Here is a 72,089-nt window from a genome sequence, read left to right as displayed (position 1 = left end):
ATATGGGGCTGGGATTTATAACAACCACATCTCTGGGCCGATAATCTTGTTTTTTCTTGTTGATGTTTTTTCTTATAAAAATAAAGGGCTGCTGTGGCCAAAATTTTAATCCATGTCACGCAGTGTGTGGTGTCTTATTTATTAGGTTACCAGGAGCGCAATTCACTAGTCCATCAGTCAAGCAGAGTGAAGGCAGATAGCCGTAACGTACATGACTGAGGCAGTGATAGATCCAGGAAAGGGTTAAGGAGTAAGGGATGGGTTTTTACCTAAGGAATGTGGTGGTGGTCAGCGAGCAGGAGGAGAGATGGGGGCAGGGGCCATATAAGAAATAGGTCCCATGTTAAGGTGTCATTCCTTTGTCCTGGACTCAAAGACTGAACCAGCAGTTGTCCCACCCACCCTCCCTATAATAAAGGGAAATGTATCAATATCAGGACATTGCAACACTGTCATTATTCTAACAATGTTTTGGTATTCAACATCATCGGTATTTTATCAACATTATTAGTATTGTATCAATTGTTATCAGTAATGTATCCAAATTGTCAATGTCATATCAACATATTAATATTGTATTAACATTTTAATATTGTATGTTACAGCAGCATTTGGCGGCGGGATGTGGTTGTTTAAACCCCCTCTTTGTTGGTTGGAGAATTATGTTTTTAATGGGGTCCCTGGGCCAGAGCTCAGCGGACAGTGGAATATGGGTCCCTGGGGAGGAGCTCAGCGGACAGTGGAATAGATGGGTCCCTGGGGAGGAGCTCAGCGGACACAAGGAAAATGATCAAGGGGTATACCCAGAATCCCCCTTGAGCTAGGTGTACACGGCGGAGGGGGATATGGGGCTGGGATTTATAACAACCACATCTCTGGGCCGATAATCTTGTTTTTTCTTGTTGATGTTTTTTCTTATAAAAATAAAGGGCTGCTGTGGCCAAAATTTTAATCCATGTCACGCAGTGTGTGGTGTCTTATTTATTAGGTTACCAGGAGCGCAATTCACTAGTCCATCAGTCATGTATACTGGGTGTAATCCTCAGTATCTGTATTATCCTGTATATATACACTGCACAGTACCACTTCTCCTGTCCTGTATACTGGGTGTAATCCTCAGTATCTGTATTATTCTGTATATATATACACTGCACAGTACCACTTCTCCTGTCCTGTATACTGGGTGTAATCCTCAGTATCTGTATTATTCTGTGTATATACACTGCACAGTACCACTTCTCCTGTCCTGTATACTGGGTGTAATCCTCAGTGTCTGTATTATTCTGTATATATACACTGCACAGTACCACTTCTCCTGTCCTGTATACTGGGTGTAATCCTCAGTATCTGTATTATTCTGTATATATACACTGCACAGTACCACTTCTCCTGTCCTGTATACTGGGTGTAATCCTCAGTATCTGTATTATTCTGTGTATATACACTGCACAGTACCACTTCTCCTGTCCTGTATACTGGGTGTAATCCTCAGTGTCTGTATTATTCTGTATATATACACTGCACAGTGCCACTCCTCCTGTCCTGTATACTGGGTGTAATCCTCAGTATCTGTATTATTCTGTATATATACACTGCACAGTACCACTTCTCCTGTCCTGTATACTGGGTGTAATCCTCAGTATCTGTATTATTCTGTATATATACACTGCACAGTACCACTTCTCCTGCCCTGTATACTGGGTGTAATCCTCAGTATCTGTATTATTCTGTGTATATACACTGCACAGTACCACTTCTCCTGTCCTGTATACTGGGTGTAATCCTCAGTACCTGTATTATTCTGTATATATACACTGCACAGTTCCACTTCTCCTGTCCTGTATACTGGGTGTAATCCTCAGTATCTGTATTATTCTGTATATATACACTGCACAGTACCACTTCTCCTGTCCTGTATACTGGGTGTAATACTCAGTATCTGTATTATTCTGTATATATACACTGCACAGTACCACTTCTCCTGTCCTGTATACTGGGTGTAATCCTCAGTATCTATATTATTCTGTATATATACACTGCACAGTACCACATCTCCTGTCCTGTATACTGGGTGTAATCCTCAGTATCTGTATTATCCTGTATATATACACTGCACAGTACCACTTCTCCTGTCCTGTATACTGGGTGTAATCCTCAGTATCTGTATTATTCTGTATATATACACTGCACAGTACAATTTCTCCTGTCCTGTATACTGGGTTTAATCCTCAGTATCTGTATTATTCTGTATATACACTGCACAGTACCACTTCTCCTGTCCTGTATACTGGGTGTAATCCTCAGTGTCTGTATTATTCTGTATATATACACTGCACAGTGCCACTCCTCCTGTCCTGTATACTGGGTGTAATCCTCAGTATCTGTATTATTCTGTATATATACACTGCACAGTACCACTTCTCCTGTCCTGTATACTGGGTGTAATCCTCAGTATCTGTATTATTCTGTATATATACACTGCACAGTACCACTTCTCCTGTCCTGTATACTGGGTGTAATCCTCAGTGTCTGTATTATTCTGTATATATATACACTGCACAGTACCTCTTCTCCTGTCCTGTATACTGGGTGTAATCCTCAGTATCTGTATTATTCTGTATATATACACTGCACAGTACCACTTCTCCTGTCCTGTATACTGGGTGTAATCCTCAGTGTCTGTATTATTCTGTATATATACACTGCACAGTGCCACTTCTCCTGTCCTGTATACTGGGTGTAATCCTCAGTATCTGTATTATTCTGTATATATACACTGCACAGTACCACTTCTCCTGTCCTGTATACTGGGTGTAATCCTCAGTATCTGTATTATTCTGTATATATACACTGCACAGTACCACTTCTCCTGTCCTGTATACTGGGTGTAATCCTCAGTATATGTATTATTCTGTATATATACACTGCACAGTGCCACTTCTGTCCTGTATACTGGGTATAATCCTCAGTGTCTGTATTGTTCTGTATATATACACTGCACAGTACCACTTCTCCTGTCCTGTATACTGGGTGTAATCCTCAGTATATGTATTATTCTGTATATATACACTGCACAGTGCCACTTCTCCTGTCCTGTATACTGGGTATAATCCTCAGTGTCTGTATTGTTCTGTATATACACTGCACAGTGCCTCTTCTCCTGTATACTGGGTGTAATTCTTAGTATATATCTGTGTATAGTACCACTTGCAGCATCTCTTGGATTACCTTCTTCCAGCTTGTCCCGTCATACGCAGCTTTTGTCGGTCACTATCGCCCCCTGCTGGTCATGGCTTGATACAGTGAATTTGCAGCTGTCGTAGTTTAGTCTTGCACAGATTTCTGCAGCGTCTAGGGCTTGGCTGATGTAAATATATAGTGCAACACTGAAGAGTGCGCAAATGTCACCTCTGTAATGGTCCGCAGGTACAGTGCTGTGGGTCTAATGATGACATGGGCCGAAACACAAATCCAAAACCAAGAAAGTATAAAGTGAGAGTAAACGCCTTTGACCTCCTGCAACGCTAATACCTCAGCTTAACATCTGTTGTGGGTAAAATGTTTGAAGGGGTTTTAAGGGATACTATTATGGGATATCTCAATGTTAATAATTGTATAACTCCATATCAGCATGGATTTATGAAGGATCGCTCCTGTCACACTAACCTGATCAGCTTCTATGAGGATGTAAGCTCTCACATGGACCGAGGAGAATCATTGGATGACATTTATCTCGACTTCGGTAAAGCATTTGACACTGTCCCACATAAAAGACTGCTAAGTAAAATGAGAAAGCTTGGGCTCGGGGAAAATGTGTGTAGATGGGTAGGTAGCTGGCTTAGTGGTAGAAAACAAAGAGTGGTTATTAATGGCGCATACTCGGATTGGGCCAGGGTTACTAGTGGGGTGCCACAGGGGTCTGTATTGGGCCCTCTATTATTTAATATATTTATTAATGATCTGGTGGATGGTTTACAGAGTAAAATATCAGTATTTGCAGATGATACAAAACTATGTAAGGTAGTTAACACAAAGGAGGACAGTTTGCAACTATAGATGGATTTGAGTAAATTGGAGAATTGGGCTGAAAAATAGCAAATGAGGTTTAACACAGATAAGTGTAAGGTTCTGCACATGGGAAGGAGAAACAGATGCTACGATTACTTACTAAATGGGAAACTGCTGGGGAAATCAGACATGGAAAAAGACTTAGGCATCTTAGTGAATAAGAAGCTAAATTGGAGTGCCCAGTGTCAGGCAGCAGCCACCAAAGCAAATAGGGTGATGGGATGCATTAGAAGAGGTCTGGGGGCACGAGATGAAAACATCATTCTCCCTCTGTACAAATCACTAGTCAGACCACACTTGGAGTATTGTGTGCAATTTTGGGCGCCGGTGCTGAAGAAAGACATTACTGAACTTGAAAGGGTTCAGAGGCGGGCTACTAAAATAATAAATGGAATGGGTGCATTACAATACACGGAAAGGTTATCAAAATTAGGTCTATTTACTCTAGAAAAGAGAAGACTTAGGGGAGACCTAATAAATATGTACAAGTATATCAGAGGGCCATATGGAGATCTCTCCCATGATCTGTTTGTACCAAGGACTATGACAAGAACAAGGGGGCATTCTCTTCGATTGCAGGAAAGAAAATTCCTACATCAGCATAGAAGAGGGTTCTTCACGGTAAGAGCAGTGAGGCTCTGGAACTCTCTTCCTGAGGAAGTGGTGATGGCCACTCACTGAATGAATGTAAGAGAGGAATGGAGGCTTTTCTAGAAAGCAACAGTATAGAAGGTTATAAATAGCATAATCTTACAGGTAGATAGAAGAGCGACCAAGATTATTAGAGGAATGGGGGGGCTGCAACACCAAGACAGGAAAAACGAAGGCTTAGGGGGGATCTAATCACAATGTATAAATATATGAGGGGACAGTACAGAGACCTTTCCAAAGATCTCTTTACACCTAGGCCTGCGACTGGAACACGGGGGCATCCGCTACGTCTTGAGGAAAGAAGGTTTAATCATAATCACAGATGAGGATTCTTTACTGTACGAGCAGTGAGACTATGGAACTCTCTGCCGCATGATGTTGTAATGAGTGAGTCACTACTAACATTAAGCAGAGCCTGGACGCCTTTCCTGAAAAATGTAATATTACCAGTTATGTATATTAGATTTTATGACAGGGTATTGATCCAGGGAATAGTCTGATTGCCGGATGTGGACGAAGGAAGGACATTTTTTCCCCATTGGAGCTTATTTGACACATTTGGGTTTTTTTTTGCCTTCCTCTGGATCAACATGTTAGGCTACGGGGTGAACTAGATGGACTTAGAGTCTCCCTTCAACCGTAACACTATAAACTATACCTCCGTTTGGGTAGGGGGCTGGGTGTGCTGTAGCGGACTCTCCTGTGCTGTTGTCTTTTTCATTAACCACTCCGTAAAGATGATCTCCTGTATTACATGACCGCAGCATATAAAGGCCTCCGCCCTGGCCGCAGCATATAAAGGCCTCCGCCCTGGCCGCAGCATATAAAGGCCTCCGCCCTGGCCGCAGCATATAAAGGCCTCCGCCCTGGCCGCAGCATATAAAGGCCTCCGCCCTGGCCGCAGCATATAAAGGCCTCCGCCCTGGCCGCAGCATATAAAGGCCTCCGCTCTGGCCGTAGCATATAAAGGCCTCCGCTCTGGCTGCAGCATATAAAGGCCTCTGCTCTGGCCGCAGCATATAAAGGCCTCCGCCCTGGCCGCAGCATATAAAGGCCTCCGCCCTGGCCGCAGCATATAAAGGCCTCCGCCCTGGCTGCAGCATATAAAGGCCTCCGCCCTGGCCGCAGCATATAAAGGCCTCCGCCCTGGCCGCAGCATATAAAGGCCTCCGCCCTGGCCGCAGCATATAAAGGCCTCCGCCCTGGCCGCAGCATATAAAGGCCTCCGCCCTGGCTGCAGCATATAAAGGCCTCCGCCCTGGCCGCAGCATATAAAGGCCTCCGCCCTGGCCGCAGCATATAAAGGCCTCCGCCCTGGCCGCAGCATATAAAGGCCTCCGCTCTGGCCGTAGCATATAAAGGCCTCCGCTCTGGCCGCAGCATATAAAGGCCTCCGCTCTGGCTGCAGCATATAAAGGCCTCCGCCCTGGCCGCAGAATATAAAGGCCTCCGTCATGGCCGCAGCATATAAAGGCCTCCGCCCTGGCCGCAGCATATAAAGGCCTCCGCCCTGGCCGCAGCATATTAAGGCCTCCGCCCTGGCCGCAGCATATAAAGGCCTCCGCCCTGGCCGCAGCATATAAAGGCCTCCGTCATGGCCGCAGCATGTAAAGGCCTCCGCCCTGGCTGCAGCATGTAAAGGCCTCCGCCCTGGCCGCAGCATATAAAGGCCTCCGCCCTGGCCGCAGCATATAAAGGCCTCCGCCCTGGCCGCAGCATATAAAGGCCTCCGCCCTGGCTGTTGTGAGTCTGAAACTGCTCGATGTGGGGCACTGCAGCCCGAATGTGGATGCTGCCCCCTGACTGCTGGCCCTCTCCCCCGTGGTAATTAGTTTCGCCCCCTTTAAGAGATCCCTCGACATTGCCACTCCCCCTGAGGCGTCATCGGATCCCCCCTCCCGCAGCTTACTGCGCAGGAGCAGTGGTTTCTCCAGCCACTCTTACCCAGGACCCGGACCAGTGTGGACTGCCGGCACTATGGACCCGCTGATGGATGCGGTAAGAGAGCGCATCGGCAGGGAGGGCAGCGAATGGCTCACTGGGCTTTTCCCGGTGGGCAGCTTCCTCTCTGCCGAGGTTCAAACGTTCGGCGCCGGCGCGCGGAGGTCTAAGAGACATACCCGCCCGCCGGCCCGTTTGAGCCCGCCGCAAAATTCAAAAAAGAGCGCGAAGAAAAACCCTTCGCGCTCTCAGATTATGCCCCCGCCCACCTGCTTTATCGCGGCTGCCGGCGCCATCACGGGGGACGCTCCAGGGAACGGGCCCACCGCAGGTTGGAGTTACTCCAGCTCAGGCTGCAAGCAGCTGCGCTGGGAGAAAGGGATCCGTTTTCCCTCAGCAGCCAGCTTTTAGCACTGCCCCGTCTAGCCTGCCTTTAATATCCATGGGGGCCAATAATACAAGCCAGAGTTCTTCTGGCTCTAGTAGTGCCTCAGCAGAGATAAGAGCACTGCCTGAACCTGCCCCTGTAGTTCAGAGGGGGGGGGGGGGGGAGAGGGCCCCCAAAATGTTACAACAGTGGAGGGCCAGTTAGTTCTGTGGCCCCCATCTGATCAGACACCGCCACCATCTCAGCCGAGCCAGCCTTTATATATTGCCCCACCAGGTCCAGGCTTAGCTTCTCAGCTGAATCCCTTTAGTGTGCAGGTACCTACTCAGTTGGCAGCTTATGTAAGGGGGGATGGTGCTAGTTCGCCACTTGTCCTGCAGAATAGCCACCTACAGATGAGGGCGGGGGTGGTTAGTGGGGCCTACCAGAGCATATCACGGTCACGTGCTGGGACCCCGGCCACGGCTATTGCGGATGGTGCGGGCAGCCATCGTGGTCGGGATTCATCATCATCATCATCCGATGAGCAGCGAGCGCGTCGGCGCAGCAGGCGTCGCCACAGCAGCCGTCGCCACGGCAGATCCAGGTCCAGGCGGCGTAGCCGGCGTTCTAGGTCCTCGCGCTGGCGTTCCCCCTCTTCCTCAGACGCATCCCCGGAGACTTCGCACAGGGGACGAAGATCATCAACGGCGACAGCTGTCCATCGGGTGGACGTGGGTCCGACGTCCGGTGAGCATCTCCAGGAGCTGGGAAATACAGTTCCTACGACACATGGTGAGTACCCTTATGTGGGTGTCTGGAACGGGGTGGGGTCCACCGGGGCCGAGTCCAGGGATCTGACCCAAGGACATAAGATCTTTTTGAACCCAAAATTGTTACAGCATCCCGAGCCTAAACCGACCCTCCCCTGTCCGGATCTTTACAAAGATGGGCTTTTTTGTGGGGTTCCTCCCCTTGGTTCCCACCTTGAAGCACAAGTGAAAGAGCTGATTTGGGCCAACAGCTACGTCGATATTTGGTCGTTAATATCGACTGACCAGCATTCGATAGACCGGGAGCGCCGGCTGGGTGAAAAAATTTACGATCGCAAGCCAAAGGTCGCTAAGACCATAAATAATTGGTTGCAGGCTTTCTCCGTTTTAGGATGCGTTATGGGTCAACGGCACCCGGAAAGGTGCTCAGAACTGTTTACTTATATGGACAGCATTTACAGCTCATATAAGTCCCATGGAGGGTCTGCGTGGTGGAAATACGATGAGGATTTCCGCCGACGCTTAGGCCTTCAGCCTCACCTGGGTTGGGGAGTCAAGGCCACTGACTCTTGGCTCCGCCTGATGATGGCTCAGAGGGCTATCCAGCCCTTTTCCGGGGCGGCCGCTGTGCCCGGATCTCACATGGGTGCAGTGGCCGTCCGCCGACCGGGAACATGTTGGTTATTTAACGACGGGTTCTGCAAGTACCACACCCTGTGCAAATACAAGCACGAATGCTCGGCGTGCGGCGGACCTCACACTGCCTCAAAATGCAACAGATCTGCCCAAAAAGTTCACGGAACAAAACCCGGTACCCAGGAACACCGGGACCCCAGTGAGCGTCACCAGGATGGGGCCGTGGTTAAACAAGTACCCCAATAAGGAGGCAGCAGCCCAAATCAGATTCGGTTTTTCTTTCGGTTTTTTCATACCTTTCCTTTTTTCTAAGCTACCCTCGTTATCCCCCAACCTAAAATCGGCCAGGGAAAATCCGGAGGTCATTCGGTCAAAAGTGTTTAAGGAGGTTGCTTTAGGGCGTTTCCGAGGCCCGTTTAAGGCCCCTCCCTTCAGCAATCTTCGGGTGTCTCCTCTGGGGGTTGTCCCCAAAAAGGAGGAGGGGCAGTTCCGCCTCATTCACCATCTTTCCTATCCCAAGGGCAGGTCTGTGAATGACGGTATACCCGAGGAAGACTCGGCGGTCCATTACGTGTCTTTCGACAAGGCGGTAGAGTTGGTCAGGCGGGCCGGCAGGGGTGCCCTATTGGCCAAATCTGATATAGAGTCGGCTTTCCGCCTCTTGCCGGTACATCCAGATTGCCACCACCTTCTGGGGGCTATGCTGGATGGCGAGTATTACTTTGACACCTGCCTTCCCATGGGTTGTTCCATCTCTTGCCAGTATTTTGAAATGTTTAGCTCTTTCCTAGAATGGGCTGCCCGCCGGGAGACAGGTTCCGCTGGAATAACCCACTATCTGGATGATTTCTTATTTGTCGGCCCCGCCTCCTCCCCTTCATGTCAACTGGTTTTGGACCGCTTTCAGTCCTTGATGGGGCTGTTCGGGGTCCCCCTTTCACAAGCAAAAACCATTGGCCCTGTTACTGTCCTGTCTTTTCTGGGTATAATCATCGACACCGACGCAATGGAGTTCAGGCTCCCCCCAGAAAAAATCAGCGGCCTGGTTAACCTTATTTCGGCGGTCATCTCGGTCGGAAAAGTCACCCTAGTGCAAATGCAGTCACTATTGGGCTCCCTCAACTTTGCCTGCAAAGTTATGCCGATGGGCAGGATATTTTCCAGGCGCCTTTCCTTGGCCACCCGGGGGGCACGGCTGCCACACCATAGAATCAGAATAACAACCCCGCTGAAGAATGACCTAGCGGTATGGCAGAAATTTTTGAGTACTTATAATGGCCGCACTTACTTTCAAGATGAGGAATGTACAAACTCCGAAGTCGAGCTTTTTTCGGATGCCGCAGGCTCTTACGGATTCGGGGTTATCTTTGGCACACAGTGGTGTGCTGACAAATGGCCAGAACCCTGGGTACAGTGGGCATGGACTGGCAACCTCACCCTGCTTGAGCTTTTCCCCATAGCGGTCGCGGTCGAACTCTGGGGGGAGGCATTGAGGAATAAGCGTATCGTTTTCTGGTGTGACAATGCCAGCGTGGTGCATGCCATCAATCACCTGTCCGCTTCTTCCCCCCCGGTCATCAGCCTGATTAGATTTTTGGTTTTAAAGTGCCTATCTGTAAACGCCTGGTTCAAAGCAAAGCATGTTCCCGGCTGCCGCAACAATATGGCTGACGCCCTGTCGAGTTTTCAATTTCAGAGATTCAGGGAGCTGCATCCGTCATCGGAGGTGCAAGGTTTGGAATGTCCAGCATGGATGTGGGATGTCCCGCTCAGCTGATCCCGATGATCCATTCCTCAGTGGCCCCATCGACTTGGAGGGCCTACGGTAAGGCGTGGAGTGATTGGTGTGAGTCTGTGGGGGAAATCCCTGGCATTCCGTCGAGCGAAATTCTATTACAGCTTACTCTGAAGTATTTGGTGTCTCTGAACAACCGACGGGCATCGGGGGCGGTAACACGCAACCGGCTGTCGGGCATAGCATTCCATTTTAAACTTAGGAACTGGCCAGACGTTACTAAGTCCTTTTTGGTGCACCAAGTCTTGAAGGGTTGGAGGAGGAGCGACGTAAGGGTTGACCACAGAAGGCCCATTTCGTTCAAGCTGTTGTCCGATTTAATCAATGGCGCTAAGACCCTGTGTAACACTTCATACGAGTCTACCCTGTTTTCTGCGGCTTTTGGAACCGCTTTTTTCGGGGCCCTTCGGGTCAGTGAACTAGTTCCTAAGACGCGGGAAGCCACTGGTGGACTGCGACGGGATGACGTTTTGGTATGCGGCGACGGGCTGCGAGTATGCTTGCGAAAAACTAAGACTGATCAGGAGGGTAGGGGCACATGGTTTCCACTGTTTTCCATTATAGGCCCAGAGTGCCCTAGGGCCCTGGTTAGGGCTTTTTTGGCGGTCAGAGCCGATGGTCCCCAATTTTTCACACATGAGGATGGTTCTCCCCTTTTGGCGGGGCAGTTCTTAAATTTCATGAGACGCATTTTGGTTTCCCTCGGATTGCCAGCAGCGGAATTTGGCACTCATTCGTTCCGTATTGGGGCCGCCACTGAGGCTTCACGGGCCGGCATGCAAGATCTGGAAATCCAGCGGGTTGGTAGATGGCACTCCAAGTGCTTCATGAGATATATACGCCCCGAGTTAGTCTTAGAAACGGGCTCCGCAGTTTGAGCCTTTGAATAGGTGCAGTTACCTGTTTTTATTTGTTTGCCGTGGTTTGACATTGTTTTCCTTTCAGATACAAGCCGTCCTAGCGTATGGATCCTAGGTCATTCGTTTGTGTACTGGGCAGCTCGGAGAGCGGACTCCCGTCCTGGTGGCCGGTCCTTAGGTTTACTCGACATCGACGTCAATTGGAGAGGTATCAGGGGCCTGGCTTGGCCACAAGTTCTACCGGAGGTGGTCAAAATAGCAAGGATGGTCTCCTCCCCAGTGGTTTTGGTGGTACATGCCGGAGGTAACGACCTGGTCTCCTTCCCGTTGGCTGAGTTACTGACCCTCATGCGGTCAGATATGGACAAGTTTCCCTGCTTCTTCCCACAAATGAAGCTGGTTTGGTCTGAAGTAATTCCTCGGCTAGTTTGGCATGGCGCTAGGGAAGGCCTCGCCATAGAGAGAACCCGGCGAACGCTGAATCAGCGTATCTCCAAATTCATTCGTTTTAAAAATGGGGTGGTCGTCCGACATCACCAGCTGGAGGGTGATAATGCGGCTTATCTGCGTGCGGATGGAGTACATTTGAATGATAGCGGGCAGGATGTGTTCATGGCAGGAATCCGTGAGGGTGTAGTTCAAGCACTCCAGTCGCTGGTGGGTGGGGTCGCAGCTCGTTGAGACTTGGCTGCTCCTTGGCGGAAGGGGTTGGAAATAAGGAAAAATGGAGGCGAAATACCCGCACCGGACGGCCGGATGGCGGTACTTTACCTAAAACCCCTGGTATATGGGCTGGTTTTTAATGCCCCGTTTTGGAGAGCTGTGACCATAATTTTATCCCAAAAGATGAGAGCATTGTTTTCCCTTGACTCTCCAAATACAAAGTTAAATAAATATGTTTGTTTAAAAGAAAAAAATTTGTGTCGTGGTTTCTCTTAAAGGGGAGGATTATGTGCTGGGGTCCTGGCAGTCTGTGGGGCACTGCAGCCCGAATGTGGATGCTGCCCCCTGACTGCTGGCCCTCTCCCCCGTGGTAATTAGTTTCGCCCCCTTTAAGAGATCCCTCGACATTGCCACTCCCCCTGAGGCGTCATCGGATCCCCCCTCCCGCAGCTTACTGCGCAGGAGCAGTGGTTTCTCCAGCCACTCTTACCCAGGACCCGGACCAGTTTCCCGCCCACCCTCCCCTTGGTTTTGGTTTTCTGGTTTAAGGAAATGTGGATTTCGGTTGTTGGTATTTTAAGTCACAGCAGGCGGAAGGGGTTGGAAATAAGGAAAAATGGAGGCGAAATACCCGCACCGGACGGCCGGATGGCGGTACTTTACCTAAAACCCCTGGTATATGGGCTGGTTTTTAATGCCCCGTTTTGGAGAGCTGTGACCATAATTTTATCCCAAAAGATGAGAGCATTGTTTTCCCTTGACTCTCCAAATACAAAGTTAAATAAATATGTTTGTTTAAAAGAAAAAAATTTGTGTCGTGGTTTCTCTTAAAGGGGAGGATTATGTGCTGGGGTCCTGGCAGTCTATGATCCGATGTCTGCCATAGAATTATTCCTACAGAGCTCCGGATGATGCATTGGAGAGCAGAGCCTTTCTATCATGCTGCAGTGTATTGTGTCGGCCGTCAGGAGATCACAGGTCTAAAGGGACTAATAAAAGGTGCAAACAGTAGTAAATCCACAAAATACGATTTATCTCCACCTTTTCTCCAAGCGTGAATGCCAAAGTATAAAGAAGGGGTTTGGTTTTGCTACTTGTGTAATTGCTCAAACTAATACTATAGACACATATTTCTGTGGGTTTTTTTTGCCATTTTTACCCTGATTTCAATATAAAATTATTGTACAGGTGTTTAACCTTATAAAATATATAAAAAAACCAACCCTTTCATATCCCCATAATGGTCCTGACCTGGGAAATCCACCAGATCATTATTATTATCGCACAGTAAATGCTGTAAAACCAAATCCGAAAAGATTGCTGGAATTGAAAATATAACTCAACCCGCAAAAAAACACTCATAGGCTCCGGCCATGGAAAAATAATTATCTAGTCATGAGAGAAAAAAGTGACAGTCCCGTAGAGGGAGTAAATGAAACAAAATAAAAAGTAGAAAATTGTAAAAATATAACAAAAAATGAAGAACGAAGAATCGCGCCAATAAATCTGCATATTTATGTGAAAACAAAAGTAAATTAAAACTGTGCATACATTTGTCATCGCCTCGTCCAGAGGAACGTGATCAATAAAACTCACACTATTTTACGCTTTCAGTGAACAGTCAAAACCCCCTCCAAAAAACCGCCAAAACTCACATACAAAAAAAAAGTCATCTGTGAATGAAATGGCATCCCATAAAATGCTGAACGCCTCCGCTCCAGCAGAGGAACATAAAGAAAGCTCTAGCTCTCAGAATAGGACAAGGACTTTTTTTTTGTCTTCCATAAAATTGTGTAAAAGCAGCCAAACATAAAAAAAAAAAATATATAACTCTGGTCTAGCTGTAATCTACTCATTGGGAAAATAAAGCCATCACTTTTACAAAATTGTGAAACTGCGTAAAAGAAAAAAGGATTCCTGATTTATTTTTTGTTCCTACGACCTCCCAAAAATCAGAACAAAAAGCGATCAAAATATATGATGTGCCCGAAAATGTTACCAATAAAAACATCAACTCGTCCCTCAAAAAGCAAGATCTCACATAGCCATCGGCAGAAAAATGCTCTCAAACTGCGGTGATGTAAAAAAATATATATATTTGTGTAAAGTTTTTGTTAAATACCTGTAGTGTCAATATTCCACTGCACCTGTAGTGTCAATATTCCACTGCACCTGTAGTGTCAATATTCCACTGCACCTGTAGTGTCAATATTCCACTGCACCTGTAGTGTCAATATTCCACTGCACCTGTAGTGTCAATATTCCACTGCACCTGTAGTGTCAATATTCCACTGCACCTGTAGTGTCAATATTCCACTGCACCTGTAGATTAAAGGAGTTGTCCGACAAACTCAAAGTTTTGTTAAGCTAATCTGTGATGTTATATAAATCACCCCTACATTATTTTTTGTTTTCTAACCTTTGTTCCTCTTGAATTATGACTTTATTCTCTGCAGCTTTGTTTACATTCAGCTCCAGCAAACATGATAACTTCCTGTGCTAAACCTCCCAGTCACAGCTGGCCCCACTCCAGTGTCCAGCCTCCGTGGCCAGCCTCGCCCCCTGCACACACATTCCCTGTCAGTATTCTGCCCCAGCACTGACCTGTTATCACTCTAGCATCGGGCTCTGCCCCCCCCCCCCACACACACACACAGGGCTCTGCCCACCCCCCCACACACACACAGGGCTCTGCCCACCCCCCCACCACACACACACAGGGCTCTGACCACCCCCCCACCACACACACACAGGGCTCTGACCACCCCCCCACCACACACACACAGGGCTCTGACCACCCCCCCACCACACACACACACTGCCCCCCCCCCACCACACACACAGGGCTCTGCCCACCCCCCACCACACACACACAGGGCTCTGCCCACCCCCCCACCACACACACACAGGGCTCTGACCACCCCCCCCACCACACACATAGGGCTCTGCCCACCCCCCACCACACACACAGGGCTCTGCCCACCCCCCACCACACACACAGGGTTCTGCCCACCCCCACCCACACACACAGGGTTCTGCCCACCCCACACACACATACATACACACACACACACACGGCTCTGCACCAACCCCCACCCCTACCCCCATAGGGAATACATGTAGGGAATACATACTTACCCCTCCTCGGTCCCCGCTGCTCCTGCACGTTCGTCCGCTGTCTGGTCTGGACATATCAGCACAGTAGTGACGTCACCGCTGTCCTGAACTGTCAGACACAGACAGTGGGACCCGGTGCTGGGGGTGACACCGTGGGCAGTCCCAGGCAGGCCCCTCCCCTCAGCTCACGGGTGCCACAGCAGTGCCGGGGGAGGTTGCGGGGAGAGTGCAGGGGAAATGTGTGGGAGGGTGCAGGGAAGGGGGCGGGGACTCACGCACTGTACCCGCCCAGCGGGGCGGCAACATGCTGTTCCCAGATTTGCATGTCAACATGGCCCTGCCCATGTTGACATGAAATGACCAGAAGCAGCAAAATCGCGGCAGGAGCAGTCACATGACCACTCTGAGCCGGGGGAGAGGGGCTGACAGAGACCACTTACCTGTCCTGCTATCTACCGTACTTACCTGCTCCAATGTAGCCCAATAGGGAAATAAAAAAAAGTCAAAATAAGCCGGATAACCCCTTTAATCATGTGAAATGGGGTCACTTATGGGCGTTTTCTGCTGTTCGACACCTTAGGGGCTCTGCCAATGTGACCTGTAGTCCGCATTCTGTTACAGCAAAAATTCTGCTCTAAAAGTCAAACAGCGATCCTTCCCGGCCCCATCCTTCCTTCCCCTCCGAACCTTCCCGGCCCCATCCTTTCCTTCCCCTCCGATCCTTCCCGGCCCCATCCTTCCTTCCCCTCCGAACCTTCCCGGCTTCATCCTTCCTTCCCCTCCGATCCTTCCCGGCCCCATCCTTCCTTCCCCTCCGATCCTTCCCGGCCCCATCCTTCCTTCCCCTCCGATCCTTCCCGGCCCCATCCTTCCTTCCCCTCCGAACCTTCCCGGCCCCATCCTTCCTTCCCCTCCGAACCTTCCCGGCCCCATCCTTCCTTCCCCTCCGATCTTTCCCGGCCCCATCCTTCCTTCCCCTCCGATCCTTCCCGGCCCCATCCTTCCTTCCCCTCCGATCCTTCCCGGCCCCATCCTTCCTTCCCCTCCGAACCTTCCCGGCCCCATCCTTCCTTCCCCTCCGATCCTTCCCGGCCCCATCCTTCCTTCCCCTCCGATCCTTCCCGGCCCCATCCTTCCTTCCCCTCCGATCCTTCCCGGCCCCATCCTTCCTTCCCCTCCGATCCTTCCCGGCCCCATCCTTCCTTCCCCTCCGATCCTTCCCGGCCCCATCCTTCCTTCCCCTCCGATCCTTCCCGGCCCCATCCTTCCTTCCCCTCCGATCCTTCCCGGCCCCATCCTTCCTTCCCCTCCGAACCTTCCCGGCCCCATCCTTCCTTCCCCTCCGATCCTTCCCGGCCCCATCCTTCCTTCCCCTCCGATCCTTCCCGGCCCCATCCTTCCTTCCCCTCCGATCCTTCCCGGCCCCATCCTTCCTTCCCCTCCGATCCTTCCCGGCCCCATCCTTCCTTCCCCTCCGAACCTTCCCGGCCCAATCCTCCCTCCCGACACTTCTTTTTTTTTTCTTTGAAAATGAAAACATTGGGTGCTAAAAGCAACTTTTTAGTACAAAAAAAGTAATTTTTTCATCTTTTCTAATTTGTACTTCGTGAAGCAAATAAACGTTCCAGCAACTTTCTGAATGTGGTTTTAAATACGGTGAGGAGTGTAGATTTTAATATGGGGTTTGGTTTGCAGATTTTCTGACATAGACCCCTAAGTGTCACTTTAAAAGTGAAATAGTCCCTAAATATATAAAATGTTGAAAAGTTAATTTAAAAAAAAAAAAATGAAATATTTCTGCTTAACGTTTTTGTATGGATGTTGGAAGGGTTAAGAGTTATTTCCAGACTGATGCTGATGGAATGCACGGATGGGGGACACGTTGTCTATTAACCATTTTGTGGGGTGTGACTACATTCAGAGTTTGAAAATTGCAAATTTTTCAAAATTTGACACTTTAGCTATTTTTATAAATTAACAGAAGTAATCGCAACCTAAATTTAATGCTATAATGAAAACATTCTCAGAATCACAGGGTATGTGGAAAGTCCACAGTCAGGACTGAATTTGGCTTGGTGAGAGAGTAAAAGGCCTAGGTGGTGGGCGATTTTCCTGGAGCAGGATTCTTCAACCTATGACTAGCACAGGACTAACGTAATAAATTGGGTTTTTCATCCTCCCTCGGTCCAGTGCTCCCTCTCCACCGCTGCTACGTTTTTGTTTTTTTTATTTACAAGCTGCAACATTGATGCTTCTCACCTTTGGTCGCAACCACTGAGCTTCCAGTGCAGGAGCTGCTGATCTTAATGATCGCCTGCAGCAGTGATGTGGGCTGCAGTTACGAAGTCGCAGCTTTGCCGCCTATAAATTAACACCAAGGCAGAAGCAGAACGGCAGCACTGGACCCAGGGAGGTCCAGCAGAACAGACATACATGAACAAAAATTGTTGATACCCTCTGGTAAAATAAGAAAACCTGACAATGTTTACTGAATTAACTGAAAACTGACAGAAGTAATTTACTATTTAAATTTACTGACAAACAAATAATTAAAATGAGACTTTGCTTGTGAAATGTCGAAAGGAAAAAAAAACAACAAATGATAATGTCCTCAACATAATTGTTGGTTCCCCTAGAAAAGAATGAAAATAATTTGACTGTAGGGACATGTGAAACTAAGGTGTGTCCTTTATCATCACATCGGTCTTCATCTTGTAATCAGTCAGACACCTATTTACAGGGTGAAAAATAGTCACTGTGCTGTTTGTTATCATAGTGTGTACCACAGTGAACATGGAGCAGAGAAAGCTGGGGAGAGAGTTGTCTCAGGAGATTAGAAATAAAATGATTAGAAAGATGTTTTACAAGTAAAGGCTATACGACATCTCCAAACTGCTGGATGATCCTATTACTGAACATAATGCTCAGCAGTGTAAGATCTATGGGGCTGTAGCCGACATCCCTGGACACAGCTGCAAACTGATTGATGACAAATTGAAGGGAGACATAATAGGACTGGTAACAAAGAGCCAGAACTACTTCCAAAAAGATTAGAGGTGAAGTCCAAGGTCACGGAGCATCAATGTCATATTGCTCAGTCTGTCACAGTCTGTGGATTTCATGGGAGACTACCTAGGAAGAAATTACTGTTGAAGGCAAATTATAAAAAAGAACAAGATGGGAATTTGGTAGAATCCATAATGACAAGCAACTAAGCTCCTATGAGACAAAATTGGAGCTTTTCGGCATCAGTCCGATCGTCTGTGCATTTCTGTGAATCATAGCAGCATCGCAGTGATATGCAGAAATGCAGCGTTCCTGTGAGCGTCAGCGCTCTGTTGGTTCTCACAGGAAATATTTCATGGTAGCGTCAGGCTCATCAGCTGTGATGGGGTACGCGACAGAGCAGGCAGGGACACCAGTCCGATGAACAATCCAATGAGATTTATCGAGGCAGGGAGCATAAAACATCCTATATCAAAATGGTTCGTTAGAGTCCACACAAAGGAAACAGATCCGGGGGCGACACCCGGTAATTCGATGCCAAGGAAAATGCAACAACAGTCCTTTAGATGAGTTCCTTAAATCCAGCAGCATGGCCGAGACAACACAATCCCACGTGGCAGCCGATCTTCACTATCCAATAATCCATACACTGGCACCAGGACCTGGCCACAGCAACAGATCCTTGCCCTTCACCAGACACAGCATCAACTAACAAAACATGTGGCTGATTCTTCCACCTCTCCTTAGATCCGGCCACTGGATGGGCAGAAGTGCTCACACCCACCCCTTTAACATTTGCTACTTGTAGCTACTAATATAAAGAAGTTTCCAGAAACTACAGGCTTATATTAGATGAGTCCCTTGCAGAGAAGAACAAAGACACAGTCCACTAGATGTTGACCTAGGCCTGATTACATTAAAGTCCAGACACATAGGCCAAGGAGGGAGACACAGTTACAATATCATGTCACGGGGCTGTCAGTGGCACCGGGGAATGGCACGATTCCCGCCGCAACCATTTAAATCTCACTGTTGCATTTTGACAGCACGATCTAAGTGGTAAGCAGTCGCGGGTGGATCACTGATCCACTTGCGGCTGTTAGCCAAACGTCTGCTGATTGGATCAGCAGACATATGCAGGGATTACTGTGGGTTTGCCGCCAGAGCCGGGGGGGGGGGGGGGAACACAACCTAGGGACGGATATATATGTCCAAGGTCATGAAGAGGTTAAGATACCAGGACATACTACAGTTCAATGAAGACACCTTGGATATTGATGACCATCAGTTATTTAAGAACCTCTGGCTATTGTATGAGGTGTCAGTTGAGAACTGGCTGTGATTTTTGTGCATTGGCATGACTGGAAAAGCAAGAGGCTTTAATAATTTGTCTTCCATGGATCAGAGATGTTACTCTACTGTTCACAGCCTCTTACTGGAGACATATGCCTGAAAACTACCAGAGGAAGTGTCGAGACGGAGACTGACCATCCCAGTGCACACACGCACCGGTCGTTTGCCAACACATTACATACGGCATGCACTTGGTGGATTGAAGGACTGGATGCTCAGCCCCAGCAAGTCGAGAACAGGTACTTATAGGGAGGCCAGTGAAACTCCTGAAACGGCGAAACGAGGATTGTCCTTGATTTCGAACTCCACAAACGGGAATGTTTCGTAAGTTTCCAGGTACAGCTTGCGTTGGGGCGACGGGGGTTAAGCTGCCATAACTGTGGACGCATGGGACACTTTACCAGAGAATGCTGGGAACATTCTAGCCTACATTATCCACGTCCCCAACTGCTTAGCGCTGTGCTGCAATGGGGCTACATCATCCACGTCCTTAAATAACTTGTCTTCCATGGATCAGAGACGTTACTCTACTGTTCATAGCCTCTTAATAGAGTTGTATGCCTGAAAACGACCGGAAGAAGTTTTCCTTTCGTCACGACCGCACCCACGAGAGAGGGATCCGCCCCCTTCAGGACAGGAAACCTACAGATAAAAAGGGGCGGTCCCCCTCCCTCATCAGTTGGTTTCCTGTCCTGCAGGGATCGGAACCTACAGTACCTGGGTCCAGTTGAGTCCGTGCGGTCTCCAAGGGAACGGCGGAGCTCAGGATCCGGAAGCACGGTCGGTGGAGCTCCCCTCGTGGACTTCGTCCTCCGGTGCACCTCGTCCTCTTTCTCCTGGTCCGGCTTTGCCTCCGGGGATATGACGCCTGCAGCAGAGCGTGCTTCTACCGGAACGTGTGCGCGGCGGGGGGGGCCCTGCCGCGTCGGCGCACGCTCCCTGCTGCAGTGACCCGGAAGTATACAGGAGCGCTTCCGGGGGAGCGGCCGGGAAGGTTCCTGGTGAAGCCCATGGTCCCCTCCATCCTGGCCGGACGAGTTGCTATGGCGGTCGGGCCGGAGCCTCTCCCTGACGCGTGCCTGCGTATTCACAGCTGCACGGCGTGTGCACGCGGGAGGGGGTGTCCTGGGCCTGCCGCGTCCGCGTTCTGTCTCCTCGACGGTAGCCCGGCAGTGCTCCTGCTTCTGCGGATCGGGGGGGCTCGGCTGTGGATCTCTGCCAGCCCTTCCCCCTGCCCTTCTGTCCGGGGTCGGTCCCCTTCTGGGACGGTCCCTCTGCCGTCAGCGTCCCACATGCTGTGGAATTCCTGGCCGCCTCTGTTCTCTGTGGAAGGCGTCCTGGTGGTGTCTGCACTGGGGTGTGCGCTGGGGTGCCCTCTTGGTCTGTGCTCGGTGGCCTATGTGCCCTCCTGGCCTCTGTGAGCTCCTGGGCCCCTGTGGACTCCTGGCCCCTGTGGCCTCCTGGCCTTGGTGGCCTCCTGGCCCCTGTGGCCTCCTGGCCCCTGTGGCCTCCGGGCCCCTGTGGACTCCTGGCCCCTGTGGACTCCTGGCCCCTGTGGACTCCTGGCCCCTGTGGCATCCTGCCATCTGTGGACTCCTGGCCCCTGTGGCCTCTTGGCCCCTGTGGTCTCCTGGCCTCTGTGTCCTCCTGGCCTCTGTGTCCTCCTGGCCTCTGTGTCCTCCTGGCCTCTGTGGCCTACTGGCCCCTGTGGCCTACTGGCCCCTGTGTCCTCCTGGCCTCCGTGTCCTCCTGACCTCTGTGGCCTCCGGGCCGCCTGCCTTCTGTGGTCTCCGGGCCTCTTGGCTTCTGTGGCCTCCGGGCCTCTTGGCTTCTGTGGCCTCCGGGCCTCTTGGCTTCTGTGGCCTCCGGGCCTCTTGGCTTCTGTGGCCTCCGGGCCTCTTGGCTTCTGTGGCCTCCGGGCCTCTTGGCTTCTGTGGCCTCCGGGCCTCTGGGCTTCTGTGGCCTCCGGGCCTCTGGGCTTCTGTGGCCTCCGGGCCTCTGGGCTTCTGTGGCCTCTGGGCTTCTGTGGCCTCCGGACCCCCTGGCTTCTGTGGCCTCCTGGCTTCTGTGGTCTCTGGGCCTTTTTGGCTTCTGTGACCTCTGGGCCTCTTGGCTTCTGTGGCCTCTGGGCTTCTGTGGCTTCTGGGCCTCTTGGCTTCTGTGGCCTCGGGGCCTCTGGGCTTCTGTGGCCTCTGGGCCTCCTGGCATCTGTGGCCTCTGGGCCTCCTGGCTTCTGTGGCCTCTGGGCCTGTTAACCTCGGTGCCTGTTGGCCTCTGTGCCTCTTGGCCTCTGTGCCGCTTGGCCTCTGTGCCGCTTGGCCTCTGTGCCTCCATGCTTCTGTGCTTCGGGGCCTCGGTCCTCTGTGCCTCCTGGCCTCGTGCTTCCTGGCCTCGTGCTTCTTGGCCTCGTGCTTCCTGGCCTCGTGCTTCCTGGCCTCGTGCTTCCTGGCCTCGTGATTCCTGGCCTTGTACTTCCTGGCCTCGTGCCTCTGTCCCTCTGTGCCTCCTGGCCTCGGGACTCTGTGCCTCCTGGCCTCGGGACTCTGTGCCTCCTGGCCTCGGGACTCTGTGCCTCCTGGCCTCGGGCCTCGGTTCCTCCTGGCCTCGGGCCTCTGTGCCTCCTGGCCTCGGGCCTCGGTTCCTCCTGGCCTCGGGCCTCTGTGCCTCCTGGCCTCGGGCCTCGGGACTCTGTGCCTCCTGGCCTCGAGCCTCGGTTCCTCCTGGCCTCGGGCCTCTGTGCCCTCTGGCCTCGGGCCTCTGTGCCCCCTGGCCTCGGGCCTCTCTGCCTCCTGGCCTCGGGCCTCTCTGCCTTCTGGCCTCGGGCCTCTCTGCCTCCTGGCCTCGGGCTTCTCTCCCTCCTGGCCTTGGTGCCTCCTGTCCTTGGTGCCTCCTGCCTAGGTGCTTCCTGGCCGCATGCCTCTGTTGCCTCCTGGTCTCGTGTCTCCGGCCTCTGTGCTTCCAGGTCTTGTGCTTCCTGGCCTCTGTGCTTCCGGGCCTTCTGGCCTCTGTGCTTCCTTGCCTCCTGACCTCCGGCCTTCCTGGTCTCTGGCCCTCCTGGCCTTTGTGGCCTCTGTGGCTCCTTGACCTCTGTGGCTTCCTGGCCTCTCGCCCTCCCGGTCTTGGGCCTCCGGGCCCTGTGCCTCCTGGCCTCCTGCTTCTGTGCCTCCTGCCCTCTGTGTTTCCTGACCTCCTGCCCTCTGTGCCTCTTGGCCTCTGTGCCTCTTGGCCTCTGTGCCTCTGTCTCCTGCCTCTGGGCCTCTGGGGCTCCTGGCCTCATGGCCTCTGGGCTCCTGTGCCTCTGGGCTCCTGTGCCTCTGGGCTTATGTGCCGCTGGCCCTCTGTGCCTCTGGCCCTCTGTGCCTCTGGCCCTCTGTGCCTCTTGGCCTCTTGGCCCCTGGGCCTCTTGGCCTTTGAACCGCGGGGGCCTGTGTTCTGGTCTTCCGCCTCTGCCGCCTTGCGCCTCCCTGGCCTTGCGCCGGGCCTGGCGCCTCAGGCTTCATGCTTCGCTTCTGGTGTTCCTTGCTGCTCCCTTCTGGCCCTGCCGTCCCTGGTTCTCTCTCCTGGGTGCCGTGCTTGTTCGAGCGCCCCTAGGTTCTTCCGTCCCGGCCTGCCCTCCTGTCACGGAGTCCCTTCCTTCCCCCCGCGTCACGGAACTCCCCTTGCCGGTGTGTTTTTTGTCGGGGCGTTGCTGCCTTCCCGTCCTTGCTGCGCTGTAGGCCGCCAGTCCGCACCCAACCTTGTGGTCGGCTGTGGATGCTCTTCCTGCCCTCCCTTCCTACCTCCTCATCTGCTGTATTCCGTTGTCCTCTGTTCTGCCGTTCTCTAGTCGGGAAGGGTTATGGGTCTCTCGGTCGGTCCCCTCCGGGTGCCTGTTTCTGCCCTGGGCGCCCTGTTTAAATCCCGTCTTGCGGCTTCTGAGGGGTTGTGCGCTTCCTTCCAGCTGGGGGCCGCTGCCAGCCGGTCCGTATACCGGCTCTCCTCCCTGGGGTCTTGCTCTAGGGTTGGGCGCCCTACCCTTTGCGCCCTTCGAGCCCCTCTCTGTCGTGTGCTCTTTCTCCCTTCCTTCCTTTCGCGTCCTTGATTGGGGGGGCGCTGTCCCCCCCCCCGGGTCGCTTGGCGGCTGGATGGGTCTTTTGTTTTTTGTCTTTCAGGGTTCCGGCTGTGCTCCGCTGGTGTCGTGCCGTCCCTTGCCCCGATGGCTGTGGGCTGCTGTTTCCCTCGCGTCCGTGGTGCAGCCTGTTCTCCTGTCCTCCTCGGTGACGGATCGTTCTCCTGGGAGGTGGCCTCCTACTTGGTGGCTGTGGCGGATGTCTCCTCGACGGTTTTGTAAGGTTGTGCCTGGTCTTCTCCTTCCACTTTTCCGGGCTCGGCCGACTGGCCTTTGGTTCTTCCACTGACCTTCCATTTGGCAGCTTGGCTCTTCACGTGGTTATCCCGCCCTTGGTGTGTCTTCTCTCTAAGTCTCTCGTGGGTGCTGTCGTGACGAAAGGAAAAGACTATATTACGTACCGGTAATGGGATTTTCCTGAGTCCACGACAGCACCCTTTACACCCCTGCCCTTTCTTTGTTTGTTTTTTCTCACGCTTCGGTGTCCTGGGCTTGGTCTGTGTTATTTACTAATTTTTTGGCGGTTCCTCTCCCGGTCTCTGCAACCAACTGATGAGGGAGGGGGACCGCCCCTTTTTATTTGTAGGTTTCCTGTCCTGAAGGGGGCGGATCCCTCTCTCGTGGGTGCTGTCGTGGACTCAGGAAAATCCCATTACCGGTACGTAATATAGTCTTTTGAGAGACTGACAAGCCCGGTGCACACACCCATCGGACGTTTGCCAACACATTACGTACAGCATGCACTCAGTGAATAGAAGGACTGGGTGCTCAGCCCCAGCGAGTTGAGAATAGGAACTTACAGGGAACCAGTGAAACCCATGGATCGGCGAGGGGAGGCATCACCGGGATTTCGGACTGCACAAAGTGGGGGATGTTTCCCAAGCCCCCCAGGTATGGTTCGCATCAGGGCAAGGGGGGTTAAGCTGCCATAACTGTGGACGCATGGGACACTTTATCAGCAAATGCCTGGAACATTCTAGTGTACCTCATCCACGTCCAACTGGTTAGCACTGTGCTGCAATGGAGCTGGAATGTTGGCAGAGAGAGGGTCCCACTACCCCAACTGGAAAAGTAAGAGGCATATGTGGTACAAATACAAGTGTCCTGAATTGTGTGGGACACCTCAGCTTCTACTGAGTAGAAGGCGTGGAGCTCAGCAACTCCATAGACTGTCTCATTGATCAAAGACCATCTAGTACTGGACCACTGTATTGTTCCCGCCAGCCATATGTTAGTCCAAGTAGCTGGAGCCTGGGGTCACAGTCAAGTAATAGGTGGATGCAGAAGTAGTACGGCACCTACCGGTAGACGTGTTGCTGGGTAACAACCTAGGAGTAGGGTTGGTGTGCCACTGGGCCAATGTCGCAACCCAAAGCCAACGACCAGTTCCCACTGCGTCCGCCGAGAGGGAACAGAGCGATCTAGACATTATGACTACCACCGTGCCAGTGGTGAGTAATGCACAAAATACAATGCCTGTTACTATGACGGAACGTGACACGAGAAAGGTAAATTACATCAGGGAGGAGGTACAGGGAGAGCCTTCACTAGGGGAGTAGAGGAGTGCAGCTGCCAAAGAAGGATCTGAAGAGAGGGTCCATAGTACATGGGAAAGGGGATTGATGTATTGGGTGACAAGACAGTGGGTTAGGGTACCAAGCAGTTGAAGGTGCCGAAAAAATACAGAAGGGAAATCCTGTCCTTAGCCCACAAAGGTCCATTAGGGGGACACCTGGGAGTGAGGAAGACCCAACACAGGGTTATGAGCAGGCTCTTCTCGCCCCGGATGTCCCTTGAAATAAAAAAAAAAATTGTAAGCTCCTGTGACACCTGCTAATGGGTGGGGGTGGATTTGATAGGCCTCCTGCCCCGACCCTGTCTCTCAGTTAAGAGATGCATATTAACGCTTGTGGATTTTGCCACCAAATATGATGATGCAGTAGTTCTCCAAGGAATAGATGCTAAAAGGGTGGCCCATGCATTAGTTGATATTTAGCCGGGTGGGTTTCACCACAGAGATTGTGTTGGATGAGGAATGCAATACATGGGGTAGGTATTGCTTGCCCTGTGGAGTTGGTTCGGGGTACAGTGTTCACCTCCGCATTAAGCAAGCTGGGTTACGTATTCGAGCGGACAAGTGCCAAAATGGGGAGAGCTGAGGTCCATTACCTAGGACACAGTGTTTGAGGGTAGGACAAAGCCTGACCCAGCCAAAGTGGAAGCAATAACTCAGTCCCCCCCGCTCCGTAAATAGAAGTGCAAGCATTCTTGGGTACCACAGGGTATTACCAAAAAATTCATCCAATCCCTGACTGACCTGACGACAAAGAAATTGATAGTATGGGCCGACCTATGTGAACAGGCTTTTGTGCAGCTCAAACAAGCTGTTCTGGCTGCGGCCAATTGTACCAAGAGATTCCTGGTGTGGACGGATGCATCAGGCAGTGGGTTCGGCGCTGTCCTTGGTCAGGTGGGTGGCCCTGGCACAGGGCAGTGTGTCGCCCTGGGCAAGCCAGGGGACACAGGTCACACACCACCACACCCTACATCCCAGTTAGGAACACCACAGCTAACCAAAAATCCTTGTTGCCTTCCTCCAGAGGCTGATGATACACACCAGGGGGTGGGCCAGGCGGTTGGCTCCGCCCACCGAGGAGTTCACAGCTCTGGAGGCGGGAGAAACCAGGCAGAACAGTTAGAGGAGTAAACAGCTAAGATGAGCTAAGGAAGTGAAAGTGGAAAGAAGTAAAGTGGTAAAGGAGGAAAGCAAGAGTGGTGACAGAGAGAGAGCCTGAAGGGTCCAGCTGTGTGTAGGACCAGGTCAGCAAGGTCAGCAACGGCGGTGACTGTCTGGAGGGGGACCGTTTGGAAGTTCCTGGAAGGACCGCGGACGGGTAGTGGCCCGGCGGTCTGGAGCAGTGTTCCGAAGGACAGTCAGCACCAGGGCAGGGGCCTCTCGGACCCCGGCAAGTCTAGGAGTCGCCATAATTTGCCAAATCCGTCAGTGAAGGGGACGTAGATCCCCCAACAACCAAGTCCCGATTGAAGGCAACAGCCCAACCAGAGTAAGAGAGACACCGCCACCGCCAGGGCACCAGTCTCTCAGGGCCAGCGCCTGCGGGCAAAGAGTGGAGCTCCTCCGGCCCAGCTTGAAGCCGGGGAGAGGGTTACCGGTGGGAACCCATCGCGACCAACATAGAACAAAGGTGCAAGGAAAAGGGACATCACCGTCACCTACTGGGAGAGCAAGTGCAGCCGTCCGTGGGAACAGTCTTTCCAGCCGTGTGGTTTACCGTAAAACTGTGTCAACGTCTCAGGCTGTGTGAGTACCACAGTGCCGCAAGGCACAGCGCTGCCCCCGCGTCCCTGCGCCCACCAGGCCCTGCATCTCCCATCTCATCACTGGGCCCCGGGATCACCAACCCCTACCCACGGAGGGGCAACACAACACCTGGCTGCTCCGCATCACCATCCCCGGGACCCCCACCTTGAGCAGCGGTGGTGAAATCACCACAACCGTGGGTGGCGTCACGGACAATAAACTATTCCCACACCCAACAACCCCCTTTCACTCACGGGCGAGGAGTGCCGCTCGAGAACCCCCGGGATCCGGCCCACCGCTCGAGCCACCACTGAGCAGCAGCCGCCGGACCCGAGCAGAAGGGGTGAGCGTAGTGTGCTGACACCCTCCTCCCCGCCCGCGACAACTTGGCGTCACGAACAGGATCTTACCGCTCTGCCGTCTGGTAGAGGTGCGCCTTGTTACCGCCGGAGGTATCCGGCAGAAAAATTTCAGAAGCCGCCATCTTTGGCGCGAAAAGTTCCCGCTCGAGCGTCTTCTCGAGTAGTAGAGGCGCGAAGGCCAAAACCCCGCCCCGAGAGAGGAGGGGCCGGAAAGAGCTAAGGGGGACGCGATGGCGGCTGGACGCATGTAGCTGCAGCTATAAAAGCAGGGACGCCAGGACTCTGCAGACATACCGTTCCTGGAAGAAGAAGCCATCATGTGGATGCCGTCCCGCGACACCGTAGCCCCCGCGCCTGGGACCGCAGCGTGGGTGGAAATCCGAACCGCGCAGCTCTACCAACGGCTGCAGGTCAGGATGCAGCTCCTCATGGAGGAGTGGGAGACCGACATGGCGGACGTTATAGCCACCGTGCGGAGACGCGAGGAGGAAGCGGAGAAAGGGAGGGTGAGTGACCCACGTCCCGATGCCCTAGAAGGGCCGGTCATCGCGGCTGCGGGGCCCGGTCCAAGCCCTCTCCCCCCGTTGCCTCCCTCGCCACCCGTCTCGGAGGCCGTGACCCCGCCACTAGGCCTGCTACCACCGCAACCGGTAGCAATACCCAGCGTCCCCGCCCAGGCGGACCGACCTGTAGCCGGAGCCCGCAGTAAACCGGAGGTGTTACCGTGGAAGATTCCAAAGGTTGAACCGGAGGCATCCCCTGAAAAAGCCCCCGAGCCGGAGCCGATGACCCGCTCCGAGCCGAAGGCCCAGCAGCGGAAAGCCCCTATGCCCATCCCCCACACCTCGGCTGAGGTAGCGCCGGGTTGTTGCTGCAAGGCAGCGCCCAAGGCCAAGACACCGCGGGACATGCCGCCCAGATTCCTGACAGTGGGCAACGTCCAGGATGTCCCGCGGGGCCCGACCCGTGCGCCGGCGCTGGCAGCAGCGCCGTATTGGGATAGGGAGCCGGTACCGCTGGGCCTGGAGATCGCCGAGAGGGAACGGAAGAAGGCCGAGCTGGTGGCCCGAGCTATCCGGGAGAAAGAGAATCTCCGACAGGCCACGTTCCGTGTCCGGGGTTCGTTGTACGAGGGGCAGGTGAGGCGGTTTGATGTCCGCCGGGGCTACGGGTTCATCTACGAGCCGGGCCTGGAGGCCGAAGTGTTTGTAGCCCGGCGGGATGTGAATGCCCACCTGCCTGAGGAGCATCCCGGCCGCAACCTAATGCCGGGAGACATCGTGCAATACACCCGACACTGTGGGGAGCGGGGGTGGTTTGCGCTGGACGCTAAGTTAAGGGGCAGCCAAGAGTCCCGAGTGAGCGCCGCGCCCCCTCCCTTGGAAGGAGCACTGGAGCCTGAAGGCCTGGAGTAGGGCAGCGGAGCACCGTTGTCCAGTCCCCGTTGGGACCACCATTTTGTTGTTTAAAAGTTTGAAAGAATGATAAGGAAATTATTACCGAAGTTTAACCTGATTATCTGTATGATTTCCAACCGGCTGGAGCCGGCACCGTTGTCCCCGTGGGGACTGTTAAAAGTTGTTTTGCATGGAGGACTATCCATGGACAAGCCCGTGAACTTGCAGGGCAACCACAAACGTTAAGTGGCTTGTAAATAAGTTGTTTGCCGTTACCGTTTTCCGCAGTGCCGCCTCCGGAGAGGCAGGTTGGAGGGAGGGCCCTGAGCAGAGCAGGCTGGGGCCCAGCCACCAAAGGAACCGGTGGCTACCCTCTGGAGGGAAGGACAGATCCCGCTCGTGTACCGTGTGCTGGACTGTGGGTCAAGGGGTGCTGCCTGGGTTTTAGGGGCAGCATCAGGGCCAGGTTGCTTGGGTGGGAGAGAGCGGAAACCGTAACCGTAAACCGTTATGCAACGTTAAAAGAAATGTGCCTCCCGTCTTGGGAAGCGTTATTATTAAAAATGTAAATATGTTATATTACCATGTTATCTTTTTCAGAAAAAAATAAAACCGGTGTTGGACGGCAGCCCGCGGACGGTCTGCATTTTGCTAAGGGGGAATGTGTCGCCCTGGGCAAGCCAGGGGACACAGGTCACACACCACCACACCTTACATCCCAGGTAGGAACACCCCAGCTAACCAAAAATCCTTGTTGCCTTCCTCCAGAGGCTGATGATTCACACCAGGGGGTGGGCCAGGCGGTCGGCTCCGCCCACCGAGGAGTTCACAGCTCTGGAGGCGGGAGAAACCAGGCAGAACAGTTAGGGGAGTAAACAGCTAAGATGAGCTAAGGAAGTGAAAGTGGAAAGAAGTAAAGTGGTAAAGGAGGAAAGCAAGACTGGTGACAGAGAGAGAGCCTGAAGGGTCCTGCTGTGTGTAGGACCAGGTCAGCAAGGTCAGCAACGGCGGTGACTGTCTGGAGGGGGACCGTTTGGAAGTTCCTGGAAGGACCGCGGACGGGTAGTGGCCCGGCGGTCTGGAGCAGTGTTCCGAAGGACAGTCAGCACCAGGGCAGGGGCCTCTCGGACCCCGGCAAGGCTAGGAGTCGCCATAATTTGCCAAATCCGTCAGTGAAGGGGACGTAGATCCCCCAACAACCAAGTCCCGATTGAAGGCAACAGCCCAACCAGAGTAAGAGAGACACCGCCACCGCCAGGGCACCAGTCTCTCAGGGCCAGCGCCTGCGGGCAAAGAGTGGAGCTCCTCCGGCCCAGCTTGAAGCCGGGGAGAGGGTTACCGGTGGGAACCCATCGCGACCAACATAGAACAAAGGTGCAAGGAAAAGGGACATCACCGTCACCTACTGGGAGAGCAAGTGCAGCCGTCCGTGGGAACAGTCTTTCCAGCCGTGTGTTTTACCGTAAAACTGTGTCAACGTCTCAGGCTGAGTGAGTACCACAGTGCCGCAAGGCACAGCGCTGCCCCCGCGTCCCTGCGCCCACCAGGCCCTGCATCTCCCATCTCATCACTGTGCCCCGGGATCACCAACCCCTACCCACGGAGGGGCAACACAACACCTGGCTGCTCCGCATCACCATCTCCGGGACCCCCATCTTGAGCAGCGGTGGTGAAATCACCACAACCGTGGGTGGCGTCACGGACAATAAACTATTCCCACACCCAACAACCCCCTTTCACTCACGGGCGAGGAGTGTCGCTCGAGAACCCCCGGGATCCGGCCCACCGCTCGAGCCACCACTGAGCAGAAGTCGCCGGACCCGAGCAGAAGGGGTGAGCGTAGTGTGCTGACACCCTCCTCCCCGCCCGCGACAGGCAGAAACACCCAGTGGTGTATCATTCAAGGAAACTGGTAGACCAAGAGAAAGCGTACGCCACCATAGAGGAATAATGCCTGGCCCTTGTCTGGGCACTAATGACTCTGTTACCCAGGTGTATGGGAGGAAATTCACCATACTAATGGACCACAATCCATTGATCTGACCACCAGGTGCCGGGGAGAATACGGGATTGTTACGATGGAGTCTGGCATTGCAACTGTTCAACTTCACCATTTCTCACAAAGGCTGGAGACCACGGAAATGCTGAAGGCTTGTCAAGACAAACTATGGAAGCCTCTAAACCCAGTAATTTTCACCAGAAGAGGAGGGATAGTCAACCTCATGAACTAGAGCCCAGCACTGGCTGCGGTGAAAAAATGGGGGAGAAGTGTGAGGAGCTGACTGCAGACTAAAGACTATTTGATGTAAAGCAGAGTTCACACATCTAAGGGGTGCAGACTTTTTACAGCATGGGTGTCACGGGTGAAAAACAGTCCAGTGGTGTCCGGCAATAGAAGGTCACTGCGTTTTGGCTGTGCAAACTGCTCCCAGACTTTCTATAATTCCTGTTGTCAGTATTCAGTGTACTAGGTATCTCCTCTGCTGGGTTTTCATCCTTTTCCCTTTAACACTAGAACTACTGGACTCGTGACACCTATATAGAAATACATGGTGCAAAGTAGTCAAAATGACTACCTCAGTAGTTCTAGTGTTAAGACCCAGTGGAGATCCTCTTCCCTGCAGCTGCTAATCATCTGGATTTCCCCTTGCGTTTAAATACTCTCAATTTCCCTGCACTTATGCTGGTGATATTCAGTTCATCCACAAGCTCTGGATGCAAGCAGGCGGCTTGCACTTATCTGTAGGATCATTGGTGTTCTTTGTGGAATTTCTCCCTGGGGCATCTGGAGAGAAGTTGTTCATGTCCTTTCCTCATGTGTGTGCTCCCTGTGTCTTCCTTAGTGTTTAGTGGGGTTGACAAAGAGCTCATCCCACCTGTTTCCCAGCTAGGGTCGAGCTCTGTGGTCATCCTAGGTCAGGTATCTGGCTCTGCGCATAAGTGTGGAACCTATCTAGGGTGTTGAGGGACCCCCAGGGGCCAGCGGTAGGTTTGCTCAGGGATCACTATCTCCCCCTTCCCTAGACGCAGGGTTTCCCTTCGCTTTCACCATTCGCTTGGTACTTCCCTGTACTGGAGCTGTGGTTACATCAATCTTATTGTTGTGCTTTATTAGAGATTGATTGTCAATGTAAGGCCTCTTTCACACGCCAGTGAAAATCCAAACACAATTTTCACTGATTTTGGCACTCGTGTGATCTCTGTGTGCTATCCGTGATAATACAAGCACTTATACTCACCTGTTCACGCTGCTGCTCTCCGTGGTGCTGAAGTCTCCCGTGATGCTGGGTCCGGCCGCTGCTGTCTCCCCTCTGCAGCTACTTCCAGGGCAGCCAGTGCATATGTATGAGCATAATTAGTCGGCCTGGAAGCAGAGACAGCAGCGGCCGGAGAGTGCAGCGGCTGGAGAGTGCAGCGGCCGGAGAGTGCAGCGGCTGGAGAGTGCAGCGGCTGGAGAGTGCAGCGGCTGGAGAGTGCAGCGGCTGGAGATGGGTGAGTTTAACCCCTACACGACCAGCCGATTTTGCGCTTTCCGGGTTTTTTTTTCTTCACCATTCTTCCGAGAGACGTAACATTTTTTATTTTTCAGTCAATATGGTTGTGTGAGGACTTGTTTTTTGCGAAACGGGCTGTACTTTTAAATTAAACCATAAGTTTTACCATATAGTGTACTGGAAAAAGGCAAAAAAAAAAATTCCAAATGCGGAAAAATTGCAAAATAAGTGCAATAGCACTATTGTTTTTACAGTTGTATTCACTGTGTTCACTATATAGTAAAACTGATGTGACGGTGTGATGCTTGAGGTTGTTGCGAGTTTGTAGACACCGAACATGTATAGGTTTACTTTTACCTAAGGGTATCCAAGTGGTTAAAAAAAAAAAAAAAAAAAAAGACGTTATTCCCGAAAAAGTGGTGTACTTTTTACGCCATATTCTGTGACCCGCATTTTTCGAGATCTATGGCTCACTGATGGCTTATTTTTTGCATCTCAAGCTGACGTTTTTTATGGTACCATTTTTTCGCAGATGCTACGTTTTGATCGCCTGTTATTGCATTTAGTGCAAAATGTGGCGACCAAAAAACGTAATTTTGGCGTTTGGAATTTTTTTTGCTGCTATGCAGTATAAGGGGTTAAATGGCACGGGTGGATAACGATTCCGCTCGTGCCTAGCAGGCACACATCTCAGCTGTATAAATCAGTTGAGATGTGCGTCGATCTCCCGCTCCTGCCGCCGGCAGCAGCGGGAGATTAACCCTATGACCGCTAGGACATACTTTTACCGCCTGCGGTCTTTAAGGGGTTAAAAAGCTTTTTATTCTAAATGTCCGTGTTTTTCTGGTACGTGTTTCATGAATAGCACCACTGTGTGGTCCGTGGGACATCAGTGATGCTAGAAAAAAAGCGGACTTATTTCCGTGCGGTGCACACGCATGTCTGTATAGTCTGCACGGAGACAAGTCAGTGAAAAATCAGCGTGTAGACCCATTGATTTTAATGGGTTTGCGTATGTCAGAGATTGTTAGGTATAAAAACAGTAACATGCGTACCAGAATCACCGACATGTGAAGTAGGCCAAGGTACACAGAAGGCCAGGCACAAGATTGGTAATTACAGTAAAGCAATCTTCCATTATTCTCGTTATTGTCTCAGGGGCATCAATTAAGCCATTGCTCGCTCAGCCACCAGTCCCATTATGTGGATGTGGATGGGGATTGTAGACCCAACAGAGTCATCACAGGGGTCACATGCAGTCCTGGGTGAGGGGCTCGGCCTCAGGAACATACCTCTACCAATCCATAGTTGGTTCTTAGGACACTGATGAGGGGTTGGGGGGGGGTTGTTGGCTGTAGCTGGATACACGTGCTGCGGTCATGAGATCAGTCGTCTGGATTTGAGGAACTATCCTAAGGTCTAGTGTAAATAAAAATCGTTGCATTGGTAACCTGCCTCGGTGATTAATACACACACAACCTCAGATCTTCACAGTGAGAGACGCATTTATTCCAATATCAAGACATACCAATATTGTGTTCATCAATAATGTGTGTTTATCACAGACAAATAATCTCTGCATAAAAATATAAATTCATTGTATAAATCAATAAATTAGACTGACATCCTAAATATGTATGTAATACAAGTGCACAATCCACACGACTGGGAACTGCGCCGATGATGCTTGGGGGCTGCCCCACCATTTGCAAGGTGATAGAGACATAACCTTATACCATTAAGGTGACAAAACCACTCTGAATGTGGCCTTTGCAAGGTGATGCATATGATCCTGCCCAGCCCCCTGCAGGGGGATACAGAGAGAAGGGAGCTGTGAGCTGGCCACGCCCCCTGCAGGGTGATACAGAGAGAAGAGAGCTGTGAGCTGGCCACGCCCCCTGCAGGGTGATACAGAGAAGGGAGCTGTGAGCTGGCCCCACCCCCTGCAGGGTGATAGAAAGGAGCTGTGAGCCGGCCCCGTCCCCTGCAGGGTGCTGTTGATAGAAGGGAACACTAACCCCGATCACTGAGGGTTATGCAGCTCCATATCAGTTCGGCACGGCTTTTTGCAGAAGTCATGGTCAAAGCTTGTGCGGGAGGTTGTCATTGGCTCCTCTTTCCTCCACCTTCTCCGTCCCTGGTGGGCATGGTTGTAGTGATGGCAGGTTTTCCCATACCTCCAGGATTCTTTGGGGGGTCAGACCATGGACCACCAGGACATCCAGGTAGTGACAAAAGTCATCATTCTTCAGACCAAACGAGAAGAATCTCGGATCATGATGAAACTCAACTTTGGTGGCCAAAGCCAAGAATCCCAAGAAAACGTCATCGAGAGGAAAGACAGGAATAATGGACGCAGCCCAATGGAGGGATGGAACTATCTCTGCGGGGATGAGGAAGCCCCCGCCCGACACAAATGGGGGGTAGTACTTATGGGGATAGATGGATATTGGCACCTCATACTTTCCATGACGATCAGGAGGTGGATTAACCTGGAGATGCCCATGAATCTTCAGTCGGTTGGTTGGGTCCGAGGAGGTAATGTAGGCGGCCAGTGCGTGGGGGTTAACAAACTCATCATCGTCACCTGCATAGAAAGAAAAGAAAAAAAACGCCAATGAGTGATACAAAATAAATGGCTTCATACAGAGGACATCGGATGGGTAGAGAAAGGCTCGGCCGATCGGGGGCACTGCAGAAGCTTTAGGGGAAGATTTACAAGTCGGTTTTTGAGTAAAGATGGATGTCCTTAGCTGTCCATGTCTAGCTGGTCTGACCGTACGCGAGGCGTGTGTGACCGTGTACAAAAGTAGCCAAAACCATCAAAACAGTAATGAAGAGGAATTAAGAACGTCCACCACAAGCGCAGACTGCAAAGCCCCAATCAGCCAACTACAGCCACTACAGGATCGACTTCTGAGCCCCCTGAGAAGGGCTAAGGAGGTCACACGTCCAGGAGTCTCCTGTTACAACAGATCCAGCAGAGATCCATTCTGCAAACACAACTTTGTCAGTTTTGAAAAAAAATATTTTTGCAGGATCCTTTTTTTTTTTTTACATTTGAATCTATGGAAAACGAATCTGTTACCGGATCACTATTTATCTTTCATTTGAAACTGATTCAGTAAGAAAAAAACAGATCCGTTACAAATGGAAGAAAAACGGAGCCTGAATAACTATCAGGTAACAGATCCGTTCTCCGTCCAATGTTGAAAAATGGATCCTGCAAAATCAATTTTTTCGATCGGGACAAAAAAAGTTGTGTGCGCAGAACTGTGACGCCCTGGCAAAACCAGGTAGTCACACATTAGGCCCCCGCATAACACCTTCCCTCACAGGGTTACATACAGCCGACCTGAAACCCTAGTCACCACCCCCTTAGGGCAAGACAGGCACACCAGTGGGCGGGACCAGGCGGTTATGAAACGCCCTCCTAGGGGCCTAGACAGCCCGGGGCGGGAAAACAAGCAGTCAAGTCTACTGCAGTCGAGAAGAAGTGTAGAGCTCAAGCTGAGCAGAGGCTGGGGCTAGGTGTAGCTCCAGCGGAGGAGAAGCTCAAGTTGAACGGTGCTAGGGTTGGAGCCCTGGTACTTTGGCTAGGTGGCAGACTGTGGTCTCAGTCGGCAGGCGATGGGAAGACGGCAGCTGGAGATCCGAGGTGGACCAGGACAGGGTTGGAGCTCGCTGGTATCGACACCAGAGACCCGACCCAGAAACCATGAACAGAGGGGGTACTCGGACCCTGAAGCCAGGACCGGAACAAACGGCCTAGCTAATCAACCGATTGATGGCAGGATTATAGGTCCTGTCCCAACCAAAGTCCCAAAAGCAGACAACCATCCACAGAGAGTGATAGAGCAACCGCCAGGGCCCATAGATCCCACGGGTCAGCGTCAGCGGGCATGGCTCCTCAGGTACACAAAAAGCTGGGAGCGGACTCCCGTGTTCCATACCGGGAAGTCTAAACAAACAACCACAACTGTGCAGAGGAAAAGACGGTGATCACCAGCCTGGGTGGGGGATCAGAGTACAACCGGCCGCGGCGGCCGGCCACCAGCACCTTGGTTTACCAAAAGACTCGTGTGATTCATTTAATTGTGAGTAACCAAATATCCCCTGGTCCATCCGGGCGCACAAGCCCCTGCCATCGCCATACCCTGCACAGAGACACTGGGCCCCGGGGCAACCATCCCTACCCACGGAGGGGTTAACATCCGGCTGCCACTACATCTCCCTCGGGTGTCCCACAACAGCAGCGGTGGTGTCCCACCTCACCATACACCGTGGGTGGCGTCACAAACTGAATACGGCCAAGCCCGTACAACTACGTCCCCCCTTTTCATTTGGCGTGTCCGCGTGACCCCCGGGTCCGGAGGATCCCTCGAGCCACACAGCGGGTCCAGATCCGAGCAGCCCGGCTGCTACAGGCATGGGGGCGGCACAGAACCTTTTCACCAATGGATCTGTTCTGAGGGACGATTACCGGACGTGTGAACACTGCCTTACTCTGGGATGAGTTCACACCACGTCTTGGTCTCAGGAGCTTCCAGATGAATGCAGGATAGTCTATATCCACTGAATGAATGCAGGATAGTAATATTATATATCTCTTCCAATGGAGCTGTAGACGTCAATCAGCCGATCAGTGGGGTCTGCTGGGCAGTGATATGGAGCGCTGGGGGTCACAGGACCCCAACAACTGTCAATAGTCCTCTGTAATCAGGGAGCCTCAACCAGTCAGACACTGTGTTAAGTGACATTTCTATTGGGCAGAAGAACATGTTTCCACCACAGGAGTGCTGCTAATCTGAAATAAAGTCAATTATTACTGTGCTGCCAGCGCTAAATGCAAAAATATATTCTACACTGAACAAAAATATAAAACAACAATTTTGATTTTTTTTTTCCCATTTTTCATGAGCTGAAATCTAAGATCTAGAACTTACTCTATCACCACAAAAATCAGTTTCCGCTCACATATTCTTCACTTCTTTTGAATCTGTTAGTGATCACTTCTCTGCGGAGACAATCCGTCCACCTCACAGGTGTGCCATATCAAGATGCTGATTAGACACATGATTATTGCACAGGTGCGCCTTAGGCTGGCCACAATAAAGGCCACTCTAAAATCTGCAGTTTTATCCCAGCACAATGCCACAGATGTCGCGGGTTTTGATGGAACGTTCAATTGTCATGCTGACTGCAGGAATCTCCGCCACAGCTGTTGCCCGTATATTGAACGTGCACTTCTCTACCATAAGCAGTCTCTAAAGGCGTTTCAGAGTATTTGACAGAACCACAACCGCAGACCACGTGTAACCACACCAGCCCTGGACCTCCATATCCAGCATCTTCACCTCCAAGATCGTCTGAGACCGGCTCCCCGGACAGCGACTGCAACAATCTGTGCAAAACCAAAGAATTTCTGCACAAACTGACAGAAACCGTCTCAGGAAAGCTCATCTGCTGTTCATTAACCTCACCAGGGTCTCCATCTGACTGCTGCTTGTTGTCCTCATCAGTGTGTCCACTTTGCTGCACCTCACTGTCCTTAAACTATGTGTCCACGCTGCGGAAAATGCGCGGATTTTGCCGCGGATTTCTCGCGGAAAAGCCGCGGATTTTCCGAAAATCTGCAGCAGCGGCACTTCCAAGCCATTTCAATGGCATTTTGGAAATGCTGTGTCCATGCTGCGGATTTTTGATCCGGAAAAATCTGCAACATGTCAATTATTGTTGCGGATTTTGATCCGGATTTTGGCTATAGAATTGGGAAGAAAAAAAAAAATCCGTGGCAATTCCGCACCTTTGAAAAGGTGCGGATTTGCTGGGAAAGTCGCGGATTTTCATGCAGAAAAATCCGCAGCAACATTTTACCGTGGACACAGCCTTACAACCCTCAGATTTTTTTTCCCTTCCAGTAGGGGTAGATTATACTATTTGAACCAAAACAACTACCCCTTATCTTGTATAAAAGTATACATTTTATTCAAAACACTAAATTAACAAAGTACAGGTTAAAAAACAATCTATTAGTGCATAATATATAGTCAGGGGAGGGTCCTTGGGCACCTTCCCTGTCCTCTCCCTATCAGTGGGGGTCGGCACCCTTATGTAATACGCCGTGGTGCCCCCACTCAAACGTTGACTGATCCTAGATGGCCCTTTACTATATTCTGTTTCGTTCCACTAGCCTTAATGAGGGGCCTTACAAAAAAGTATAGTGATTCACACTCATACCACTCATTATACGAATATATTGGTATCAGTTAGACCAATAATATCCCCTTGTTATATTTTTTTTAGTTTTGTTTAACATTTGGGGTATAATATTGCTCAAGGGTAACCTTAGGGTCCAATCATTTTCTTCCAATGCATCTCACTGTCCTCATCATGGTCTCCACCTGACTGCAGCTCACCTACCTCCTCACGGTCTCCACTTGACTGCAGATCGTTGTCCCCATCGGGGTCTCCACCTGCCTGCTGCTAGTCATCCTCACTCGGGCTCTCCACCTGACTGCAGGTCATCATTAGGGTCTCCACCTGACTCCTGCTCTTTGTCCTCATCGGGATCCCCATCTGACTGTAGTACATTGTCCTCATTGGAGTCTCCACTTGACTGAAGGTCATTGTCCTCATTTGGGTCTCCACCTCACTGCAGGTCTTCGTACTGATCAGGGTCTCTCCCTAATTTCCTGCTCGTCGTCCTCATCAGGGTCACCATCTGATTGCAGCTTGTCCTCCTCATCGGGGTCGCTACCTGGCTGCAGTTCGTTGTCTTCCTCATCGGGGTCGCTACCTGGCTGCAGTTCGTTGTCCTCCTCATCGGGGTCGCTACCTGGCTGCAGTTCGTTGTCCTCCTCATCGGGGTCGCTACCTGGCTGCGGTTCGTTGTCCTCATTGAGGTCTCCACCTGGCTGCAGTTCGTTGTCCTCATTGAGGTCTCCACCTGGCTGCGGTTCGTTGTCCTCATTGAGGTTTCCACCAGGCTGCAGTTCGTTGTCCTCATTGAGGTTTCCACCAGGCTGCAGTTCGTTGTCCTCATTGAGGTTTCCACCAGGCTGCAGTTCGTTGTCCTCATTGAGGTCTCCACCTGGCTGCGGTTCGTTGTCCTCATTGAGGTTTCCACCTGGCTGCAGTTCGTTGTCCTCATTGAGGTTTACACCTGGCTGCAGTTCGTTGTCCTCATTGAGGTCTCCACCTGGCTGCAGTTCGTTGTCCTCATTGAGGTCTCCACCTGGCTGCAGTTCGTTGTCCTCATTGAGGTTTACACCTGGCTGCAGTTCGTTGTCCTCATTGAGGTTTCCACCTGGCTGCAGTTCGTTGTCCTCATTGAGGTTTCCACCAGGCTGCGGTTTGTTGTCCTCATTGGGGTCTCCACCTGACTGCTGCTCTTCATCGTAACCCACTTGTGTGGGCAAATGCTCACATCCAGTGGCGTCTAGCACATTGGAGAAGTGTTCTTCACGGATGAATCCCGGTTTTCACTGTACACGGCAGGTCGCAGACTGGCAAATGTTGGCCACACAAGATACTGACTGGTGTTCTGATCCCACCTAAACCTCCAATATAGTAAAACTGCACATTTTAGAGTGGTCTTTTATTGTGGCCAGTCTAAGGCGCACATGTATAATAATCATGCTGTCTCATCAGCATCTTGGATGGATTATCTCAGCAAAGGAGAAGAGCTCACTAACATACATTTCTGAACTATATCTGAAAGGAAAAAGCCCTTTCTGTACATAGAAAAGCCTTAGATCTTTGAGTTCAGCTTATGAAAAATTGCAGAAGCAAAAATGTTATATTTTTGTTCAGTATAAAATCTTTTAGGATCTGGGCTATGTTCACACCATGCTTTATACACTTGTTACTTACGTCTTAAGCCCTAAACATGTGCTTTGAGCGTTTGCGCTGATGGAGTCATTGAAGTAAATGATGCTCCGTTAGACGTCATTTTCCGCAGTATGTTTGAGGCGGGCACCAAAACATGGTTGGCTGCAGTTTTTGGTGCCTACCACAAGAATTAATGGCACGGGCCCCATCATAGTAGACGTCAGAATCTCAGGACTTTACTCATAATCCACAATGGAGCCCCTGACAAGTATATGGTTACTCCGGGGAAAAATTATTCGTAAAGGAAGAAGCGTGGCTGAAACTATTTCCTCTAGAAAACTCAGTTTTAGCCACTTAAAAAAACCTTGGCCCTAATTAATCAAGAACAGAGTTGTTCATGCCGGTCTGGAGGAGGCGTGCTGGATCACACACGCGTCATTCATTATCAGCGGGTCCCTTAGGCTAGTTTCACACTTGCGCTATTTTGACGCAAACAGAATCCGTCACTAATGTAGTACAGTTCATTTATTTACATTGGAAGCGCGTTACTATGGCGCGTGTGTGTGTCATGCAGTACCCGCTTGTGTCCACACGATGTCGCGCTTCCACTGTAAATAAATGAACTGTACTACATTAGTGATGGATTCAGTTTGCGTCAAAATAGCGCAAGTGTGAAAGAGCCCTTAATGAATGAAGCGCGAGGGAAAAGGAGTGTGCACCTCCGTGGCCCTTACCACAAATCTCACCCCAGACCGGAATGGAAGGAAGATTTCTGGCATTAGGCGCCTTCCATCGCCACATGATTTAGACATGCTGCAGTGTCTCGCCCTACCTCTGCCCCCGTTCTGACCCACATCTGCCCCCATTCTGACCCACATCTGCCCCAGTTACTCCCCACTTCTGCTCCACCATTATGCCCCACCTTGCCCCTGTTATGGCCCACTTCTGACTCACTTCTTCCTGTCCTTTTGACCCACATCTGCCCCAGTTACTCCCCACCTCTGCTCCACCATTATGCCCCACCCTGCCCCTGTTATGGCCCACTTCTGACTCACTCTTCCTGTCCTTCTGACCCACCTCTGCTCCTCCATTTTAACCCACCTCTGCACCACTCCTGACCCTGTTCTGGCCCACTTGTAACCCATCTCTTCCTGTCCTTCTGACCCACCTCTGCCCAGCTACTCCCCACCTCTGCTCCACCATTGTGGCCCATCTCTGCCTCTCCATTATGCCCCACCCCTGCCCCACCTCTTCCTATCCTTCTGACCCACCTCCTCTCTATCATTCTGCCCCATTACGCTCCACCCCTACTCTTGTTGTGACCCACCTGCCCCATCCTGTTCACGTTCTGTCTCACCCCTTTCTCCACATCATCTCTGCCCCACCACTGCCTCCTTCAATGGAGCTGGGCAAAACTGGCATGAAAACACCAAGTCACAATATTTCTGCTCAACTTAAAGTTGCATGAATTTTTACAGTTTTTCCATTTTTGAAAAAAGCTTTGTAATGGACTGGGGGTATTTCTGTGCATTTGCTGAGGTGGTCCGGCCTCTCTAGGGGGGTCTTCAAGGCTTCAGTAAGGATTTGCCGATTTCTTGCTTGTGTGATTATCTAATATATAAAGGTTTGTGTGTGTGTGTGTGTCTGTGTCTGTGTGTGTGTGTGTCTGTGTGTGTGTGTGTGTATGTATGTGTGTGTGTGTCTGTGTGTCTCTGTGTGTGTGTGTGTGTCTGTGTGTGTGTCTGTGTGTGTGTGTCTGTGTGTGTGTGTCTGTGTGTGTCTCTGTCTCTCTGTGTGTGTGTGTGTGTGTATGTATGTGTGTGTGTGTCTGTGTGTCTCTGTGTGTGTGTGTGTGTATGTGTGTGTGTCTGTGTGTGTGTGTCTGTGTGTGTGTGTCTGTGTGTGTCTCTGTCTCTCTGTGTGTGTGTGTGTATGTGTGTGTGTCTGTGTGTGTGTGTCTGTGTGTGTGTGTCTGTGTGTGTCTCTGTCTCTCTGTGTGTGTGTGTGTGTGTGTGTGTCTCTGTGTGTGTGTGTGTGTGTGTCTGGGATTGACATCTGCACCGTCGCATTTACAATCACAACATTTTGCACACTCACACTTCTGGACCCAGAGAGCGTCATAGGCTATGCTGTGAGGCGAGATTTTAACCCCGCGCGTTCCAATTTACCAATCAATTTTGCCCCTATCTACATAATGGGAAAAAGGTGAAACGAAAACTGTATCCGCACCGTCGCATTTACAATCACAAAATTTTGCACAGACACCTCATGTGACCCAGGGAACGTCGTAGACTATTTTGACAGGAAAATTTAACCCCACGCTTTACAGTTACTCTCCAAAAAACCTGCCTTCATTAAAGTAAATGGAGCCTGGAACTACAGGTTATTAGTAGGAGCTGTGATTGGTTGCTATAGGAACAAAAGACATTCATAGTATGAGAAGCTTATATGTGAGGTAATAAGATGTCGGTGGGGAGACTGGGAAAAAGACAGACAGATGGGGAAAGAGACAGACAGACGGGGAAAGAGACAGACGGGGAAAGAGACAGACCTGGAAATAGACAGACACATGCAGACAGGGACAGAGACAGGCAGACTGGGAAGGAGGAGACAGCCAGAGAGACAAACAAAGATAGATGGGGAAAGACACAGACCTTGATAGAGACAGACGGGGAAAGAGACAGAGAAATAGAGACAGACAAAGACAGGCAGACAGGGAAAGAGACAGACAGGAAAAGACAAAGACGGGGAGACAGAGACAGATGGGGAAAGAGACAAACAAGCAGACCTGGAAAGAGGCAGACCTGGAAACAGGCAGACCTGGAAAGAGGCAGACCTGGAAAGAGGCAGACCTGGAAAGAGGCAGACCTGGAAACAGGCAGACCTGGAAAGAGACAGACCTGGAAAGAGGCAGACCTGGAAACAGGCAGACCTGGAAACAGGCAGACCTGGAAACAGGCAGACCTGGAAAGAGGCAGACCTGGAAAGAGACAGACACAGACGGGGAAAGAGACAGACCTGAAAAGAGACAGACGGCGATAGAGACAGACAGAGCACATTACTTGGCCAATTTAGTTAAATGTGTGTGGAATATCTGTGGTGATGAAATATATGTTGTGAAATGCTTCTATTAAATTAGTTTTTGCCTTTTAATAATTACATTTCTATCTATTTGTTTTGTGGTGTTTGTGTGCAGAATACATTTGTGTTAATACATTCTATTCTGTTACCAGCAGTTATTAACCCTGGTGAAGCCGGGGCGTACAGCTAGTTCTCTATAAAATCACAATACAGGGAACCATAACTGCTGCGCTGTTCCCCGGGCGGACAATCGGGGGAAGCTTCACACCTGACGATTTGCTGATCTCTCCATTATTATTATTAGTGCAGGTAAAGTGTCACAACATGGAAGAGACTGAACTGCAATCAGGAGTCCAGTGCACGATGGCAAGGCCTCCGGGGCGGAGGGGACGCTGCCCATATGGGAAATCACAGACTGAGCTTTTCACGCTTCAGAAATATCTTCTATTTCAGAGCACAGATGTTGAGGATTTTTCTGGGGTCTTATCATTCCCAGAGGGGGGCTCTTCACATTACGGCCTGTGACTTCACTTTCCTCACGCTTCCTGCTGGCAGATTCCTGCACACATCTATTTCCCGGGAACGAGCCCCCTGAGGACGCGGTCACACAGCGGGGTCTGCGCCAGATACTCATACACATGGCTCTGGACACGTTTTCACGTTTAACATATTTATCATCAGTTGTTGAGTTACTCTAAATTGTTTTGTGAGAAATCAGACCTGGCGAAACGCAGCAAAAAGTGCACTGAAAAAAACTGCAACGCCTTCTCCATCTGAGGTCCACGCCAGAAGAGGGAAAGGAAAGTCACTAAAATGTGACGCTCCAACACACAGCATCTGTATGGGGGCAGAAATGTACTGATCCTGCACATAGGGGCAGTAGTATAGCAGTTATATTCCTGTACATAGGGGCAGTATTATAGTAATATTCCTGTACATAGGGGCAGTATTATAGTAGTTATATTCCTGTACATAGGGGGCAGTATTATAGTAATATTCCTGTACATAGGGGCAGTATTATAGTAATATTCCTGTACATAGGGGCAGTATTATAGTAGTTATATTCCTGTACATAGGAGCAGTATTATAGCAGTTATATTCTTGTACATAGGGGCAGTATTATAGTAGTTATATTCTTGTATATAGGGGCAGTATTATAGTAGTTATATTCTTGTATATAGGGGCAGTATTATAGTAGTTATATTCTTGTATATAGGAGCAGTATTATAGTAGTTATATTCTTGTATATAGGGGGCAGTATTATAGCTGTTATATTCTTGTACATAGGGGCAGTATTACAGTAGTTATATTCTTGTACATAGGGGCAGTATTATAGCTGTTATATTCTTGTACATAGGGGCAGTATTACAGTAGTTATATTCTTGTACATAGGGGCAGTATTATAGTAGTTATATTCTTGTATATAGGGGCAGTATTATAGTAGTTATATTCTTGTATATAGGAGCAGTATTATAGTAGTTATATTCTTGTATATAGGGGGCAGTATTATAGCTGTTATATTCTTGTACATAGGGGCAGTATTATAGTAATATTCCTGTACATAGGGGCAGTATTATAGCAGTTATATTCTTGTATATAGGGGCAGTATTATAGTAGTTATATTCTTGTATATAGGAGCAGTATTATAGTAGTTATATTCTTGTATATAGGGGGCAGTATTATAGCTGTTATATTCTTGTACATAGGGGCAGTATTATAGTACTTATTCTTGTATATAGGGGCAGTATTATAGTAGTTATATTCTTGTACATAGGAGCAGTATTATAGTAGATATATTCTTGTACATAGGAGGCAGTATTATAGTAGTTATATTCTTGTATATAGGGGCAGTATTATAGTAGTTATATTCTTGTATATAGGGGACAGTATTATAGTAGTTATATTCTTGGATATAGGGGCAGTATTATAGTAGTTATATTCTTGTATATAGGGGCAGTATTATAGTAGTTATATTCTTGTATATAGGGGCAGTATTATAGTAGTTATATTCTTGTATATAGGGGCAGTATTATAGTAGTTATATTCTTGTACATAGGGGCAGTATTATAGCAGTTGTATTCTTGTATATAGGGGGCAGTATTATAGTACTTATTCTTGTATATAGGGGCAGTATTATAGTAGTTATATTCTTGTACATAGGAGCAGTATTATAGTAGATATATTCTTGTACATAGGAGGCAGTATTATAGTAGATATATTCTTGTACATAGGAGGCAGTATTATAGTAGTTATATTCTTGTACATAGGGGCAGTATTATAGTAGTTATATTCTTGTATATAGGAGCAGTATTATAGTAGCTATATTCTTGTATATAGGGGCAGTATTATAGTAGTTATATTCTTGTATATAGGGGGCAGTATTATAGTAGTTATATTCTTGTACATAGGGGCAGTATTATAGTAGTTATATTCTTGTATATAGGAGCAGTATTATAGTAGCTATATTCTTGTACATAGGGGCAGTATTATAGTAGTTATATTCTTGTATATAGGAGCAGTATTATAGTAGTTATATTCTTGTACATAGGGGCAGTATTATAGTAGTTATATTCTTGTATATAGGAGCAGTATTATAGTAGCTATATTCTTGTATATAGGGGCAGTATTATAGTAGTTATATTCTTGTATATAGGGGCAGTATTATAGTAGTTATATTCTTGTACATAGGGGCAGTATTATAGTAGTTATATTCTTGTATATAGGGGCAGTATTATAGTAGTTATATTCTTGTATATAGGGGCAGTATTATAGTAGTTATATTCTTGTACATAGGGGACAGTATTATAGTAGTTATATTCTGGTATATAGGGGCAGTATTATAGTAGTTATATTCTTGTACATAGGGGCAGTATTATAGTAGTTATATTCTTGTATATAGGGGCAGTATTATAGTAGTTATATTCTGGTATGTAGGGGCAGAATTATAATAGTTATATTCTTGTACATGGGGCAGTATTATAGTAGTTATATTCTTGTATATAGGGGCAGTATTATAGTAGTTATATTCTTGTATATAGGGGCAGTATTATAATAGTTATATTCTTGTACATAGGGGCAGTATTATAGTAGTTATATTCTTGTATATAGGGGCATTATTATAGTAGTTATATTCTTGTACATAGGAGGCAGTATTACAGTAGTTATATTCTTGTACATAGGGGGCAGTATTATAGTAGTTATATTCTTGTACATAGGGGGCAGTATTATAGTAGTTATATTCTTGTACATAGGGGGTAGTATTATAGTAGTTATATTCTTGTATATAGGGGCAGTATTATAGTAGTTATATTCTTGTATATAGGGGCAGTATTATAGTAGTTATATTCTTGTACATAGGGGCAGTATTATAGTAGTTATATTCTTGTACATAGGGGCGTTATTATAGTAGTTATATTCTTGTATATAGGGGACAGTATTATAGTAGTTATATTCTTGTATATAGGGGCAGTATTATAGTAGTTATATTCTTGTATATAGGGGCAGTATTATAGTAGTTATATTCTTGTACATAGGGGCAGTATTATAGTAGTTATATTCTTGTATATAGGGGCATTATTATAGTAGTTATATTCTTGTACATAGGGGGCAGTATTATAGTAGTTATATTCTTGTACATAGGGGGTAGTATTATAGTAGTTATATTCTTGTATATAGGGGGCAGTATTATAGTAGTTATATTCTTGTACATAGGGGGCAGTATTATAGTAGTTATATTCTTGTACATAGGGGCAGTATTATAGTAGTTATATTCTTGTATATAGGGGCAGTATTATAGCAGTTATATTCTTGTATATAGGGGCAGTATTATAGTAGTTATATTCTTGTATATAGGGGCAGTATTATAGTAGTTATATTCTTGTACATAGGGGGCAGTATTATAGTAGTTATATTCTTGTATATAGGGGCAGTATTATAGTAGTTATATTCTTGTACATAGGGGCAGTATTATAGTAGTTATATTCTTGTACAGTATTATCTATCTATATTTGCCTTATTCCGTCTGTCTTGCTCCAAAATGACGTCATTACAGCGACAAAGGTCACCACACTGCGCGCTAAAGAGCCTGTGACCAACGGCTCTGCTAACTGAACAGCCCGAACTACGGGCCGACAGGATGACGCCCGACACTTTTCCCCGCACCCACACGGAGCCCCCCGGTGAGTGCTGCACCCCTGGGAGCCCACACCGGCAACCCAGCCGACACATACCCACCGCTCGCCTCCACCCCCCCGCACTCCGCCCTCCGCGTGTATACACTGAACACACACACACACACATAAATAGTCACCTGTCCCCAGCACTGACGTCCTCAGCGCAATGGCCCCGCTTGGCTCCACCCACCCCGCAATACGCACCCCGCACACATTACCTGGCTCGGCTCCCCCCGCAGTCCGCCCTCCGCATGTATACACTGAATACACACACACGAATAGTCACCTGTCCCCAGCAGCACAGAGTGTTTCAGCAGAGCGGTGTGCCGATCTTATAGGACGTCTCCTGCTAGGAATTACCTTTTTGTGTCGTAGACCCTTTACATTATTATATATTGAAATCTATAATTGCATACTTATTATGAGATACCTCTGAGCTGTACATTGCACCTTTCACCCCGTAGGGTTTTTTGCTCTCGTTTTTCCCTCTTCTCCATATCTTTGGTACTTTTCCGTCTTGGCCATGTGACCTCTTCTGTTTTTGTAAGCCGAGCTCTAGTTATGGACGTCATCTCTCATTTTACCACGTAATGTGCCGAAAACCAAGATGAAGATCCCAGTGAAGTGGATTGATAATAATATACAATGCCGCCATCCATTTTCAGGTTGGGTTTGTACGGCATTAATTCGGATAAAGATGGCCGGGATCGGGATTCTCCACTATGATTATTGACAAAACTAACGGAATTTTTATTTTCTTTTACTATTTGATTGGCTTAAAAAAATTCTGAACTTGTAAAAAAGTATTTTCCCTTTTGTTTTTTTTTGTTTTTAACCTTTTTACCAGTAAATTTTGTCCACAGCAGTAAACGTGTAGCCCCCGCCCAAGTGCCGCCAATCTGCGTCACCCCATAGGCTCATACACCGCAGAAACTCACCTTTGAATATGTATTTTGCCTGTGAACACCGATAATACAACCACTCCAGAAAACATCTTTCTTTAAGGGATAAGTTATGGTGGCTCTCGAAGAAGTCCCACAGAAGAATGTCTTTATAAAGCAAAGCTTCTTCAATCAACCTCATCATTTGCCGCTTCATTCCAGAGTTTGCCATCAAAAACACCGGCTTAAACCTGAACCCGCCAATGCTTCTCTCCTGGGCCCAAGTCTTCCGGAGGGAGTCTCTGCGCTCTCTGGCCTTGGCGTGGGATTTCACCGCCATCAGAATTAGGGGGTCCTGTGTGTGGCAGTACCCCAATAGTCCTATAAAGGCTCGACATCTATAGTTCTGAAGGCCCGGGTAGCTCTTGTTGTATACTTCTAGGTCTAAAAAGAAGCTAAAGTTTGTGTCATAGAGAGTAGCAGAACGACGGAGTGATGGAGGGGAGCTGAGGTTTGCTGGAAACGGATCTTGTACGTCTGGAATGTACCCCAACGGCTCCTCTTCCATTATAATCCACACCAGAAGAGACAGGGTGCAACAAAGCGCAAGCGAGAGGATGACAATAGCTGAACGTCTTCGTCTTAGCATGACCTGCAAAGATAAAGGCTGGAGTGATGATCTCATACAGAAATGCATGCTGTAGACCATATTTGTGCGTATATATATAATATATGCCATATAATAAACGAGTATCAGTAATAAACTAAGATAGAAGGAGTACTATTCCTACGAACTAAGTGACGTGCATGCCGAGGTCCACACAGTGCTGAGCTCTACTCCACACCTGTGTAATGCCAGAATATGGCAAGAACCATTACACTAAAGGCAGCTTTACACGCAATGATATCGCTAGCGTGCGTACCCGCCCCCGTCTTTGTACGTCACAGGCAAATCGCTGCCCGTGGCGCACAACATCGCTCAGACCCGTCACACTACTTACCTGCCTAGCGACATCGCTGTGACCAGTGAACCGCCTCCTTTCTAAGGGGGCAGTTCGTTCGGCATCACAGCGACATCACTAAGCGGGTGCCCAATCAAAGCAGAGGGGCGGAGATGAGCGGGACGCTTCCTCATTGCGGGTGGCCGCAGGTGAGGTGAGGTTTCTTATTCCTGGGGTGTAACACATAGCGATGTGTGCTGCCGCAGGAACAACGAACAACCTGCGTCCTGCAACAGCAACGATATTTGGGAATGGAGGAGCATGTCAACAAACAATGATAAGGTGAGTATTTTTGCTCATTAGCGGTCGCTCGTACGTTTCACACGCAACAACATCGCTGACGAGGCCGGATGTGCGTCACGAATTCCGTGACCCCCAATGACATCGCGTTAGTTATGAAAACTGCTAAAACCTTGAAGGTATCAAGTGCGGGTATGATTTACTGTGATGAAATTGTCTCAAAAAAGGAAGATCAAGAATGACCTCTGCTGCAGAGGATAAGTTCATCAGGGTTATCAGCCTCAGAAACCGCAAATTGACAACACATCAGATAACAGCCCTCACAAAACATCCACAAAGTAACAGATACATGCCAACATCAATTGTCTAGCAAGAAACAGGCCTTTTGTAATCCTTTAATCCACTACTGAGGATGGTGAACATGCAGAGCCAAACAACACAAGCACTGGACATTAGATAAAGCAAATCAGTACTCTTTGTCTGATGGGTCAAAATTTTCATTTTTTCCCCTAATCGCCATATCTTTGTGAGATGCAGAAAAGATGGTCAGATGGTTTCTACATGTCTGGTGCCCACCATGAAGCATGGAAGGGGAGGTGAAATGAGGTGGAGCGGTGAGGTGGGGAAGGGGCGATGATGGAAAGTTGTGATGGAGGGGGAGGGGTGCTTTGCTGGTGATCTTTGATTTTTTCTAAAATCCGGGCACAATTATACAGCATGGCCACCATAGCAATCTGCAGTGACTGCCATCCCATCTGGTTTGCACTTAGTGGGACTAACATTTGTTTTGTAAAAGAACAATGACTCAAATCATCATATATTAGGGATATGTGACCAAGAAGGAGACGGAGGAGTTTGGTGTTAGATGACAGACACCACAATGACCTGACCGCTACACAATTCAGAAGGTGTGGGATGAGTTTGATTGTAAAATGAAGGCAAAGCAACCAAAAAAGTGCCCTGTAACTCTGGGAACTCCTTCATGACTATTGGAAGCCATTCTAGGCAACGACCTGATGAAGCTACTTGAGAAAGTGCCAAGGAGGTGTATAACTCATCAAAGTAAATGGGCCTTTGATGGTGTGATATGGTGGGTTTGGTATCATATTGTCTATTGTTATGATTCAGTGACCGAGGAGGATCAGAAAAAAGGACAAAAAACTGGGAAATCCAGAGTCTAACCAGAGTGGTTGGAATCTTGGACTGCAGACCTCACACTGACACACAACTAGAAGTAGCCATGGGACGAGCCTACAATGACCTGGTCGCCTCGACACAGCCGGAGAACTAATTGTTCCTACAGAGAGAAATACAAGAAAAGCTAATCTGCCTCGGAGCAGTCCCCCAAAGATATAGATAGCGCCCCACATATAAAGATTACAGTGATGTCGGAAAACGCAATACACAGGAAGAAAACAGGTTCAGCAAAGATGAAGCCAAAACTATCTATATAGGAAAGGATAGAAAAGAGCACTTTCTCCAGTCGTGCAAAACCCTAGAAAATACCAACACGCCTGATATGGAAAACTACTGAGTCCACACGGATTCTGCCCCCACTATATCAGTACTCTGGTGTTACTGGGATCCAAGCAAAACACTAATATAGAGGAGCGACTGAAATCAGTACAAAGCGTAACAAAACAAAATATACTGCAGAAAATGAAGCAAGGTACACAGACATTCCAAGCAGGGAATGATCCAACTCCACACAAGAAAAATTAGAAAATAAGCCTTAGTACCTAAACAGAAAATAACAAGTAAGTGGAAGCAACTAGCAGGGTACAAGACCCGACTTATCTGTAATGAGTCCAGGCAGAAACGGAAGATTAGGCTGGCTTTAGGATGTCCTAGAACACAGGCAGAAACATTGAGCACCGGCCAGGAACAAGAGAACACTACACAGTTATATAGGCCAGTCAGAACAACCTGATTTCCAATCATCATCAGCTGTCTGACTTCCATTAAGCAAGCCAACTCCACTACCAGCATTGGGCACATGAGGGAGCCCCAAACTGAAACCTAGTCCAAATGTGTTCACAACAGTCTATATTCATATTTTTACTGATTTTAGGAGTGTTCCCTTGTTGGTCTGTATTATACTGTGCACAGTCTTAACCACTTTATCTCAGTTACCATCTGCAGCCTGGATGTGTCCATGCCTGTTGATGAAGTCTGAGGAATCTAGTAGATCCATACATGCCAATCATACATATTTCCACACATCCTGACCTGCAGCAAGACTAGGTCACCCTATTCAAGATAGAAATCCAATACCTCCATTCTGGACCAAATGGTAAGGGGTGAAATTATAGTGAAGAAGAAGCCTTCCTGGTGACTAATATAATTCAGCTAGGGAAGTGGGTGGGTGATTCCTAGTTCCAGAGAAGCTTCAAAAGGGGACCTGCAGACTGACAGGCAGCCGGGTAAAAATGATAAAATTGAGGTGTGCGTAGCCCCCACAAATATGGCAGGCATATTTCCGCCCTCAGAACAGCGGGACTCACGTAACATATTTTGCCTTAATTGTGGGACGTGCATATCAGCCAATAATTAATAACTAGCCGCTGGAAGACAATAGACACATCATGTTTTCTAGCTAATGATAGATAAAATCATAGTAGGAAACATGATGCTAATATCTTCCATGTGGGACGCTCAGAGGCGGAGATATGAGGAAAGCTGCCATTTCATAATTTTCTGGAACCTAAAAGCACATCCCATGTCTAGCCCTGTCATAGGTCACCAGGTGAGAGGTATGTAGGAGGTACATGGATTATTAAAAACCAAAGTAGACATTGTGGAGATGTTCTTCTCATGAGGTCATGTCTAGTAAATGTGTGGGGCATACCAAGGAAACCAGTGGCTCCACAGCGCCTCCCCTGTGCACCAGGCCTAGTTGCAAGGAAATGGGTAACTGATTCATATGTACAATATAATGAAAAAGAAAAACTGATCACCTGCCAGTATTGGAAAAAAGAGGAGAAAAAAGCTGCAAGGTATAAAGATTGCACCATCACCAAATACTGAATAAAGTTGTGAATTTTTTTTAGGTATAACAACATTCCATACAGTATTAAAAACAATTTAAAACACTAACAGATGAAGATACATATAAATAGATGATTATGTATACAATCTGTAATAGTGAAGGATCACTTAATTCTATATAACAATGGTCTTGGTCCTAATATACACCAAAGAAGGGTGAGGTTTAAATATATTCACGTACATGGATATATATGGAATGAAAAGATCACACAATATATCAATAAAGATTAAATACCATAATATATACAGTCCTAAAGTATCCAAATAATCAATCCAAATGGACCACAGACCCCACGTGTATCTCTACCTTTGTAGCTTCATCAGGGTTATTAGTGTCGGATATAGCTTTGCTCCTTGGTTCCTGTGGTTATTCTGTCCTATACAAGTTGCGGCTTGACTTGGTGTGTGAGTCCTCCAGTTGGTGCGTTTATCCCCTACCCCTTTTGCTTTACTCCCCTGTTCACTTACTGTCCCCCCTCCGTGTTAAAGTGCAGTGTATGCAAGTTTTCATTTACCCTTGTCTGTGCCCAGTTGTGGGGTTTTGGTTATTGGGTCTCCGGCCCACTCCCGGGGTGGGGGAGAGTAGTATTAGGGCTCGGACAGGAGACAGGGTCAAGCTGGGGGCTCAAACCTTGCTACCATCAAGTCTACTTTCAAGATAAGGGACAATGCAGGGCGCCAGTCTTAGGGTCAACCCAGGAACCCATTTTCCATCTGTACACCCCACGTGACACACTCATCATTGGGCAATACATACAGGCAGGAGGATGAAAGGAGCAGAGGACAGATACAAGCCATAGATAAAATGAACAGAGATACAAGTGACAGATGAATAGGAAAAGCATGCAAATATTATAGGCAAGTCAGGATTACAAGTAATGTATAAGGAGGGCAGGGATATGAGACGGACAGCGACATGGAAAGGACAAAAGCACCGAAAAAATCCAGGCAGGAAAGGGAGACAGAGGATGGACTGGAATAGACAGGACTCAGCTACAGAAAGTGCAGACATAAAACCTCTGAACTGCATCATCCTTAACGTCGCAGCTACATAGTAACAATGCACATTATGGAATACCCCGTAGTAACAAAGTAACACTCACCTGATAGGACAGTCCAATCAGTTCAATAACTGGTAAATCCAAGGCCTCCTTGGGAAATCTGTACCTGGGTCTTCTAGATTTCATGTTTGCTATCTAACAACGGTGGCCTTTGTGATAGAACTGTTTGTGACCCCCTCAGGCACCAGGGCCCGGGTGTGACTGCTTCCTCGATCGCTCCGCGTCCGATTAATTATCAGTCCTGCATATTGATTTCTATCCTATGGCTACAGATATCCCAGCTATCACTTACATGTGCACACCCTTGAACTCCCCACATGAATGCAGGCGTCCATCAGGACTCTGCTGTCCATCTCTGTTCCTGGCAGGAGAAGTCATGTAGGTGACAACATATCATTAGTGGCGATGATGACAATCCTCCGAACAAGACTTAAAACCACATAAACCTGAATTATCGGACTTTTTTTTTTACGTGAAGTTTATAACGTGGTGATAATAGACAACGTAATTAAAGTGCAAGACGCTTACAGTTCACAGGGCGTGTGACGGTGACACAGGATGAGACCGTCTGCCGGATGACACAGGCAAGGAACAACTCCAGACCTGCCTTCTGCAAACTGGTGTGCGCTCACTGTTCAGCTGATTGACACCTAAGGCTCCTGAAGAAGCGGTATATCATGTTATATGCGGAACCTTCCACCAAACCCTCTTATAACATGGCCATGAAGGATAGATGCACCAAAAAATGTTCCCTCTACCCCCAAACCTGGGCGCTTGTTCAGCTGCCAGCAGTCTCTACCGACTGTTAACAATATGTATATCAGCCCTCATTTGGTTGACAGCTATCCCTCCACCAGACACCGTAACATGTTCAGATCACGGCTATCCCTCCACCAGACACCGTAACATATTCAGATCACGGCTATCCCTCCACCAGACACCGTAACATATTCAGATCACGGCTATCCCTCCACCAGACACAGGACCATGCTCAGATCACAGCTATCCCTCCACCAGACACAGGAACATGTTCAGATCATGGCTATCCCTCCACCAGACACAGTAACATATTCAGATCACGACTATCCCTCCACCAGACACAGTAACATGTTCAGATCACAGCTATCCCTCCACCAGACACAGTAACATGTTCAGATCACAGCTATCCCTCCACCAGACACCGTAACATATTCAGATCACGGCTATCCCTCCACCAGACACAGGACCATGCTCAGATCACAGCTATCCCTCCACCAGACACAGGAACATGTTCAGATCATGGCTATCCCTCCACCAGACACAGTAACATATTCAGATCACGACTATCCCTCCACCAGACACAGTAACATGTTCAGATCACAGCTATCCCTCCACCAGACACAGTAACATGTTCAGATCACAGCTATCCCTCCACCAGACACCGTAACATATTCAGATCACGGCTATCCCTCCACCAGACACAGGAATGGGCTCAGATCACAGCTATCCCTCCACCAGACACAGGAATGGGCTCAGATCACGGCTATCCCTCCACCAGACACAGTAACATGTTCAGATCATGGCTATCCCTCCACCAGACACAGGAATGGGCTCAGATCACGGCTATCCCTCCACCAGACACAGTAACATATTCAGATCACTGCTATCCCTCCACCAGACACAGTAACATGTTCAGATCACAGCTATCCCTCCACCACACACCGTAACATATTCAGATCATGGCTATCCCTCCACCAGACACAGGAACATGTTCAGATCATGGCTATCCCTCCACCAGACACAGGAATGGGCTCAGATCACGGCTATCCCTCCACCAGACACAGGAGCGTGCTCAGATCACAGCTGTCCCTCCACCAGACACAGGAACATGCTCAGATCATGGCTATCCCTCCACCAGACACAGGAACATGCTCAGATCACAGCTATCTCTCCACCAGACACAGGAATGGGCTCAGATCACGGCTATCCCTCCACCAGACACAGTAATATGTTCAGATCATGGCTATCCCTCCACCAGACACAGGAACATGTTCAGATCACGGCTATCCCTCCACCAGACACAGTAACATGTTCAGATCACGGCTATCCCTCCACCAGACACAGTAACATATTCAGATCATGGCTATCCCTCCACCAGACACAGTAACATGTTCAGATCACAGCTATCCCTCCACCAGACACCGTAACATATTCAGATCACGGCTATCCCTCCACCAGACACAGGAGCGTGCTCAGATCACAGCTGTCCCTCCACCAGACACAGGAACATGCTCAGATCATGGCTATCCCTCCACCAGACACAGGAACATGCTCAGATCACAGCTATCCCTCCACCAGACACCGTAACATATTCAGATCATGGCTATCCCTCCACCAGACACAGTAACATGTTCAGATCACAGCTATCCCTCCACCAGACACCGTAACATATTCAGATCACGGCTATCCCTCCACCAGACACAGGAGCGTGCTCAGATCACAGCTGTCCCTCCACCAGACACAGGAACATGCTCAGATCACGGCTATCCCTCCACCAGACACAGGAACATGCTCAGATCACAGCTATCCCTCCACCAGACACAGGAATGGGCTCAGATCACGGCTATCCCTCCACCAGACACAGTAATATGTTCAGATCATGGCTATCCCTCCACCAGACACAGGAACATGTTCAGATCACGGCTATCCCTCCACCAGACACAGTAACGTTCAGATCACAGCTATCCCTCCACCAGACACCGTAACATATTCAGATCACGGCTATCCCTCCACCAGACACAGTAACATGTTCAGATCACGGCTATCCCTCCACCAGACACAGTAACATGTTCAGATCACGGCGCTCCCTCCACCAGACACAGTAACATGTTCAGATCACAGCTATCCCTCCACCAGACACCGTAACATATTCAGATCACGGCTATCCCTCCACCAGACACAGTAACATGTTCAGATCACTGCTATCCCTCCACCAGACACCGTAACATATTCAGATCACGGCTATCCCTCCACCAGACACAGTAACATGTTCAGATCACAGCTATCCCTCCACCAGACACAGGAATGGGATCAGATCACGGCTATCCCTCCACCAGACACAGTAATATGTTCAGATCATGGCTATCCCTCCACCAGACACAGGAACATGTTCAGATCACGGCTATCCCTCCACCAGACACAGTAATATGTTCAGATCACAGCTATCCCTCCACCAGACACAGTAACATGTTCAGATCACAGCTATCCCTCCACCAGACACAGTAACATGTTCAGATCACAGCTATCCCTCCACCAGACACAGGAACATGTTCAGATCACGGCTATCCCTCCACCAGACACAGGAACATGTTCAGATCACAGCTATCCCTCCACCAGACACAGTAATATGTTCAGATCACGGCTATCCCTCCACCAGACACAGTAACATGTTCAGATCACAGCTATCCCTCCACCAGACACAGTAATATGTTCAGATCACAACTATCCCTCCACCAGACACAGTAACATGTTCAGATCACGGCTATCCCTCCACCAGACACAGGAACGTGCTCAGATCACAGCTATCCCTCCACCAGACACAGGAACGTGCTCAGATCATGGCTATCCCTCCACCAGACACAGGAACATGTTCAGATCATGGCTATCCCTCCACCAGACACAGGAATGGGCTCAGATCATGGCTATCCCTCCACCAGACACAGGAACGTGCTCAGGTCACGGCTATCCCTCCACCAGACACAGGACCATGCTCAGATCACGACTATCCCTCCACCAGACACAGGAACGTGCTCAGATCACGGCTATCCCTTCACCAGACACAGGAACGTGCTCAGATCATGGCTATCCCTCCGCCAGACACAGGAATGTGCTCAGATATTGGCTATCCCTTCACCAGACACAGGAACGTGCTCAGGTCATGGCTATCCCTCCACCAGACACAGGACCATGCTCAGATCACGACTATCCCTCCACCAGACACAGGAACGTGCTCAGATCACGGCTATCCCTCCACCAGACACAGGAACGTGCTCAGGTCACGGCTATCCCTCCACCAGACAGTGTCGGTTTAGTGTGAGCACGCTATCAGGAGAAGATGGAGAACAAAGTTTCTCCACCTTCTCCTTTCTGAGTTTGTGGGAATCGGTCGTCACTCCGATGTGCAGAGTGCAGGCCGATAATTTCCAGGCACCTATAGTCTTGACTGGGTGTGACGTCGGGTCTGAGCGCCATATCACAGCCTGTAGTGCTTTATGTCTGTACATGGGGACAAAAATGCTGATCACTACAGGCCGTCAGATCAACACTGGTCCGAGTTATACGGTGGAGCGAGCGAATCCTAGGGGTCACACCGGCCATGGCCTGAGCGCTCGTGCTGCGCGATGATGATAGAACATTACTACCTGTTTTATAGCCTTGTTTGTTACATAAAGAACATGAATAGCAAGTGCTATTTATAAAGCGGAATCCGTGAATTCACCATCTCCTCCTCTGTTTAATGGACGGAGCCGCCTGTGACACATTATCTCCTATGTTCTGCCTGTAGAGCGATAATTACAGGCGGAGTGATCTGGGTGTGCACTACACGACCGTAAATCCCGTAATGTGGAGCAAGTCATCAACAGTTTACCGAGCCCGGCCGAGGGACAACAAGGGCTAAGAAGGGAAAACATGCAGAAATATGGGAAGCACCCGAGCATGGTAGTGCCCGCTCATCACTAGTTACCAGTACTGTGCACCCGAGCATGGTAGTGCCCGCTCATCACTAGTTACCAGTACAGAGCACCCGAGCATGGTAGTGCCCGCTCATCACTAGTTACCAGTACTGAGCACCCGAGCATGGTAGTGCCCGCTCATCACTAGTTACCAGTACTGAGCACCCGAGCATGGTAGTGCCCGCTCATCACTAGTTACCAGTACTGAGCACCCGAGCATGGTAGTGCCCGCTCATCACTAGTTACCAGTACTGAGCACCTGAGCATGGTAGTGCCCGCTCATCACTAGTTACCAGTACTGAGCACCCGAGCATGGTAGTGCCCACTCATCACTAGTTACCAGTACAGAGCACCCGAGCATGGTAGTGCCCGCTCATCACTAGTTACCAGTACTGAGCACCCGAGCATGGTAGTGCCCACTCATCACTAGTTACCAGTACTGAGCACCTGAGCATGGTAGTGCCCGCTCATCACTAGTTACCAGTACTGAGCACTTGAGCATGGTAGTGCCCGCTCATCACTAGTTACCAGTACTGAGCACCCGAGCATGGTAGTGCCCGCTCATCACTAGTTACCAGTACTGAGCACCTGAGCATGGTAGTGCTCGCTCATCACTAGTTACCAGTACTGAGCACCCGAGCATGGTAGTGTCCACTCATCACTAGTTACCAGTACGGAGCACATGAGCATGGTAGTGCCCGCTCATCACTAGTTACCAGTACTGAGCACCCGAGCATGGTAGTGCCCACTCATCACTAGTTACCAGTACTGAGCACCTGAGCATGGTAGTGCCCGCTCATCACTATTTACCAGTACTGAGCACCCGAACATGGTAGTGCCCGCTCATCACTAGTTACCAGTACAGGGCACCCGAGCAAGGTAGTGCCCGCTCATCACTAGTTACCAGTACTGAGCACCTGAGCATGGTAGTGCCCGCTCATCACTAGTTACCAGTACTGAGCACCCGAGCATGGTAGTGCCCGCTCATCACTAGTTACCAGTACTGAGCACCTGAGCATGGTAGTGCCCGCTCATCAGTAGTTACCAGTACAGAGCATCTGAGCATGGTAGTGCTCGCTCATCACTAGTTACCAGTACTGAGTACCTGAGCATGGTAGTGCCCGCTCATCACTAGTTACCAGTACTGAGCACCCGAGCATGGTAGTGCCCGCTCATCACTAGTTACCAGTACTGAGCACCCGAGCATGGTAGTGCCCGCTCATCACTAGTTACCAGTACTGAGCACCCGAGCATGGTAGTGCCCGCTCATCACTAGTTACCAGTACTGAACACCCGAGCATGGTAGTGCCCGCTCATCACTAGTTACCAGTACTGAACCCCCGAGCATGGTAGTGCCCGCTCATCACTAGTTACCAGTGCAGAGCACCCGAGCATGGTAGTGCCCGCTCATCACTAGTTACCAGTACTGAGCACCCGAGCATGGTAGTGCCCGCTCATCACTAGTTACCAGTACTGAGCACCTGAGCATGGTAGTGCCCGCTCATCACTAGTTACCAGTACTGAGCACCCGAACATGGTAGTGCCCGCTCATCACTAGTTACCAGTACAGGGCACCCGAGCATGGTAGTGCCCGCTCATCACTAGTTACCAGTACAGGGCACCCGAGCATGGTAGTGCCCGCTCATCACTAGTTACCAGTACAGAGCACCCGAGCATGGTAGTGCCCGCTCATCACTAGTTACCAGTACTGAACACCCGAGCATGGTAGTGCCCGCTCATCACTAGTTACCAGTACTGAGCACCCGAGCATGGTAGTGCCCGCTCATCACTAGTTACCAGTACAGAGCACCCGAGCATGGTAGTGCCCGCTCATCACTAGTTACCAGTACTGAGCACCCGAGCATGGTAGTGCCTGCTCATCACTAGTTACCAGTATGGACATTGGGTACATAAACCGTTTTTCGGAGGATTCTTCGGTCTGTGCAGCAATGGTGTGTGGCGCTGCGGAGGCTCCGGACAATGGTCGCATGGTTGTGAAAGAAAATCATGGGTGAATTGCCAGTTGCACTGGGCGGACATTTGGCCACATGTAGCCGGCTGCACCGTCTGGCCCTATTCTAGTGTGTATGGGGGCCTAGAAAAGATTCAAACAATATGGTTCCCGAGCCCAGGTACAGATCCACCTCTGCAGACTCCGTCTCATTCTTTACAGGGTTATCCCCATTTTCGATTATGGATATTGTCAGACAAGATGTTTGCATCTTACTGTTTATTGTAATTTGCAGCCATTCATGAGATAGTACTTTTTTGTTTACAGCTTGTTGTCAAGGAAACCGACCACCGCTGTTGTCTGGATTGTAAGCTCAGTGCTGAACAAGGTCAGGATCAGTAGGTAACAGCGCGTTCAATAAACGAGAACCAGCGGTGGTCGGTCTCCAAGGCGATGACTGTAAACAAAAGCCTTAATAGCTCAAGAACGGCTGCCAGTTTTACTAAGCAGTAAAGTGCAAACTTACATTGTATGACAATCGCTCTCCGACAATGGCCATTCATGAAGCTGGGAATGAAGCCATTATTTCCAGAGGACATCATTTAGATAGAAAAGTGTTTCTCACCACTGAGCGGCTGTTACACTTGTATCCAGTTCACACAATGATCCGTGACGGAAACTGAAAAGACAGAAACATTTTACCTGATTAGATACATTGTAACAATCCCAGGAAGGAGCTGATAAATGTGGCTTCAGATTGTGTGAGCGAGGCCCGGAGGGTCAAAAGTTTGGACACACCTCCTCATTCAAAGAGTTTTCTTTATTTTCAGGACTCTAAAAATTGTAGATTCACATTGAAGGCATCAAAACTATGAAGTAACACATGTGGAATGAAATAACTAACAAAAAAGTGTGACAACTGACAATATGTCTTATATTCTAGGGTCTTCACAGTCGCCGCCTTTTGCTTTGATTACTGCTTTGCACACTCTTGGCATTCTCTCGATGAGCTTCAAGAGGTAGTCACCGGAAATGGCTTTCCAACAGTCTTGAAGGAGTTCCCAGAGATGCTTAGCACTTGTTGGCCCTTTTGCCTTCACTCTGCGGTCCAGCTCACCCCAAACCATCTTGATTGGGTTCAGGTCTGGTGACTGTGGAAGCCAGGTCATCTGGCGTAGCACCCATCACTCTCCTTCTTAGTCACATAGCCCTTACACAGCCTGAAGGTGTGTTTGGGGTCAATGTCCTGTTGAAAAATAAATGATGGTCCAACTAAACGCAAACCGGATTGAATAGCACGCCGCTGCAAGATGCTGTGGTAGCCATGCTGGTTCTGTATGCTTTCTATTCTGAATAAATCCCTGTGTCACCAGCAAAGCCCCCCCACACCATCACACCTCCTCCACCATGCTTCACGGTGTGAACCAGGCATGTAGAGTCCATCCGTTACCTTTTCTACAAAGACACGGTGGTTGGATCCAAAGATCTCAGATTTGGAATCCTCAGAGCAAAGCACAGATTCCACTGGTCTAATGTCCATTCCTCGTGTTCTCTTCTGCTTGTTGCCGGTCCTTAGCAGGGGTTTCCTAGCAGCTATTTTACCATGAAGGCTGCTGCACAAAGTCTCCTCTTAACAGTTGTTCTAGAGATGAGAAGGTGTGTCCAAACTTTTGGTCTGTACTGTATATGCATAATTATATACACACATGCAATCCTGCATAACAAAGAATTGTATGATAAAGATATTCATAATAAATAATCAAGATTATTCCCAGGATTTAATTAGCAAGTATAGATATAAATAATCCTAACCGTGGACCCAAAAACATAGATTAATGGTTATTACACAGCCATGGACAGTAATGTCCCCCAAATCCATCCCTGCTAGGTGGGTCAGGAATAGTTAGAAGCCTCATAACCTGCTAGCTACTATGAACGGGTCTATAAAAAAGGCCCATGCACAAAAAATAGTAGTAGACCACTGAAGGGTGACCCTCCCATGGAAATGACATGTGTGACAGATAATATAAGGGGTTAACCCTGTGCTACAAATAGTTACCAGCCGGGCCCGGTATCTGAAGGAATAGTCAGGCAAGTATGTGAGCAGGGAAACGCATGAAGAGGGTAGGGACCCAAAATAGCAGCGGTGCTAAAGGCGAAGCAAAACAGGACCCGCCCTATTCAAGCAACTGTTTTGCTTCTCATTTAGCACCACTGCTATTTTGGGTTGTGAGGCTTCTAACTATTCCTGACCCACCTTGCAGGGATGGATTTGGGGGACATTAGTGTCCATGGCTGTGTAATAACCATTAATCTATGGTTTTGGGTCCGCGGTTAGGATTATTTATATCCATACTTGCTAATTAAATCCTGGGAATAATCTTGATTATTTATTATGAATATCTTTATCATACAATTCCTTGTTATGCAGGATCGCATGTGTGTATATGTGCATATATTTATGCGTATATGTATATTATATAATAATAAATATTATATATAAATATATATATTATATATAAAAATTATATAAATATATATATTTTTTTATTTATTGGTATTAGGTCAGTGACTTATAGATAAGATATATATTATATTTCATTCCTTGATTGTGATCTATTGTCTCTGCTATTTTACATCCATACTTACATTGGTATAAACCATTGCCTTGCCTATAGACACACTGTATATTACCCCTATTAACCATTTTTTGGCTGTGGTAACACAATCCATTATCCTCACTAATTTTGCACACTCCCCTTCTTGAAATATATCATTATTGGTGTTATTATTGGTGTTATTATTGGTGTTATGCGTATATTTTCATCTGTGGGGGTCCTGGGCATGGTTCATGTATGGTTTTAATTGTTTTTATATTTGTGTTTCTATGGATTCAATAAATGTAATTTTTTCCCATTGGACGTGCGCTTCTATTATGTGCGACTCTTCTTATTGTGCTTTTTCACACATTTGGTTATATGAGGCTGTGCACCCGTCCCCCTTTATGCATCATTTGGGGTCTAGTAATGTGACTGCCTATGGCCTCTGCACAGTGCGGGGCGTCGGATGACGAGCGGTGCCTCCACAATGGATCTGACCCCTGTTCACACCAGAATTTGGAAATTCCGTTTGTCAGTTCTTTTTAAAGATTAATGTAATTCTTGTACAAAAAGTATCACTTGCAAAACCCCAGTGACCATTATGGGGTCTGTCCGAGCTCTTTCATGTGTTTTACAATCTGTCCAATATATCGCTCTAAAGCCCGCTACACACGCTTCAATATATCTCACAATCCGTCGTTGGGGTCCAGTTGTAAGTGACGCACATCCGGCATCGTGTGTGAGGTATCTGCGTGTGACAGCTACATGCGATCAGGATTGAACGCAAAACCGTTGATCGCAAACACATCGTATCATTCTCTAGAATTGAGCGTTTTGTTGCAAGAACCTAGTCAATTGTAACGTGTGACATCCCTCATACGATTGTGATGTCTGAGGCTATGTGCGCAGGTGTGCGCTCTGCACCGCAGCGTAAAAAAGGTCCGCTTCAGAGCGCAGCAGAAAAGCTGAAGCGCCTCACAATGTCTGTCATGCACTAATCTCTGTCAGTCCGTCACTATCTCTGTCCCTCACTCTCTGTCCATGTCAGTCTATCCCCCTCTCTCATATACTCACCGATCCCCGATCCCCGGCGCTGCACGGCGTTCACACTGCTCCGGCGGCTTTTACTGTTTTGAAATAGCCGGCCGCCCATTAAACAATTTCGTATTCCCTGCTTTCCCCGCCCACCGGCGCCTATGATTGGTTACAGTGAGACACGCCCCCACTCTGAGTGACAGGTGTCACACTGCACCCAATCACAGCAGCCGGTGGGCGTGTCTATACTGTGTAGTGAAATAAATAATTAAATAATTAAAAAAAACGGCGTGCGGTTCCCCCCATTTTTAAAACCAGCCAGATAAAGCCATACGGCTGAAGGCTGGTATTCTCAGGATGGGGAGCTCCACGTTATGGGGAGCCCCCCACCCTAACAATATCAGCCAACAGCCGCCCAGAATTGCCGCATACATTATATGCGACAGTTCTGGGACTGTACCCGGCTCTTCCCGATTTACCCTGGTGCGTTGGCAAATCGGGGTAATAAGGAGTTATTGGCAGCCCATAGCTGCCAATAAGTCCTAGATTAATCATGTCAGGCGTCTATGAGACACCCTCCATGATTAATCTGTAAGTTACAGTAAATAAACACACACACCCGAAAAAATCCTTTATTAGAAATAAAAACACACACATATACCCTGGTTCACCACTTTAATCAGCCCCAAAAAGCCCTCCTTGTCCGGCGTAATCCAGGATGCTCCAGCGTCGCTTCCACCGCAGCTGCATGGAGGTGACCGGAGCCGCAGCAGACACAGCCGCTCCGGTCACCTCCACACAGCAACTGAAGACAGCCGTGCGATCAGCTGCTGTCACTGAGGTTACCCACGGCCACCGGTGGATGCAGCGGTAGCCGCGGGTAACCTCAGTGACAGCAGCTGATCGCGCGGCTGTCTTCAGTTGCTGTGTGGAGGTGACCGGAGCGGCTGTGTCTGCTGCGGCTCCGGTCACCTCCATGCAGCTGCGGTGGATGCGACGCTGGATCATCCTGGATTACGCCGGACAAGGAGGGCTTTTTGGGGCTGATTAAAGTGGTGAACCAGGGTATATGTGTGTGTTTTTATTTCTAATAAAGGATTTTTTCATGTGTGTGTGTTTATTTACTGTAATTTACAGATTAATCATGGAGGGTGTCTCATAGACGCCTGACATGATTAATCTAGGACTTATTGGCAGCTATGGGCTGCCAATAACTCCTTATTACCCCGATTTGCCAACGCACCAGGGCAAATCGGGAAGAGCCGGGTACAGTCCCAGAACTGTCGCATCTAATGTATGCGGCAATTCTGGGCGGCTGTTGGCTGATATTGTTAGGCTGGGGGGCTCCCCATAACGTGGAGCTCCCCATCCTGAGAATACCAGCCTTCAGCCGTATGGCTTTATCTTGCTGGTTTTAAAAATGGGGGGAACCGCACGCCGTTTTTTTTAATTATTTAATTATTTATTTCACTACACAGTATAGACACGCCCACCGGCTGCTGTGATTGGGTGCAGTGTGACACCTGTCACTCAGAGTGGGGGCGTGTCTCACTGTAACCAATCATAGGCGCTGGTGGGCGGGGAAAGCAGGGAATACGAAATTGTTTAATGGGCGGCCGGCTTTTTCAAAACAGTAAAAGCCGCCGGAGCAGTGTGAACGCCGTGCAGCGCCGGGGATCGGGGATCAGTGAGTATATGAGAGAGGGCTGGTCACTTCAGTCACTCAGGAGATTAGCGGTCACCGGTGAGTCTTCACTGGTGACCGCTAATCAGGACGCGACACAGACAGAGCCGCAGCATCACAATGAAGTCGGGTGAAGTTCACCTGAGTTCATTCTGACAGTGCGGCTCTGTCTGTGTCTGCTGTCAGCGGCCATTCATCTCTGCTACATGGCTGTCTGTGTCTGCTGTCAGCGGCCATTCAGCTCTGCTACATGGCTGTCTGTGTCTGCTGTCATCTGCCATTCAGCTCTGCTACATGGCTGTCTGTGTCTGCTGTCAGCGGCCATTCAGCTCTGCTACATGGCTGTCTGTGTCTGCTGTCATCTGCCATTCATCTCTGCTACATGGCTGTCTGTGTCTGCTGTTAGCGGCCATTCAGCTCTGCTACATGGCTGTCTGTGTCTGCTGTTAGCGGCCATGTAGCAGAGCTGAATGGCAGATGACATAGTAAAAACGCATCCCTACACATTACACACGCTTGGCAAGTCAATAAATAAAAAAAAAAAAAAAGGTGCCCAATGCATACGTCACAGAACACATGATCTAAAGGATTGCACACAAAATTGACCAATTTAACATAGACTACTAACGCTTGTGTGACAGCAAATGAACGACCTACGTGAAATCTCATAGATCCCGTATGCAACCCGGGCGTGTCACATCGCAAATGCGATTGTACAACTAATTGCAACGTGTAAAGTGGGCTTTAGTCTTCTGTAATCAGGCCCAAAATTCTATTGTTGCCTGTAAGTCCATGAGAAAGACTGAAATTCCCTGCATAACGGTCAGCTCCATATTCACCTGCCGAGGAGCAGTCCATGCCAGTCCTGAATAAACATTCATTTTATACTTATAAACCTTGAAACTGCAACATCAAGAAGGAAAAGTTCTGGAAATCATAAGATCATATCAAGTCTGAACGTCACATGCAGAAATCCCTGGCCGCTATCACTGAGGTTACTAATGGTCGTCTGAGGAAGGTGCTGCCGCTAAGTATGCATCAGGATCTGCTGCCGGCAGCTCCTGTGTAATCACCGACGAGTAATGTCCAGATGTGCTCGATGGAGACAAGTCTGGAAACACTGCAGCCATGACAAACAAGTCCAGAGACACTGCAGCCATAAGAGAGACAAGTCCAGAGATGTTTCCGCCATGGAAGACCAGTCTGGAGACACTGCAGCCATAAAGAGACAAGTCCAGAGACACTGCAGCCATAAAGAGACAAGTCCAGAGACACTGCAGCCATAAAGAGACAAGTCCAGAGACACTGCAGCCATAAAGAGACAAGTCCAGAAAAACTGCAGCCATAAAGAGACAAGTCCAGAGAAACTGCAGCCATAAAGAGACAAGTCCAGAGATGTTTCAGCCATGGAAGACCAGTCTGGAGACGCAGTCATGGGAGACAAGTCTGGAGATGTTGCAGTCATGAGAGACAAGTCCAGAGATGCTTCAATCACAGGAGACATGTTAGGAGATGCTGCAGCCATGAGAGACTAGTCCTGAGATGCTGCAGTCACAGGAGATAAGTCTGGAGACCTTGCAGCTATGTGAGATAAGTCTGGGACACTGCAGCCATCAGAGACAAGTTTGAAGATGTTGCAGCCATGTGAGACAAGTCCAAAGAGGCTGCAGCCATGTAAGAGAAGTCTGGAGACACTTCAGTCATGTAAGACAAGTCTGGGGATGCTGCAGTCATGGGAAACAAATTTGAAGATGCTGCAGCCATGGGAGACAAGTGCGGAGACACTGCAGCCATGGGAGACAAGTCCAGAGATGTTACAACAATGAGACTGTTGAGGAGAGCCATAAAATGAAATACTTAACCTCTGGACAGAGCACTGTGAGAAGTGTTTTCAATTAAATCAATTCTCTATACATAAGCCAGTCACTCTTCAGAGGAACCCAAGATGGCCCCCGATGACATCACAGACCCTACCATCAGCATGGATCCACCAGATGACGTCCCTCCCATCACCATTACCATGGATCGATCCATCCAATGACATCATAGACCCGCCTACAACAACGCCCACCAATCAGCTCATGGACTAACACATTGTTCGACCCACTGACCAATGAACACATCCGGACATGCCCCTTTGCAAGGTTATATCAGGGCAAGCTCAGTTGTAATAAAGGCAGTGCCCAGGCCAACTTTTGTCAAGGAAAGATGAATATCCGACTGTGTCTGATCTCATTTTTCAAGCATGCACTCGATCCACACCAATTAGGCCAGGCAGTAGGCAACTAGTGATCCTTGATTAAGAGTTCACCTTAATATTAACGGCGCCCTGAACGTGGGGCCAGCATAGGAAAAACTCTACAATCTTGAGGACCAGCTATTGGCATGGCAGGACGTGCTAAATACCTTGAGCCAAGAGTCTGATCAACTCTTTATACGAGAACACGGCAAGTCTGCTGATTTTTATAATCTGAAGTCTTATGCGGGCTTCACACGGTACAATCTATCGTGCGATTGCACGAGCGATCGCACCCGCCCCCCTCATTTGTGCGTCACGGGCAATTAGTTGCCCGTGTCACACAAAGTCGTTAAACGGCCGTCACACGTACTTACCTGCTGAGCAACGTCGCTGTGACGCTGAATGACCCTCCCCCTTCAGGAAGTGGATTTCGCCACCCACAGCGACGTCGCTCAGCAGGCAAGTACGTGTGATGGCGGTTTAACGGCTTTGTGCGACACTGGCAACTAATTGCCCGTGACACACAAATGAGGGGGGGGCGGGTACGATCGCTCGTGCAATCGCACGATAGATAGTACCGTGTGAAGCCCGCATAAGACTTCAGATTATAAAAATCAGCAGACTTACCGTGTTCTCGTATAAAGAGTTGATCAGACTCTTGGCTCAGGGTATTTACACAGCAGCCGCCCAATGAAGCGGAGGGGCGGAGATGAGCGGGACGTAAACATCCCGCCCACCTCCTTCCTTCCACATAGCCGGCGGGAGCCGCGGGACGCAGGTAAGCTGTGTTCATCGTTCCCGGGGTGTCATACGGAGCAATGTCAGCTGCCCTGGGTACGATGAACAACCGGCACCATTAAAAATAAACAATTTTTTAAAAATAAACGAGTACACGACTCCCGATTTGTGAGCGATTCTGCGTCGCTCGGAGGTGTCACACGAGACGACGTCGCAAGCGATGCCGGATGTGCGTCATGAAAACCGTGACTCCCGACGATGCATCGCGCAATAGCTCGTCTCGTGTGACGCCCGCATTACTTGTGTGTCTCAGGGTGTGGGGCACTGATTGCCTGACCATGTCCGGTTTATGTGATCTCTGTGACGGCAGAAGAGTTTCTCCACTGCTGGCCATATTTATCTCGGAAGAACCGTCACATATTCAGTCGCCTGCTGTCTGTTGTGTGTTTGTCTTGAGGGGAGATTGACTGGTAATTAGGATAGCAAGTGGGTTTTTGACCGGTGTTTGGAAACGTGGAGAACGCTCCATGTGGTATATGATACGTTGCCTGTCATATGTTTTGTAGTTCTAGTGGAGACTTAAGTGGTTAATCAGGTTTGGTACAAGGCCTAGAGTGAGTGACTCTGCCTACTACATTAAGTTGTTGGCACGTGGTCTAGAGTGAATGACTCGATACAGGGCCTAGTAAATCGAGATTTGACGCTCGAGGACTAGAGTGAATGACTCGAATTGAGGTGTAGTAAATTGAGTTTTGGTTCAAGGCCTAGAGTGAGTGACTCGGCCTAGTAAATTGAGTTTTTGGTACGTGGTCTAGAGCAGAGGTCCCCAACTCCAGTCCTCAAGGCCCACCAACAGTGCAGGTTTTTGGGATTTCCTTAGTATTGCACAGGTGTTAATGTAATTACCTGCCCAGGTGCTGGTTCCAACAGCAGTGCAATGCTAAGGAAATCCTGAAAACATGCACTGTTGGTGGACCTTGAGGACTGGAGTTGGGGAACCCTGGTCTAGAGTGAATGACTCGACACGGGGTCTAGTAAATTGAGTTCTTGGCTCGAGGCCTAGAGTGAATGACTCGGCAATAGGCCTAGAGCTATAGCGCGGTTTTAATTGGTCAGGTTAGGCACGTGTTTTCCACGGGCTCTCAAATTTGTTGATATGGTTTTGTACAAGGCCTAGATAAGAGGCTGGTATGTAATGACTAGAGATATAGCGTGGTTTTAATTGGTCAGGTTATTCACAGGTTTTCCACGGGCTCTCAAAGCTGGTTAGAGAGGCTAGTTACAAGTCCTCCAAGAGAGGCTTGTTAACAGGAGCCTGGGTTAAAAAGGCTGGGTAGAAGACATCCATATGGGGCTTATTACAGGAGCCTGGGTCTTATAGAGGCCAGGTACAGGGCTACATAGAATCTGGGTACAGGGTTACATAGAGGCCGGGTACGGGGCTAGTTTGAGGCAATTAGAAGCCAGGGGTAGCTCTGGAGGTGTTTTTTGTAAATTACGGAATGCAGAAATCAGACAGGGACCACGTGGCAGTATAAGGAAGGATTTGGAAGTGTGTGCTGCAGTCTAGTTTTCTTTAGTGTTTCAGTTGGGAGTCCTCTCCCCCGTCGTTTTGTTTGTCTGTTTTTATCTTCTCTGCATAGAGAAAGATTGCTTGTTTATTGTTGTTTATCTTGAGAGAAAGATGGAGAAATTGTTGAAGTTGTGTTTAATTGTGGTCGGAAAAATCCGGATGAGAGTGTTGGGATGTGGGGACTCTAGACCGCAATACTGTGATAAACCATGTGCTATTCCTGGTGGCAGCCATTTTAGGTCAGATTTTAAAATGGTGGATGAAGCACATGGTGGCCAAAGCATGCATGGTTTAAACAAAGAAAAGGAAGTGAGTCGGGGGATGTGTGAAGAAGACCATGTGCTCTATAAATGTTTGAACAATAGACTGGGCGGACTACTATAGAGACTAAGATCGTGGACATATGTGTGTGCGTGTTTGTATAAAATTATATATATATATATATATATATATATATATATATATATATATATATATATACACACACATATTATATACACACACATATATATATATATACACACACATATATATATATACACACACATATATATAGATATATATATATATATATATATATATAGATATATAGATATTATATATAGATATTATATATAGATATTATATATATATATATATATATATATATATATATATATACACACACACACACACACACACACACACACACACACACACACACACATACATACATACATACATACACATATATATATATTAAAAAATGGGATTTTGCAGAAAAAACCCTGAAAACAGCGCTACAACAAGTTTGTAGATTTTAATTAATTATTTTATTTCTAATAGCTGCTATCCTTGTTCTTGGTACAAAAAGTAAAATAGTATAATAATACCACATTCATAAACCACACATCGCAAAAAATACAAGAATTATAAGCATAAAAATTAATGCACATTAAAACATGAAATTGCGTTTGCGTAAACCAATAGGAGTGCCAATATAAGAATGGTAACAATGGCACGTCGCAAATAACAAGAGACCAGTGAGGTTACTATAACCGATTGTCCCGGCTAATGATAGAACTTTCTAGGTTGCCGTTAAAATATGTTAGTTACATGCCAAGGTTGCTGTGATTAGAAATACTGCACCTCTCCTCTTTAACCTCCACGAAGATGTAATAATGCAGGATTCCACAATAGTTGCAGCCGAGATGAGCAAAACAAAGCCGGCACTTAATAAGGTTAAGCTCCAATCAGAGCATGGGGCGCCTACCAGCGCTTGCAGTGGAGATGAGGCAGAGCCGATCGACCATACAACACGGCTGATTTCGTTAGGGGTTAGTTCACATAGAGGTTACGGTTTCTCCACCTCATCAGAAGACCAACCTGTAGTGGATGGTTTCCTCCACGGGGGTGTATAGTGGATGCAAGAGCCCCTCAATAGTTACAGCCGAGATGAGCAGAGCAGAGCCGGCACTTGGCAAAGTTGTGCTCCAGTCAATCCACGTGGCGCCTGGCAGCGCTAACAACGCAGATGATGTAGAGCCGACAGATCACCAAATTCGGATGGTTCCAGTAGGAGGTACTTCTTGTAAGAGTTGCGGTTACTCCACCTCGTCAAAGGATAGCCTCGGCAATTGGACTGCTAGGCTGAGTAAATCCGTACAAGGGAGAAGTCGTTTGCTGAGGTATCGCTACACAAGTAGACTAAGCTGAGTGAATATCCGACGCGCGTTTCGGGGGCGTCAACGGTCCCCTTCCTCAAGGATAACCCAGCTGTTGCCTAAGGCACCATTTATACAAGAATTTAATTGGAATGCAAATTACATAGAAAACGCCTTCACATTATCTCAGTCATTACTTATGGGATCCATTGCTGATATTACAATGTCCCTGCATTGTAGCACACACAAACATGAATAAAAAGATTAATACACTAAAAACTAATACATTATATTATAAAATATATTACAAAACCGGTGCAAAGGTTTGGCCAGACGGTATTCTAATTAGCCCAACGGCAACTACTGCAATAATACCATTGCATAAGGGGACCAATATAGATTATGTCAACTTATTATGATAGCTGAGGGCATGAATATGTGCCCAGCACAAACTGATAAAAACGTGCTATATTGTATACACATATATATGACTTAAAATACAACACAACGTAATAGAGGCCCTACATTCTTAAGAGGTTGATTAGATTATGCTTATATAATGTTCACTTTTTTTTTTTTTTTTTTTTTCTTTTTTTTTTCTTTTCCCTCTTCCTCCCCTTTGCATTTCAAATGCTTTTAAATTTAAATAAGCTATAATTTAATTAAAGGCGAACAATTCAATGT

At 48.7% G+C, this 72,089-nt stretch overlaps 1 protein-coding gene across 2 annotated transcripts; it reads right to left on the bottom strand.

The window, feature by feature from the left end:
* Window positions 1-33,410: 33,410 nt before the first annotated feature.
* LOC142302193 (UDP-GlcNAc:betaGal beta-1,3-N-acetylglucosaminyltransferase 7-like) lies at window positions 33,411-62,004 on the bottom strand. Of its 2 annotated transcripts, XM_075343282.1 has the most exons (4): window positions 61,953-62,004; window positions 60,519-60,572; window positions 47,938-48,532; window positions 33,411-34,500 (listed from the first exon to the last, which is right to left on the bottom strand). In XM_075343282.1, the coding sequence occupies exons 3-4, from the start codon at window positions 48,527-48,529 to the stop codon at window positions 33,995-33,997; spliced, it is 1,098 nt and encodes a 365-aa protein (XP_075199397.1). In that variant the 5' UTR covers window positions 48,530-48,532; window positions 60,519-60,572; window positions 61,953-62,004; the 3' UTR covers window positions 33,411-33,994. The 2 variants fall into 2 exon arrangements, with proteins under 2 accessions (XP_075199397.1, XP_075199396.1); XM_075343281.1 differs by lacking the exons at window positions 60,519-60,572; window positions 61,953-62,004 and adding an exon at window positions 53,273-53,585.
* Window positions 62,005-72,089: the final 10,085 nt, after the last annotated feature.

Source organism: Anomaloglossus baeobatrachus, chromosome 4 (assembly GCF_048569485.1).
Source record: "Anomaloglossus baeobatrachus isolate aAnoBae1 chromosome 4, aAnoBae1.hap1, whole genome shotgun sequence".
NCBI lineage: Eukaryota > Metazoa > Chordata > Amphibia > Anura > Aromobatidae > Anomaloglossus > Anomaloglossus baeobatrachus.
This window is presented reverse-complemented; position numbering and strand designations above follow the sequence as displayed.

Bases quoted from the DNA above. Each gene is read 5' to 3' on its own strand.
- LOC142302193 (XM_075343281.1), bottom strand. From the start codon at position 53,356: ATGAAATCTAGAAGACCCAGGTACAGATTTCCCAAGGAGGCCTTGGAT. The intron at 48,533-53,272 runs GTGAGTGTTACT...TTATCTTTGCAG, and splicing joins TGATTGGACTGTCCTATCAG to GTCATGCTAAGACGAAGACG. The intron at 34,501-47,937 runs GTGAGTTTCTGC...CTTTCTATGCAG, and splicing joins GGCAAAATACATATTCAAAG to GTGACGATGATGAGTTTGTT.